Source organism: Pagrus major, chromosome 20 (assembly GCF_040436345.1).
Source record: "Pagrus major chromosome 20, Pma_NU_1.0".
Classification (NCBI taxonomy): Eukaryota; Metazoa; Chordata; class Actinopteri; order Spariformes; family Sparidae; genus Pagrus; species Pagrus major.
In genome coordinates, this window is record NC_133234.1 from 11666395 (window position 1) to 11726951 (window position 60557).

General features: G+C 42.1%; 3 protein-coding genes across 3 annotated transcripts in view; 2 read left to right on the forward strand and 1 right to left on the reverse strand.

The window, feature by feature from the left end:
- Positions 1-250: 250 nt before the first annotated feature.
- On the forward strand, positions 251-29865 carry itga3b (integrin, alpha 3b). The gene is made up of 26 exons (XM_073489933.1): positions 251-446; positions 15414-15541; positions 16427-16509; positions 17072-17318; positions 17523-17621; positions 18152-18356; positions 19162-19355; positions 20013-20101; positions 20197-20327; positions 21062-21148; positions 21235-21302; positions 21440-21579; positions 21770-21919; positions 22024-22121; positions 22964-23132; positions 23322-23396; positions 23504-23583; positions 23778-23855; positions 23942-24044; positions 24369-24545; positions 26928-27050; positions 27521-27634; positions 28380-28478; positions 28951-29076; positions 29298-29454; positions 29800-29865. The coding sequence occupies exons 1-25, from the start codon at positions 253-255 to the stop codon at positions 29406-29408; spliced, it is 3168 nt and encodes a 1055-aa protein (XP_073346034.1). The 5' UTR covers positions 251-252; the 3' UTR covers positions 29409-29454; positions 29800-29865.
- A 1942-nt stretch (positions 29866-31807) lies between these two features.
- ace (angiotensin I converting enzyme (peptidyl-dipeptidase A) 1) lies at positions 31808-44496 on the reverse strand. Its single transcript, XM_073489769.1, has 20 exons — positions 44427-44496; positions 43962-44059; positions 43592-43761; positions 42976-43199; positions 42694-42838; positions 41952-42050; positions 40913-41118; positions 40182-40318; positions 39663-39821; positions 38134-38221; positions 37758-37901; positions 36697-36888; positions 36225-36322; positions 35677-35849; positions 35175-35398; positions 34937-35081; positions 34495-34593; positions 34122-34244; positions 33138-33328; positions 31808-31986 (listed from the first exon to the last, which is right to left on the reverse strand). Exons 2-20 carry the CDS (start codon positions 44052-44054, stop codon positions 31808-31810), a joined length of 2889 nt encoding a protein of 962 aa, XP_073345870.1. The 5' UTR covers positions 44055-44059; positions 44427-44496.
- A 15383-nt stretch (positions 44497-59879) lies between these two features.
- The window catches only part of abi3b (ABI family, member 3b), a 3022-nt gene continuing 2344 nt past the window's right edge, over positions 59880-60557 (forward strand). The window contains exon 1 of the mRNA XM_073490185.1: positions 59880-60023. Within this exon, the coding sequence (XP_073346286.1) occupies positions 59880-60023 (144 nt within the window). The remainder of the gene's footprint in view (positions 60024-60557) is intronic.

Consider the following 60557-nt stretch of genomic DNA (forward strand, 5'->3'; position numbering starts at 1 on the left):
CACTTGTTTCAACTGTGTGTGGAGGTGAGAGAGGAAGGAAGGGAGAGCAGGGGAGGGGAGGGCGGCAGAGAGAGGCAGAGGGAGGCAGGGGGAGGCAGACACCGACACCTTGTCAGTTAAACAGTGAGTGGAGGGGAAGCGGGCGGCTCTCGATGGGGAGGTCTCAGTGAAGCAGCGCAGCCTACCTGTTGGAGCTCATTGCGGGACACTGCCGTGCCGGTACCCGCGCTGATCGTGGATCTGGGGGGAAGGATGAACAGCCCGAACATGGGTCCGAGACTGCTGCTGCTCTGCGCGGTTCTGGCCGTGTACCACGGGACGCGAACATGCAGTGGATTTAACATAGATGAACAGTTTCCTGTGATCAAAGTGGGCAAAACCAATGGGAGCTTCTTTGGATTCTCTGTGGCGATGCATCTACAGACGGAGGGCTCAAGAAAGTACCTGTAAGTTGTCTGAGAAAACGATTCACTTCTTCTTTTCTCATTTAGAGGTTAAAATAATGTCCGCATTCACACAGGTTACGCACCTGCTTCCTCGGACCAGGAGGCGTAACGACAAACAACCATTTTATCGGAGAAGCTCATAGCGCGCACTGACTGCGTAAAAACCCGCGATGAGGCTTTGGAGTGCACAGTTTATTGCGTTTTAACACCTGTGCCCCCCCTTTTATAAACTGAGCTTGCTTCATAAACACTTGCACGGTTACCTTCACCAGTACCACCACTTCCCCTTTAACTGTACGCAAAGTAGTTTCTCTCAAGACTGCCACCTGTTAAAGGACACCGGAGCGGTTTAGATCCCTACAGATTTATTCATGTCTACCCTAAAAATGTGTCCAGCAGGTGTTCTGTGTCATGGTTTGGATGAAAATGATATGGGAGTTGTTACCTTGGTCAGTATTAAAAAGGATTCCTACCTCCTATGCATGTGGGCAGCAAAATTGGCAGTTGCAGTTTAACATGAATATCTCACCAATCTCCATTTAAATTATTGCTTTTTTTAGGCTGACGTGAGTCCAAAACCTTCAATCGACCAATTATTGCCACTGCAGCATTCATTCTCCACTGGACCAAATCTGGGCTTGTCTATACTCTGGATTTTAAAGGTGCACTATGTAGTTTTGGGAAGAAATTTTAATCAGAAGAGAAAAATCTTTGTTGACTTTTTTTTATGTCTAAACAAACTAAGTAAACAAACTCTTTGTTTTCATGACTGAATAAACTGAATAAACAAACTGACTTTAAAGGAAAACACATTTTCATACTGTTTTACTTTGTTTATATGTGGCGGACCCTGCCACCTTTCTAGCTTCAAACAGTGTTCTGGGGACCTTATTTTCCTCTGAGAACAGCTTGTTTATTCAGTTATGGAAAACATGAATATTTCTGAGTTTGTATTATTACCTCATTAATATTGTAAAATTCCAAGTTTGAATTTCTTCTCCAAAACTACATAGTGCCCCTTTCAGTAATAGCAGTCACTTTCATTAGTTCTTGTTTTCTCTTATTTGTCACTTCTGTATTCTCGACAGCTCTGACATATAGCCTGCTCTACTTTCTTTCCACCTATCCCAGGGCTATTACATTCAGCTAAGACACAAGCAGGTTAGTGTTTCGCAATAAAGGTGTTCATTGGCCTGTAACACTTGTAGGTTGTTATTACCAAGACACGAAGGCTCATGTGGAGTTAACAGTGTTTGGGAGGATTTACATAAAAGTAAATGCTCTTTGTTTCAGGAATAGTTGACGTTCATGTGTGCGACACATCTTTGCTGTCTTCCTATAGGCCCGTGGCTTCTTTAATGAAAGATCCTCAACTGTATCATTGTTTAGTGGAGGATTTCCTTCGGACAATTACAGTGGCCCCCTCATCCTTCCGCACGGCGTGTTCATAACTTGACGTTATCTGTGTGTTCGTTCTGCTTTGAAGGGTAATGCAGAAAATTAGCAAACCAGGGCTCACTTCCTCTTTGTTGTCATCAGAGCGAATCAAGTCTGAATGTAATGTTTATCAGCCTGATCTCCATGAAAAGTGACGGATTGATGTGCGTTACAGAGATTTTCACCCAGTTTATAGAATAGAAAGCAGTGTCAAGCTGACATTTGATCAATGTGCCATCTTGACCCCGTCCCCGGAGGGATGGAGTCACCATCCACAGACTGCAACCCAAGAAGGGGACCACATGGTAATGAGACTGGAGGCCTGCAGGGACAAGGGGGCTCATCAGTCTGCTGCTAGCTACGATGTTAAAGTACATTTGTGCTCAATTTAACATTGCGTTGTATATTTAATTGGTTAGGATATGTTCTCTTCCCGGAAAATTCAACCCTAGTTCTTTACAATAGGTCCATAGTCCAGCAGCATAAAAAAAGTGATTAATACATGTCATTTGCTAAAAATTGTTATATAGAGCCTCTTTAATAAAGGTAGCTAGCTGAAGTGTGCCGATTGTGGTTAAGTGCTGCCGCATTTGTACTGTATTCAGGCAGCGACTCACCAAAGATCATACAAATCTGGCCCAGTTATGTGTGCCAGATTTGTTTAGCCAAGTTTGTTCACTCGGTGTTGAGGAAGGGGTAAATCAATAATATTCAGTAATTCAATTCAGGTAATGCTCTTTTTCCTTTTGTGCATTTTGGGAAACATTTTCACTTTCTTTTGTTTGTCTGATATTCGGCTTTCTTTTAACTGTTTTGTCATCTTGACATCAGCTAAGCAGCTCATAAATGTCGGCAATTAAATACATAGCTCGTGGTGTGTTTTGCTGTTTTATTGCATTTTCGTCTATCTGTGAAGAAGTTAGACCATGATTTTCACCTTGAATGACCGTAACCTTTGACTCAAAAGACTGATAACCGACATACCTGAAACCATAATCTCGCTTTCACTCTGAATTTCCCAAGAAAATTAATTCATACTTGTTATCAGTCCGTGTATTTTGCAAAGGGTAGCATGTTAATATCTCTCATTTCAACACCGTCCTCTCTAACAGCCCATTTGTCGTCTGTGCAGCCACTGCAGTTGAGTAAAGACAGTCTTTCAGTTCTCAGACCTGACTGTGTACCTACTCTGTGATTCTGTAAAGACACATCACAATGTGCTGATGGTGTGTCCCATGTTTGACTAGGGCTGGTTTTACAATCCCGTCTGTTTTCCTGTCTGTGTTGTCTAGCTTCTTTTGTGGCCCCGGCTCCGTCTCACCGCACCACAGAGCTGTTTGTTACATGCTTCCTCATTATCGCAGCGAACTACAGTGTGAATATTTAAAAAATGCAACAAGGAGGCACATAAACCAGTCGTGACATGTACCATGTTTAAAGTGGCCGCTCTTTGAGTCAAACAGAGTCCAGTATAAAAGTCAAGACGGAGGGTTTCCACTCCCAGCTCTGCAATAAAGAGAGTGCAATAAAGTTAACCTCTTAAGATGCCGGCTATTATCTAATTAGTCTAAATCTAGCAGTGTATTTTGTCTCAGCTGAGGCAATTTAAAAAATGTATTTTGAATTTAGGGGGGGTGCATGACCAATTAGCAGACCGACATTGCTTCTACTCGGGGAAGAGCTGCACCTGAATAATCTAAAAGCTACCTGAGGCCAATTTGTACGGGGTATTCTCTTCTCCGCTCCCTCTTTCCCTTTGAATCAACCCATTTAGAGATTTTTCCTGAGAGGGCCTTTTTTTGTTCTCTGTTGCGGCGGGGAGGAGGGGCTGGCCGGTCAGCTGGCCACCTATTGGCTCTTCCAGTCCCCTGACCCCATGGTATGCTTGGAATGTATTACCCTTCTCTGCACAGTCACAACCTGCCAGGTTTCAGGTTGAGACAAGACAGGGGTGAGAACGATGTTTCTGGGGACAATCGGAGAACACACACACACACACACACACACACACACACACAAACCCGCTATCATTTAAAATCTGGTCGTCCTTCAGCAGACAAAGCTTACTGACTGTTATAGCTGGGAACCTCTGTGACCTGAGGGGAAGAATTTAATTTCTCGCACTGATGAATATTTAATCAGAGTTGAAGTGCCTTTGCTTTTCCAGCTCATCTCTGTCTGCCTGCAGAGGCCCGAGGCCATGACAGTCAGCCATTTAATTTGCCGGGGCCTTCCCTCTTTGCTCTGAGGTAGAGATTAAATGGGTCAACCTGCTGTAAGGTTTATAGACGCGAACAGTCTCTTGTTCAGTTTGAACATGCACAGGATCACGTTCTGCTTTTCTTCAACCTCCTGCAGTTTGAGGGAATTGGAAACATCTAATTACTAAATCTAACCTGTCTTTTTGCAAAGTTGATGTCACGTAGCTACGGAGGAGGATTAGGGCCACTGCAAAACATTTGAGTTTTGACCTTTTTTTCACAATTGACTTTAAACTCAGAATTCTGGCCTTTTTTTCTGACTTTAATTCTGAGGTTATGTCAGAATTCTGAGAAAAAACTCTTCCGTACACAGCAGTTTCTGCATTATGATACGGGAACTTTTAAACTTTTGAATATTGAATACCCTGTAGAAACATTGCTCCTTTGGGAATAACTGTGCCGGTGATCAGTTTGAGTTCATGTAAGCTACAATGGATCCCAGTGGTAACAGGAAACAGGAAAACATCCATAGACTTGGTCGTTTTCATGCTCAGTGAAGTATTATACATTGGCTTCTAACCTCTGAAGTACTGCCGCTGAGTGGCTTAGGTGAACTCAGAATATTTTCGGTGTCATATAACTTAAAGTGAACGAGCTAACGTGCTATAGGACATGCTGTGGCTAATGTAAATGATGCAGGTGGGTATGTCTGACTTGGCTGTGGTCCAGCATTCCCCCTCATACAAACGCTCAGGGTCTTTGTCCCTGAAGTAGGCCTATCAGAGCACTAGTGTGTCATGCCAGAGTGAAACACTTTCAGATAACAATCCTGTATTGTCTGTTCGACCCGCATACATGTACTGCATGAGAGCCAGCTGGAAATTGTCCGTGATGTGTCCCTGCTGAGAGGAAGCAGTGAAAATGTTCATTAGAAAGACGTTTGATCCACAAATCTGCCGTCAGTGTCATAAGGATTTCCAAATTTAGTGAGGTATAGCAGGTCGTCCACCGATCAGAGGGTCAGTGGTTCGGTCCTGCAAGATACTGAACCCCATATTGCTCCCAATGACCGTTCCATCGGTGTGTGAGTGGATGCATTATTGGCTGAGTACAGAAATGTTGGAGGGCGTTTTGGTTAAGAGGCACTGTATCGCTCCTGATGAGCAGGTCGGCACCTACAATGGGTGAAGATAGCAAGTGTAGTGAAGCACCTTGAGTGGTTTGTGGACCAGAGAAGAGCTTTATAAATTCAAGACATTTATTCTTAAAGCATCATATTACATACAGTAGGTATTGGTGATCCATTAAAAACCATCATCTAGATGAAGAATATAAAAATTGATAAGTTAAATGGAAAGAACAAAGATTGAATTTTTTTTAGCAACGCAACCATCGTTAACACTTTATGATAAGGGTATAGAGGTTTTGCTCAATGTTGACAATCACATATGACAGATTTTTGGGTGCATGTGCGACCAAAATAATCGCACCTTGGAGCCGTGCAGTGGGACTATTTACAACTTGAAAACCCAGAATTTGTCTTATAACTGATGTATGAAACATTAGTAATTGATTTATTAAACATGAATTAATCAATTAGTTACAGCTTATAATGACGGCGGCCTTATTTAGAGCTGTACCAACAATAAAAAGCATGAAATTTAATTACAAACAAATTGAAAAACTGTGCAAAAACAGCCAGTACACAGAAAATTCAGAGTCTGATGTGAACCCGTGTGTTTGTAGGTTGGAAGTTACACAAGGTTTTAAGTCCTTTCAAATTTACTGGAGTCTAAGCCAAGACACTGCAACCGTACAAGACCTCACTAAAGTTAAGTGCAAGTTTGTCCATGGTGACTGGCCCTAATCTTTATGCTATTTATTGCCTGTATCCAATCAGTTGGTAACGGCATGAGTTGCATTTTGTGTAGCAGCAGAATGAATGACGGCTTCTAATAACATGTTGAAATGGATCCCAGCGGGACCTGGTGCCTCCTGCTGATCTCCACAGAGGAGATTCTCTATGGTGGGGCTTTCATTGGAAATACCTGCAGTGAGGACTGTTTCTATCTTAACAGAAGTGTAAGAGATCCCCCTTTTCTCCGCTGCTTGTACAAATGCCCTCGAACAGCATGGAAAAGAGGCTGATGTGGCCGGCCTCCGGGCTAATGAGGAGCTGCCTGGAGCTAGAAACACTGCCTGCTTCAATACCTTTCACTCCTCATGACATTTTTCATCTTTGAAGGGGGAACGATCCTGGAGGATTGGTTTACACTTGGTATGTGGAACTTGTTGCCTGTCCATAACAATACAAAATGCACTGAAAAAATGCTAAAATGCTCTCATATGATAGATAAAGACAAATATCTGCTCCAGTGGTCTTTATTGGAAGTCTTCCAGCTACCTCAGCAGGTAAAAACAGATGTTTCAGTCACACACCTGCACTGCTTTTATATAAGATGAGTAATATCTGTGTGAAAACTTGGCACGAAGCAGGCACGCTAACAGGCACTGCTGTCTAAAGCTGTGAGGTAGTCCACCTGTACCCCCCTCCCTCCCTCCTTCACATACATCTGAGGTCAGAGTGTTAATGGAAATGCTGTTACTGATAGTCTCATGTGAACTGCTGCGCTGCTGATGTGAGCTTGCAGGACAGATGTGTCCCTGTGTGGCGCAGGGTCACTTAGAAACATGTGTCCAAGCTCAGTCCAGCTGTGCGACTCTGGATTTGTGTCAGGTTGGTAGATAACATGTTTGTGTGTGTGTGTTAATCATGTGTAGCAGTCTGACATAATTCATGCAGGGACACCAGACACCGACTGGGTGGGCAACAAACAGTCCAAGCTAACATTGTCCTTGTCAGACGAGGTTTTACTCGTTGCTAATGAAAAGCGAGTTAGTTTATTATCAGGGGATGACCTGCCATGTTTAATTTGTCACACTGAGTACGGATGAGTTTGCTCTTTTGTTACTGTTTCACCAATGGCAGATGGTGGTCTTCAAACAGGATGTTTGTCCAGCTGAGATACCCGGTTAGACTGGTGTGTGTGTGTGTGTGTGTGTGTGTGTGTGTGTGTGTGTGTGTGTGTGTGTGTGTGTGTGTGTGTGTGTGTGTGTGTGTGTGTGGATAACACAGGCGCAGACTGATATTTTATTTGATTTAACGTTACTCATTTGTTCCATACCATTCCATCTTTTGATCAACGCTAATGTATCCATTGCATTTAATTTCGATCAATTGACTAAATGAACATTTATCACAATGATGCGAGCATTTCATTTCCTCTATTTCTCTTTTTTTTATGCATACTGCATAGTCTGCATAGTCTTCTCTAACGTCACCATCAGCAGCTACACTGTGAGCGCTTTACAAGGCGGAAGACTTGACAGAGGTGAGAGGCAAAGGCAAACAAAAAAAACTGACGAGCTCCTCGCCCGAGCTTTGAACTCGGTCGCAGAGAGCTTGTTTTAAGGCTCTGAGACACGAAATAATATATAAAAATACACCACAGAAATAGTTCTGATCCAGTGACAGTGGGTGAGCTTAGAGAAATGTGACTGAAAAACAAATGTTCTGAGGCTTTTAGAAACAAAAAGCTGTTGAAATCACAGTTTAACCACACTAGGTGTGCCTAAAGTTCACCACTTCCTTTCACTCTGTGCATGTTTGCTTTGTTAATAATTTCCACCCTCTGACAGCTATACTGAAGGATTTGTCTGAATACAGGAGGTGTAATGTAGTCTAGAATGTAGATCATTATGTGTGCTGATGGTATTAGAGGTTATGTTTCCGTGGTTGGATGTTGTTCAGGCTGGATGGATGGATAGTTCCATATTATTGTCCATCTTTGTGTTGTCAGGAGTATTGAAATATTGATAAATATCGATACTGAGTGGTCCTGGAGCACACAGATGCTGTGAGGGCAGGTGTTGGTGACCAACACTTTAATACTTGCAGCAGGTTAATGTCTCACTGTTTGTCCAGAGAAGACTCATCTGTTAGCCATGTTCTGTACATGCACACACACAGTCAGTGTGTTAACAACTAGGTGTGCTTACTGTGAATAGTCTGATAGCAATGTGTGGCTCACCCCCACCTACTGCTTTATGACAGAGTTTCCTGAAAGTACAAAGAAAAGACTTATCAGAGCGTTAGTGTAATACAAGTGGAACCACACTGGGTGCGGAGTTATTGTAAAAAGGAGAAAACACACACTCATCCCATGAGTTCATGTCCCGACTTAGTCCGTGTACCACACTATAACACACCACGCCTGCCATACCAATCATCCTCTCGTCTCTCGTTGAAGTCATTACATCATTACAAGAGCATAAAAAGACCTGAGCCCCGGTCTGCTCTTGTCCTCATGCTTAATTCAATCTGCAAATTGAGTCGCTCCATTCAATATTACCTCCATTTATTTGCTTAGTGGGTCTAAGTGGTAATGTTTCCCTGGAATCAATGAGAGTTGCCAGTAGTGCAAAATGAAAAATACTGAGGATGCAGGTCAGATGTGTGTATGTGTGTGTTTGTGTATGGCTAAATGGATTCAGGATTAAGGGTGAGGATTAATAGGCTGTTGTGCGCCTGGTCCTTGCCTGTACTTGTTTGGCAATTAGGTGACCTGTTATGTACCACAGTGTAAAATGGGAAGTACCAACCCAATCAGTGGAATAAATGTTGGCAGTGTACGTTTCTGCACAGATTTGTTGAAACTTTACATTTCTTTGTTGCTACTTCAGTTTCCTTAGGATCAGTTTTCAATTTTATGTTGTGACAGTGCTGCACTTATGCTCTGGTTAGGTTTAGGCATAAGAAACACTTGGTTAGGGTTAGGAAAAGATCATGTTTTAGCTTAAAATACCTGCTGTGGTCACCATAGACAAATCAAATCAAATCAGTTTTATTTGTATAGCCCAAAATCACAATCGCATTGCCTCCGTGGGCTTTACAATCTGTACAGTGAACGACATCCTCTGTCCTTAGACCCTCAAGGCAGGAGGGCTGGGCTCTCCAGTTCCTGATCTGTGAATGAAAGGGCAGCTCTTGGAGATGGAGACGTCATGACCACACATCTGACACTGACTCTCAATTCTCTTTAAATTCTCTTTAAATTCTCTCTCCTCTTCCCATCATGAGCCTCCTCCGTTCATTTCCAATAATTCAACCCCCTGTATCCTCTTCCAAAGAACACCTTGTTTCCAGAGGCAGTATCTGCATGTGTCTGCTTGCTTGCAATGATTCAGACAACAGCAGCCTGACTTATCACATTTTACCTGCAGAAGAAGTAGACCTGTGGCTGCACTACATGATGTTGTAGAGCAGAATCATGACTCGTTCATTAAACTGGTGGATGCTGTTTAAAGGTGCAATATGTAAGATTTTGCCACCAGTCCAATTAATGCCCAAAACAATTAGGCATAGCAGCATATTACTAGCATAACTGCTAACTGCTGCTAACTGTACCTACCATTAGCGGTCTGGACTGGGAACTCAGGGCACTGGGGAAGTGTTGGCATTCACACTGCTAGCACAAAAGCTTTGGACCAGAACAGGCTGGGGCTAGCTGGCTAACTAAAGTGGATATCTCTGCAGCACAATATAATATTTCTTCACATTCTGTTGATAATTTTCGCTCATTTTCAAACTTTTTTTAACTAGAATTCATACATATTGCTCCTTTAAAATGCATCGATTCACTTAAACTATCATCAGTAGAGTTTGTATACTGTGCCATACAACACTGTAGAAGAAGACATTGATAGAAGATGACTTTTTGTATTTATCTTTATCAGTGGTTTGTAAAAAAGTTGAGCCCTGAGGTTGTTTAAAATAAAGCTGAAAGTTTTCCTCTTTCTTTGCCCTGAGGGCCACAGCCACACCCTGCCACAAACAGGTCGCCCTAAGCCTTATCTGTACAGGTGACGCATCACTTGTGTTTGGCACACTACACTACACACTGTCTGTAGAGAGCTAGAAGCAGAGAGTTCTTTCTTGTTCTCTTTGTCGCCCACTTACCCATTATTAAATATTTATACCTCATGACATTTAAGGCGAGGGCAGCAGGGTGAGGAGTTGTGTGCTAGTATTATACATCATGTGTCTGGCCACACTCCTGTGCACTCAGATGAAGATGAATGTACTCTAAGTGACGACATTTTTGCTCCTGCACGTTGTCTGTTCTTGTAAGTCTTGCAAAACCCACTGAGATTGAGTGAAAATGCCATCCAAAAGGGGTTAGTCATGTTTAATTAAGTTGGGTTTAACTGGTTTCAGTGTTGCTGACGTTATTCTGAGTCAGACGCAGTCAGGTGGGGGTGAGAGCAGTGGCGGGCTCAGGACGTTTGAGGGGCAGGGGTGAAAGAATAGACAGGGCACCAGGTGTGTGCGGTGGGTCACCTAAAGAGCACTTCACCGCGTTCTGTCTACTGGAAGGGCAACCTTGAAGGAACTTCATCATGTTTTAACTACCATAGGGGCATTCAAAAGGGCACTTTCGCAGCGTTTTTGGGGGCACCCTCCTGAGTCAGACAGCCAAAGAGATTATGGCTTCATTTAATCAACTACCAGATAACTACATGTGTTATGTTGACTGGCTTATAGACAGATTTCTGTTTACAAAACTGACAAGACCTTGTAGTGTTTTCTCTTTCACCCTCAGTTCTAGCCGCTCCTCTCTCCTCCTTTCCATCACTCCCACGCTTTTCCCTCTACTCTGGTTTTTGCCGCTGTCAGGAGCTTTGGTGTGCAGATGACTGGATAAGTTGACTCCTGTTTATTTAACTAAACACCACTGATATTAGATTAACTACTGTATATCCAGTAGCTCATCCAACTCCCTTCTCATGAGAGTTTTTCGCAAATGGCAAGAATGCAGACACGCTCTCACCTTGGCTGGGTGTGTTTGCCGCAGTAAATGTTTGGTTTAGCCAGCCGTTCGGATCACTTGTTAGGCAGAGGGGGCGAATTTCAACATGTCCTCAGAGGAGGAATGCAGCTGCCGGTGCCCCCCTTCCCTTCTCTTCCCTTCTCTGGGCCTTTGACAGCCTGTTTATGAGGAGGTGATGAGCAGGGAGGGAGATAGGAGGAGAGCACACATTGTTGCAGTCAGAGCAGGACAGGACATGAGGTGTGTCGGTGTGGCCGAGTCAACGCTTTGTAACTCAGGTTTTGGTGATTTTTATGGATGGGTCGAGAAGACTTAACAAATCCTTTCAAGTCCACACATAAAGTGACAGACTGGAGGTCATTCATTTGAAAAACTGCCTTTTTGGTTGACATTTGGAGAGAGGTTTTCACCTAATGTTTGGTCTAGCTGGCTTGCAGTGTATTTGAAGAGAGTAATCTTTCATTCATTATTATCGCAAGGAGAGTTTAGGCTATGTTAGGGGTCCTGTTTAAGTAATAGTTCAACATTTTGAGAAATGCACTTGGTCGCTTTCTTGACGCAATTTAGATGAGGTATAAAAACTAACCTATACAAAGAATACCTGTGTAGTTTTATCATTCATTATGTGCCAGAATATGTCTTGGCTGGGTCTATTTCTCCCCCAGTCTTGCTGTCACCATGAAGTTCAGAGGCAACCAATGGAGACATGTTTGTGCTGATTAAAGGTGCACTATGTAAAAAAGAGACAGGAGCTAAACCAGTGTTTCAGTCAGAGGGAGAATAAAATGCTGCCGCACTGGACAGAGAAAACTGATGTTTTTTGAGCACGAAGCATGTAAACCTATTCTAGTAATAACCTAAAATATAAATATGAACCTGAAAATGAGCATATGTCTCTTTTGAAGCTGCCTCTGCTGCCTCATGGCACTGATCAACAGTGTTACATTTTCAGAACAAACTCAGGTGATCGCGGCTCTAATGAGACGGTGAGGCGACAGTGACAATGTTTATAAAGTCGAGTCGGACTGGGCCTTTTCCTCCTGTCTGCTGCAGCAAGCACTGTGCCAGCCAAGCTTCCCTAAAGCATGTGTGATTAGCACCGTGCACCAATTCTTCATAACTGTGAGAGCAAAGTCCACACTCACTGGCATCTAAGTGTTTTATAACAGCCTTGCTTTTCCTGCTTGGGAACTGTGGCTTGCTTTTCCCACAAGGACGGCCAACCTTGTACATGAGTTTTTTGAGACACTGTGTCTTTTACAGCTGAGAAACATTTTGTGTGGCCATGACTTCTCATTTAATGGCTATGGAAGTAGAAAGGTGAGTAGTATGTGGCGTAGTATGGGAGCACACACATGTACAGAATGGGCCTCCACACTCACAGTGGGACTCTGTGGCCCTGCTACTCCACATATCTGTCAGCCCCACTAACGACTACAAACCTCTGTGGAATTTCAGATGCTGTCTACATTGCTGAATGATTACCTGAACCAAGACCTCTTCCTCCCAGTCCGCTGGAAACTGCCAGCCCTCAGAGGCCATCTTGGCTCTTCCTGGTTGTCATCACTGTGGCAAGATAATTGATTCATTGCTGATAAAGCCCATCTGGTAGCAGAAAGACAGGATAATTGCACCTTTCTGTTTCAGATGATGCAGACGTAGCTGGAGGCTGCATGTTTTTCATGCATCAGTGGAAAATAGTCAGTGTAAAGCTAGGGGCTGTCATATTGTAGTCTGGCAGTGTGGTCACTTTAATCAAGTTCTGGTCCAAATTACATTTCAGCCTGGATGTAATGAGACTAGTTAAGGGTCACTGACTCTGGATATTTGAGGGGCTGGGGTGAATTTTTTATTTTTTTTAAAGGCACCAGCTCTAAGCCATGGGGCACCAGTACACACAAATCTTTATCATGTTTTATCTACCATAGGGGCATCCGAGTGGGCACCTTTGCTGCGTTTTTTTCTCACACGAGGGCACCAGTGGGTAAATACATTACCGACCTGAACTCAGATTAGACATTTTTCCATTGCCCAGATGGTCAAGTTTTAATTCAGTAATAGGGTAATTTGATCTGAGACCATCAGTACAAACAAACTCACATGAGTGATTTCCACGCAGAGACAAACTTTCTGTCTGTTCATGTTCAGGTGACGCATCAAAGAAAAAATATTTCTGTCTGGGTTCTTGAGATATTCTCATGATTAGATTGAAGCGTGAATGTGGGCATTTTGTCTATATAAGGGTGTGTATATATAGAGAAGTGGTAGAGCCTGGTACACAGTTTCACTGTGTTTGACTAGCATGAAAACCCACCGCATAACCTGTGAGTAACGTGTGAGCAGATCTATGAAAATGTTTTCTTGCCATAGTTGAGTATAACTCATCCTTCCATCATATATCAAGTTGGAACAATGAAGGATTGACTCATAAGAGACATTTTAACTGGCATGATGACCTTACTGTAAAAGTGTTATCTCTATTTGTTCTTACTTATCAGAGCGTGTGAGGGGAAGTAGCTGCCCTTGCACTTAGTATGGCCACAGGCTTGGCTAACAGCTTGACTCACCTTCTTCCACTTTCCACCACTGCCAGAAACATGTCAGCATCCACCCACAATGAAAGCATGAACACCTCCAGAAAGTTTGATTAAAAGGAGACCTAAATTCTGCATTTTACTATATGCTTTAGTTTCCCCTATATAGTACAACAGGCCATGTGTCACCCTCGCTGTAAACAAGACTGTCGGCACCCCCCGCTTACAAAGTGGAGCTAATAAATCTCATGCTGACAGTAAACAGTGTGTCCCAGCAGAGCCTTGTAGAGGGAGTAATCCCTCTACTTCAAAGTTCTGTGGTGTGTTAAAAGGTGCTGATGTAGGGCGTGCCTGGGTGAGTGGACAAAAAGATCAGGTCCATCACCGAGGAGCCAGGTTGTGTGTGAGATGCCCAGACTTGTCACGGGTCATGCTCTGACTGCTCCACTCTTTCCACTTTAACTGCCTCAGTCTGTGTGTGTGTGTGTGTGTGTGTGTGTGTGTGTGTGTGTGTGAGGCCGAGTGTATACTCAGTGTCTAAGGCGTCACCCTTAATAATTCATACACTTTATTAGGGCAAAGTATTGGACTGCTAAATGCTGGGTGGAAGATGGACGGCCACTTCTTGAATTCATACTCCAAGCAAATAGGGGGCAGCATATCACCAGAGTAACCGCTAGCTACACAGCTAACTGAGCTGGTTAATGGCAGCTGCAGCAGTTATTGTTCCAGACAAAGACCCCAGGAAGAGCGCCAGGCTTTGAAGCCAACTTTCGTAGTGGCCAAACTGTGTCATCACAATGTCACATGACGCACTCGGGCCCAAAAAGACTTTTTCCCATAAGCTGTACGCAGCTGTAAAACGGTGGGTACATTTTTTTAAGCGTCACAACCACCGCGAAATGACTTCTTTCACTATCAGAATTTGAGCCATTCAGACCAATAAAATTTGGAAAGTCTAGAAGATTAAATCATTTTATCTGTATTCAAGTTAGCCAGGTGCTAAACAGGAAGTCATGCTTTTTTGCTTCATGCACCACTGAGGGCTCCTCCGCCAAAGCTGTAGCTATCCAGGTTTTAATGTAACATCCTTGGTCCAGAATGGGAGCTCAGAGTGGCATTACAAGACTGTACAGGCCAGGGCTAACTGGTTAACTGTCTGAGGTCGGTGTCTTGCAGCCTTTTATTTGGTTGAGCTCTCTGGAAGTCTTGCCTTTGCTCAGTCTCTTTTCATCTCGTTAGCTTCCTCCGTCGACATCCTTTTTGGTCTCTTCACCTCTGCCATGATGTATGCAGAGGCTGCTGAACCTGTTTCTGTTGCCCCGTTTGCTCGGCTCCAGTTATGGTGCCCATTGGAGCCCCTGTGATAGCGATCCAAGCAGAGTCAGATAGCAGAGCTAACAGCTAGCAGCTACAGTCCGCAGCAGCCACAGATTGCTTTCAGGAAACTCACAGTGAGTTGAGGCAGAGCAACCGGAGGACATCATAGGGAAAACCAGAAAGTATTCTTTCCATCAAATATGATACGTTTCACCAAAACCAAAAATAGTTTGAGTTTTTTGTATGATGTAGGCTACTGCCTCGAAGCATTATGCACTGTGATCCTACCTGCTAATGGAAGTTACATCGTACAGGCACAAGTGACAAGTCACTGTACCATCAAAATAATTTTAACGCTGTTATTTTAAGGTAAAAAAGTTGCTTTTAATGCAATACCAAAGTCCTCATAGACTCTCTTATCTCTGGTACTGCAACTTAAACCTGTCTGTGTTTAGACTAGAAGTATTACCTGTGTTATGTCACTGCTACTGTCTCTATCTTGTGCTGTCTCACACCGTGACAAAGCTCTGATACAATCTAACAGTCTTTATCTGTCTCTTTCTTTGTCTTTCTCTGTGTGCACAGGCTTCTTGCAGGAGCACCCAAAGAGAAATCTTTATCTCTACCAAATGTCAATGAAACAGGTGCTGTCTACTCCTGTCCCATTACAACGGACACCGGTGACTGCTTCAGAATGGACCTGGTCAGCAAAAGTAAGCAGAGCTCACACATGTGATAAGTCATTTGGGTATGTAAAGGTCCAGTTTGTGATTTGAGTGAGCCTGAAAGCACACAGTGAGTTGACTGCAGTCTGTAGACTACCTGAGCAGACTATGAGGGAGAGTGGGAGAGGAAGTGACCCTATCCAACATGGCCATAAGCCCAAACCAAGATGAGTCTGATGACATCATCAGGTGTTACTTTCTCAGACTTGAAAAACCCTCTTTGAGAGCCAAAGAAGGGTTTTCACAGGCTTAGTTGTACTCTCTATGATGAGTAAACTGACCTTTACGTGTGAAATCGGTGGAATTTCCCACGCATACACACAACACATACAGGATTCTGTAGAGGATTTGCCTGATTGCTATGTGAGCAACTGTAAATAATCACACGCAAATGATAGTCAGCTGGCTCCCTCTTAATTCATCAAGGCTAAAGTGTGTCAAAAAAATCACCCAGCGTGTTCTTTAGCATTCACAAACATTTGCTGCACCTACACATTGAGCTCCAGGGTATGAAACTTTGAGGCGCATCCTTTCTTAATTGAAGGTTATTAACTTATAGACTTGCCGCTCCTCTACGTGGAGGTGAATAGGCCCACCTGAGGCTAAAAGTAAGGAGACATAATAAAAGGATTCCTCATCACTTTTGATCCTGAGGTTCGAGTTGCCGCATTTTTGTGGTAAATATTTGTCAGGGCATGAGCCAGGCTGAACAAAGCTTGGTTTGCTGTTTGGGTTGGTGGGTATTATCACAAAAATAATGTTGAATGTTATTTTTGGGCCGTGGTGTGCATACTTATTTGCATGATATTAACCTTTTAAAAAATTGTAATGGTAATTCTCACACCCGACCCAACCCATATGACACATCCGCAGCGGACCCATCTGAGATGGTGGAGGGCATGTGGCTGGGTGTGACAGTGGCGAGTCAGAGAGACCTGCCGGCGGGCCGCGTGCTGGTGAGACAACATCCTGTTTTACTCTATTAGTCAGTGTCACAGGTGGCATATTATGCGCAGGGTAACATTTATTGTAGCACCGAGGAGAGGCAGAGGGATAAAACCCTTCAAATTTCAATGTTTATTGTCACAGATGACTCATTGACAGTTGCAAAATTTAGTGCCGCTTGCTGAAAAACAGATGTTACACGCACGAAGCAAAGACAAATATTTTTTCCTTTTTGATATGACTCACAGAGGAAATTTTTGTTTGTTTGTTTTTTGATACACTAGAACACACATCTGACACATCTTTTATTGCTAGAAACTGCAGGGCAACGTCTTATTTTGTATTTTAAGACAGTTTTACATACATTGTTAGATGTTAGATGTTACATTTTTTAGATATTTTAGTAACATATTTAGTCCAAAACACAGTATTCCATGATTTAATGGGGACAAAATGGCAAAAAAAACAAAAATAACCTGATAGCAGGATGGGTACATTATTAGAAGAGGTTGCCAGATTTGACTGAAGTTAGAGCAGTTATACAGTTTATACACACTGTCCTCTGCTGTCCAGGCATGCGGGCATCGCTATGTGACTATCATCCAAGGTGGCAACGAGGCGCAGCGGCGGATGGTAGGAAAGTGCTACGTCAGGAGTAATGACCTGACCTACGACATAAATGACCTCTGGCAGGATACCAACGATATCTGCAACCCCAACTTTGACATGGAATTTGAGGGCATGTGCAACCTGGGCATCTCAGGCGGCATAACAGAGACTGACGTCTACGTCGGCACTCCAGGCAGCTTCTCGTGGCAAGGTAGGCACTGAGGAGTTAACGGCAAAAAGAGTGCGTTTTGTTTTTGAAATAATGGGCTGGTTGCACAGACTGGGATTAAAGCCTGAGCAAGTCTGCTAAATTCTAGTGTTAGTCTAACACTGGGATTATTCTCTGTCTGGGAAACCTGTTCTTTGTGCACCAAGCAGACATAACATTGTTGTCTAATTCTGCTTTGTTATAAAGGAAATGTTCATGTGACATGGAGAGATCCAGATCCACTGAATGCCTGGGACTCCAGAGACAAACAGATTGGACGGCACAGCAGACGAAACAGTTATATGGGTAAATATTCAGTATGTTTTGCATCTAATTATTGTAAAATCATCGGTGGACAAAAGTTCATGCTTCTAAGGCATCTAAGGCATACTCAATTAAGCGATTATTTGCTCGAAAAGAAACTTATAGCCAACTATTTTGATTATCAATGAACTGTTTCAGTCATTTTTCAAGCAAAAATGACATTTGCTAGTTCTAGCTTCTATAATATAAGGATTACCTGCATTTCTTTGTCATTCTAATATTAAATGAAGTCTTTGGGTCTTGTGACATTTTATATACTTTTTTTTATAGATGATTACTCGATCAGTCGTGCAAATAATTGGCTGATTAAAACATAATTACAATAATCATTAGCTGCAACTCTAGCTGTCAGTGTAAATTGCAAAAGAACCATACAAAGCAAGATGATGTATCCAGTCATTACAGTGTTAGCTATATTACAGTACATGCCATCTTATCTGTGGTATTTAAAAAGCTCTGGTTTGCTGTCGGATGACAGTTTAACAGTGAATCTCTGATGCTTTCATCCGCAGGTTATTCAGTTCTTGAGGATAAAAAGCTTCTGAGTCGTGACAAATATACAGTGGTGACAGGGTCTCCCAGGGACGAATCCAAGGGCTCTGTGATGTTGGGGAATATGACAGACACAAACATCACGCCGGAACTTATCATCCCCGGGGAACAAGTGGGCTCGTACTTTGGGAGCAGCCTGGCTGCCACCGACCTCAACAATGACGAGTGCGTCTCTGATCACTGAAAATGTTATACTATCTTTAGCTTTTTCTGTCTTGTATAGCACATTTAGGGCCCTCCACTGTGCACTTGATTAGATTACTGCTGGGTATCACAAGGACAGGGATTAAGTTCAAATGCATAATGGACCTTCTTCTAAAGAGAGTGTTTTATTTATCCATTATGTCCTCGGTTTGAGAATTACAGAAGAGGATTAGGGCCACTGTAAAATTAAAATCTAACTTTCACAATTCTGACTTAAATCTCAGAATTCAGACTATTTTGTCTCTGACTTTAATTCTGAGAAAAAAGTCAGAATTGTGAAAAACGAAAAAGGCAGAACTCCAAAAACAATTTTCAGTGGCCCTAATCCTCCAAATTAAGTCACTTTTAATCAAAATCTAAAAAGTGTCCTCCATCTTTCATTACAGGGGACCAAAGGAGTCCATTCTTTTAGAAATAATCTTCCATTTAATGCCATATTTAAAGCACCAACTGCTTATAGATCTAAATTTCGCAGAAGTGTTATGTTTGCACGTGTCTGTAACTGTATCTCTTAAGCCGCCTCATGCTTCAGTGCTCTGCAGCTATGATCTGCCCTGTTATGCAGAGAATGCATGATGTATATATGAGCTTAGATGAGAGAAGAAAACCTGTCCTTTCAGCAGCTGAGATAAGGTGTTCATCATGACATCATGGTGAAATCACGTGTGTGCCTTAATGCATAAGGGGACCTTCTGTAGGTCCTCCTCTGGTATGTGTGTGTTTGTATTTTCATATTAAAGTATATTTTGGGATATTTTCCCTCCAGTTGGAATGACCTGATCGTGGGCGCCCCGTTTTACTTCGACCGGATGAAGGATCAGGGGGGAGCAGTGTACATCTTCATGAATGAGAATGGATCGTTCCAAAAGACAGCCACCGTGGTGCTGAAGGGTCCATCGGCCTCTGGATTCGGCCTTGCAGTGGCTGCCATTGGGGATGTCAACCAAGACGGTTTCCAAGGTACGACTCTGAATGCAGCATTTGTTTTACACTGACGGGATGAACAAAATAAAGCAAAATAAAAATTAAAAAACACAGCTTAATTGTCCCTCCTGGTGCCCCCATGTTCGAAGCAGACATAATAAAGTGCCCAATCCTCACTATAAATATATTAAGACATTATGCGTGCCGGTGCCCCCCCACATACAGCTGGTGCCCTTTTTATTTTTTTCGCCCCTAGCCCTCAAACATCCTGAGTCCATCACTGGGTTCATTGATAATAACAGCTACATAATTGTGTACTTTGGTTTGTTTTCCTTATATTTTCTGTCCCTGTGTATACGACTGTATATTGAGAGGTGATGCACTTACAGTTATGCTGTGAAAATGTATCATGGTAGAGAGGAAGCAGCAGGTTCCCCATTATGACTTGTGTGTGATTGTTTTTATGTGCTGTTGCTAAGCGATTATCTCAGCAGGGAAACAAAATGTACTGCGTTGTATTAGGCCCACTTCAGAGCAGAATAAAACCGCCACCGCTAATTATTTATTAATCATTAAGTGGTGCTGTGCCACCACCTAGAGGCTCATAAACTCCATACACAGACCTCCTTTAGTTTCAGCTCAGCGGCCTGCCTTTCCTTTCTTTCCCTTTCAATATTTCACTCCTGTCTGCAGACTTTGCTGTGGGAGCGCCATTCCACGACACCGGGAAGGTCTACATATGGATGGGAAGTAGAAAGGGAATCTCACAGGAGCCCAGTCAGGTAACATCTGATCTTAAGCCACTAATGCTCTTCAGAGATCAAGGACCCAGATTGATTTGTCTTGATGTCTCATGTGTCATTGCTGCCCTCTGCAGGTGATCGAGGGTAAGTCGGTGGGAGGGTTCCAGACCTTCGGCTACTCCATCAATGGAGGGATGGACATGGACGACAACAGTTACCCTGACATCTTAGTCGGCTCTCTGGACGACCGCTTGGCTCTGCTCAGGTAGGAATAAGAGAGGATAAACAGACACATTGGCATGACATTGTTGGGTAAAAGTGTTGCTCCTTAATTTCTTGATTTAACTTAAATAAGGTATTATGATAGATTGTATTAATTGACAAGGTTCGGTAAACTGTAGGTTTTTGAAAAAACCTTTCAGATGAAGAAAATTATATTTGTTTTAAACGAGTCGACCAAATTGCTGTGGGAATTAAAGTGGATGTCACAACAATCGCAAAGTGACACAATAACAGGAATAAATGACAATGATAAAACACAAGGCTGAGGAGGTGCCCTCTTAGATTCCTCTATTGTAGAAAAAACCTGCCCTTCCAGTGGACAAAACATGGTGAAGTGTGAATACCTCCATAGTCAGCCACTGACTAAAACCACTAAGAACAACCAGAGGCCACTGAAATCATGTACATCTTGAGTTTTGTCTGAAAGGATATTTCAAAACTGTAGAGCTGCCCCCACAGAGGCACAATATCCATTACCTACTAGCCTTGATCTGCATATTCTTATGTTAGCGTAGCATTAGCCAAACTTCTCATTTCTTCCTGAAAATATGAAATTGACAGACAAAGCTTTTACCTGGCGATCGTTATAATATACAAGGAGAGGCATGACCATGCAATTGATGTATATGTATATGACTTGAATGTAGATGGTAAATATGTGTATTGTTGTTACTATGACTTGAGTTTGAATCCTCTTCTCACTGTATTTGTTTTCAGGGCTCGACCAGTCATCCACTTAACTAAGCAGGAGTTCACTGTTGCGCCAAACCTCGTCGACCCTAACAAATGTGGAAATACGCCATGGTGAGAAGTCTGTGCAGAATGTCTAACTCTGAAACTGACTGATTGAATTGTATTTGAGAAGAGATTCATTTTTCTGTGTTTTACAGCATTACAGCGACCCTGTGTATGTCCTTCACACTAAGCAATGGAAACAAAGACTTCAAGAAAAATATCAGTAAGCAGTCTAGCTTCATTTCAATTATTGATTTTATTTCTTTCAATGACAAACCATGTAATGTGTAAATGAATAATAATTTCAATTTCTAGCTGGTGTGTTCTGTAACGTACCGTGTTTGTTCCTCCTTTGTAAAGTTGTGAACTACACAGTGGAGGCCGACATGGAGAGAAGAAGCCCTCGTGTTCGTTTCTGGAACGGTAGTCACACGTATAACAACGTCCTGAGCCTGCCAGCTTCCAAATCCAAATGTGTTCATCTTAAACTGACCGTAATGGTAAGGCTTCTATACAAATACACTATAGTGTTGTTGTTATTGTGTACATAAATGTGTGGTCAAATATCGTCGTATAAATGTGTGTTTTTATTTTCTGCTCAGGCCAGTTTACTTTGAGAAGGCAGTGTTGCCCAATCTCCATGTGCTCGTGTGATTAAGAGTAATACAAGATTCTTGGATGATTCTATAGGCGCCTGTGAGGGACAAACTGGAGCCGGTGGTCTTCTCCCTCAACATAAATGTTGTTACAAAACAGAAGCTTAAATCCGGAGGTTCCCTGCAGAACCTGGACTCCTTCCCGATTTTCAGCCAGGAGCAGAAACTCTCTCAAAGAACTGAAGTATGGATCAGTGCACACATTCATACGTCCAAATTTAAATAACTGAAGATAGTGAAGCTTCGTCTCCCTGTGAGTTATAATATTATTTGTTCCTTTTCCTGCAGATTCACTTTCAAAAGGAGTGTGGCTCTGACAACAAATGCAGCAGTAACCTGCAGGTGACGGCCGAGTTCGTTGACAAAGAGAATAAGCCTTACCCCAGGTGAGATGATAATCTGAATTATGAAGCCCTCTTTGACTGATAAAGGTTTTAAAGGCTGCTACAGAAACCATATTTATAGATGAAGATCACAAATAGCATTTGATATTTGAAAGAAAAGTTCAACATGTGGAGAAATACGCTTATCTTCTCTTTTGCCCAGAGTTAGATGAGACGATTGATACTCCTCTCATGGCTGTATGAAAAATGTGAATCTACTGACAGCAGATGGTTAGCTTAGCTACCTACCAGCATCTCTAAATGTCACTAATTACAGCACAGTATACTGTTGGACAGAGCTAGGCTAGCTGTCTCCCCGTGTCCAGCTTTCTCACTGAGCTAACCTAAGTGGCTGCTATCAGTAGCCTCATATTTAGCTTTCAGACATGAGAGTGGTATCAGTCTTCTCATCCAACTCTTGCCAAGAAAGTGAATAAGCATATTTCACAAAATGTCAAACAATTCCTTTAAATTTTGGGAGACATTAAAGACCTCACAACATTTTTGTTTGTCTGATATTTGGCTTGTATTTTTACTGTTGAATCATCTTGTCCTCTCTGGCATCAGCCAAGCAGCTAAGGCAAACAATAATACCAGTGATGTCAGTGATCACTGGCATAATACTGTAAAGACTGGATAGAGAGATGTAACATGTTATATCTTGTTTGTTTAATCCGTACATTTAGCCTTGGACTTAGCTAGGTTAGCTTTTTCCATTGTGTCAAGTTGCCTGCGATATAGCACTTAGAATGACCATGACTTGGATGACTGAGAACCCTTCATCAACATGTTGATTATCTTTGCAAAAAAGTGAATGAATAATACATGTTTCCCACTGTTTGCAGGCAGGACAAAGCCCAGGTACTCCAGTTCAACAGCAATATGAAGATAATCAGGATGAAGGTGGAGGTGACCAACTTTCCTAGCCAAGGGAAGCTGGGTGAGGACGCCCATCAGGCCATGCTCAACATCACCATCCCTGATGCACTGAGATACTCCGGTGTCAGGTCTGAGGTACGTCCACTAGGGGGCAGCAGACAACTGAGATTGTCCATTCATTAGTTGTACATACACATACCTGGGTTATACATGTGTTCAGTTACTACATTTTTGTTTGTCATCAGTATGTAAAAATAGTTTTATTGCAATTCTCTTTCCCGCTCATGCATCTTCTGTCACTTGAATTGATAACTTTGTGTTCAGGACCACGATGTGCAATGCCGCTTGAACGACACAGTGATTTGTGATGTGGGGAATCCGCTTAAAGGCAACGAAAAGGTAAGTTTGAATTGTTGTTGTGGATTTTTCGCTCACAGATTCTGACAGGTTTCAGCTTTCCTCTGAGATGCGTTTGAGACTTGTCATTCTCTTGCTTTTATTGTCAGGTGAAACTTATTCTCAAGTTTGAGACGTCGGGGATCAACCTGTACACACAGAAGATTGAGTCCCAGCTGCTTCTGTCGACGTAAGTGCTTGACTTTGACAGTGATGCGTCACTGTATTCCTGTTTTGTGTAAGGCTTGCGTCTCAGTTTTGATCCCACAGCAGAACATTTTGTTTTTATTTAAGTTGCATTGTCATTTTCAGTGGTTATTGAGGCTCTATAATCATTCAATATTGCACTAGCACACAATGTTGTAATAAGGGTCTTGTCTTCAGTCTTAGTGAACAGACTGACCTGAAGCCTGAGCATGTGACCCTGCTGGTTGAAAACACCATCCAACCCTCGTTCACCATGTGAGTCCCATTACCTAACAACACATGACGCACTGTATGTACAGTAAAGAGCACAGAACTCATTTTTAAACTCTCGCCGTCTCCAGGGTGAACCGGCAGGTGCAAACCAAATTTGGCGGGACGGTGATGGGTGAGTCGGCCATGGTCAACACCAGTGACGTGGGCAGTCTGGTGGAGTTCACCTTCAACGTGAGTCACCTCGACCACTCAAACTATATTAGACCTCCAAGATTGTATATTGCATCAGCAGTATGTGTGCCACTCACCCACATTTCCTTGATCTCCACCCTGTCTTTGAAGCCCAAACTTTAATTCTTCAGAAGTTTAATATTGCGTGGGGAAGGGATTGTTATGTGAGCTATGGTTTGTGGTGGAAGCATGACGAGGGGTGGATGCTATTTAGGGGTTACAGAGTCGCACAGTCACAGCCTTAACTGTTATTTCACACCATGCGTTGGGTTTCCACTGAGGTTTCCCTTTTTCTTTTGTGCTGCTGATGTTTTTACCCACTAGGTGAACATGAGGGGACAGCCCCTGGGAGACATGGGGACCCTGGCTGTGGAGTTCAAGTGGCCCTTTGAGGCAGCCAACGGCAAGTGGCTGCTGTACCTGACGAAGATTGTTGTTGAGGGAGAATCCAAGATGGAATGTAACCCTCCTGGAGAGATTGTCAACTTGCTCAACCTCACTGTAAGGATCCTTTTATTAGATTTAGTTTACAGCCACACTATCCTCCTTTTTAAGTGTATCGTATCATTCTCATTCCCTCACTTGGTTGGTCAGGTTTATGCCCATATATCTTGGACACCTTAAAACAGTGTCCAGAATGAGATTGAGGTAACATTTAAACCTGAAACGGATATTGACGGAACATAAAAATACACAAAACAATGCTAGTGAGTCAGCTTCCTACTGTATGAACCACATAAAAACATCCTGGGTTCATATTCAGCCCGGGACCTTTATATGTCATGCTTTTCTCATCAAGTGTGTCCTATCTCTGTGCACTGTCAACTATGCAAAAACATGTCTGTTCTTTCATTTTTTACTGTTTACTCATGCCCACACCCACGACATACGCACATCCCAAAATGTCCCATTACTGAAAAGCCACAAACACAGTTACATAAACAGAGAGAGGTACTGACTTAAATGAAAGGCTTAGAAGAAAAAAACACAAAGACTATGAGTCTGCAGCCATGCCAGCAGCTCTGTGACGCTGTACAGAAGCACAGCGGTGCTTTGAGCCCAATGCTAACAGCAGCTAGTTTCAATGCTCGCTGTGAAAACGCTGGGTAACACTTTATGATATTCATCTTTTAAAAAATGGAAACTTTATAGCTAATTAAAATGCGGTTAGTAGTTATTATATTGCAACAAACAATAAAATACTTAATAGAATAATTTATTCACCCTATGAAAACAGATCTCCTGTGGGCAGCCCTGCACTGACTCGTCGTTTGAACAATCCTGTTTAAATCAATCTAAAAACAGCTAAAGGAGTAGAGGAGCAGGTTGATTTCTATGACATAGTTTACTTTTTTTTTCTTTACAGTCATTATGGTTTATTGACTTGCACAGCCTTTCATTTAGATTGTATATATTTAAGGATATTAAAGAAATCTGAAGATAATCTACACAATAAGCAAAAATACCCATAGAGGCACTGGGGAAATTGCAGATGTAGTTATCTAAACACTCAAAAACTAAAAAATCTACACAGTTTCAATAAGTGTAAATGTTTTTATGCTCAGAATTGTTTTGGATCAGTATCTTTTGTGTGTTTATTTTGTAAAATGTGATGAAAATACATTTATTTTTTGTTTATGACACAATTTCAATACTTTCATCAATTATGATAGTTTCTTGACCTACATTACCTTTTAGCTTAGGTTGTACAGATTTAAGGGAAATGAAGCATTTGAAAATACTGCAAGAAATTACATCACAAGACGCAAAAAAATACCAATGTAGGCACTGATGGACCACCTCCATCAGCAGAGTTTAAGCAACTGTTTATTGTGAAGTTGTAACTGAAATGTTGAATAAATATTGAGTAGTACATCTGTTACACTATGTGGATAGCCATTATAGAATTATAATATACTGATATTAACCTTGAAATGTGCCTAACAAATGGTTTATAAAGCACTTCATTGTTTGTTAACAGCTAGTTTAATAAAAAAGAATAAGAATGTTGGTTTAAAACATTCAGGAGGCTGTTGAGCCCTAAAAATCTCATTCTCCCAAAGCTCCTGTGTTAGCGGCATAAACACCAACACTCCCCCAATAGTCGGATGGTTGCACAGCTAACTGAGCTAACTGAGCTAACCAGCTAACAGCAACTACAATCATGAATTATAAAGATTATTGCTATTGGCCAATTCTTCCATATTTTGCCTCAACGATAAATGTACCATTTATCAACAATGGTTATTATAAAGTGTTAGGCAGTGCTGGAATACTGGTGTTTAGCAGACATACAGTTTACCTTTTTTTGCTAATTAGCTGTAAATGTAAGTTTCCACCCCTAGAGCCATACTGCCAGGTTGTCAGTGTGACAGTTACTCACTGTTTAATTACGATGATTATACTGCTCAAAGACCTTTGGGTGATGTACGTTAACAGTACAAACATTAAACTAGGCAAACGAGACTAGATGTAGGTTCAACTGTGCTACTGTTGAGTGTACAGTGCCGTTCACAGGCTTGTTACATGTGCCTGTAATTCATTCGGACGTGTGTGTGAACTGAAGCGGTCGGAGCAGCATGACTAAATGTGAGTGGTAGAGCAGTGGTGTGAAAATGGTCTCCAAGCCAAACCACAGCAGTTCAGAAATACATTTTGGAAAAAAACATGTGCGTCGCCACACACAAACCTCACAGAGCCCCAAATAGAAAGTCATAACGTGTGCGGCCCAGATATAGACAGTGGAAAAGACAATGCTATTCCGAGAAGAATTTGGTAATGTCTTTATCAAAACCAGTAATTACCCCGAGCCCTCTGATGTCATGTCTCTGTCTCCTCTGCTTCCTCCTTTCGTTTTTCCCCTCTCCCTCCCTCGTCTTCCAGTTGTCAGGAGGCGGACGGAAGCGCACTAAGCGGCAGATTGTGGTGGATGATGATACGACCCAGCCACATATTATTGAGCCACAGGCAGCCAGGCTCGGTCATCGCAAGGAAACCTACCTGCTGGTAAGAAGTTAATCTGCCTTATCAAACGCTCGCAGAATTCATGAATGTGTGCACCAAATTGCATCCAGCAACTGCAGAGACTTTTCGCTCTGAATCACAAATGTCAACCTGCTGGTGGGGCCGGAAGAAAAGTCAGGGGATCACCAAAGCCAGCAGGATACATCCTCCAGGGATGATGTATATCTGTACCAAATGTCATGGAAACTTTTCCAATAGCTCCTGAGATATTTCAACCTCGTACACAGACTAACCGACAGACCTAGAGCCACACGGCTAGCTGCCACCAGCAACAACCTACTTTCACTCAGCATATACTGGAGTATAGAATGTTATCACTGACTGATGAAGTGGATCTCACACTGTACTGGAAGTCCCCCGAAAGCTTGAACACTTCTAGGCTGCAAAAGAAAAATGGTGTCCGCGTTCGTGTCACTTGTATAACAGTTGTTCTTTCTCATCGTGTGTTGAAGGACTGCTCCAAGGGAACAGCACGCTGCGTCACGTTCACCTGTCCACTGCTCAACATGACGGATTCAGCCAAGATTTATGTCCGCTCCCGTTTGTGGAACAGCACAATGCTAGAGGTCAGCTCACCAGCTACAGACAGACACACACACACACACACACACACACACACTTACAGACAATGATAATAACTCAATAAAATCATCCACAGCTTCTGCCTGCTTCGGTTCAGGAAAAACAGTAATGAGTATAAGCATATTTACTACCACATAAGGATATTGTGCGCTGATCCATTTAATACAATTGCATTCTTGCTGAGCGGATGTGTACTACTGGGATAAACCTCCTGTTGGTCAACTATTGCTTTACTTTCTAAGCATTGTTGCCATTTTCAAAGTCAAAAAGTAACATTACATTATATTCTTTTATACATTATATTCTTCTATTATATTCTGTGCTCATTGCTCACTTCTGGCAATATTTGAATCCAGAAGTTTCCTATATAATCCTATGCTCAGCAGTGGGGTTGTAGCGGTGTACCATGGAATTAAAGAAAGATGATTGTCTTATATCGAGTGATATTGTAATAAAGCATTTGCTCAACCAAAAAAAACCCTTATGTTTACATTCATTTAAAAGTCATTGTAACTGATGATAATCATAATAATAATTATAATAACACCATAAAACTATGATTTCATGAGATGGTTATCGTACAGTGAAAATCAGTGAAAAATACCGTTGCAACCTTACTTTGCAGTAGCATCAGTGAGCTTTGTGCACTTCACCAGAGTACACCTGTGCTTCTACAACCCTCGGACTTCTTTGTGATCATGTTTTGATGCCGTGTGTGTCCCCCTGCAGGACTATAACCACGCCCTAAAAGTTGTGGTCAAGGGTCAAGCCACACTGAAGCTCATTACAGATAAACCAACCATCAAGATGGACAGTGAGACCACTGAGGTGGGTGATGCACACCTGACATCGCTGCGTTGGTGTTGTGCCCACAACATCATCATTAAAGTTGCTCCCGAATCGTCATGGCAACTGACCAGTCATGTTTGTATGATGTCATAGCTTGCACATGGGAGAAGTCAGCCTTTCTCACAGGTGGTTAACATTTTTAAAGGGTCTATTGTTAACCCGAAGCATGATGTTTTCCAAACCTCGATTACCGCGGCACGTTCATGTGGTGACGGAGAGAGGAGGGAGAGGATTGTTAACTGAAAGACGTGCAAATTCTTACATATTGCACCTTTGAAAAAAAAATAAACTGAAAATAGAATGTCAATTTACTTTAAGAATAATAATAATAAATGCCTTTCCTGCCTCTGCGGACTTTTTCACTTTTCGGTCAGCTGTTATGATATTCCTGGAGCAACATTAATAAATTGTGTTTCTGATGATTTTACGTGACTCTCCACCTTTCTTGTAGTTCTCAGTAGAAATAGAGCCAGTGGAGGGGGTGGAGACTCCTTACGAGCTCCCACTATGGATCATCATCTCTGCAGCTGTAGCAGGAATTCTACTCCTCGGAATAATCATTCTTATACTTTGGAAGGTGAGACTGCTGCACCTATTACACTCTTTCTGCAGAATTTCTACAGAATATGAATATCTCCCAATGTCCGCACATGTATTGTTTTAAAGTCAGTTCAAGACCAGCAATCTCTGGACTATATGATTGCCGTTGATGACTCATCTGACTGATATACCTTCTATTAGTCTAACCTTTGACTTACTCCCCCATGCACCCTCCTCCACCTCCTCCTCCGCCTCCAGTGTGGCTTCTTCCAGAGGGCCAACAGGAGGGAGATGTATGAGGCCAAAGCCCAGAAGGCTGAGATGAAGATCCAGCCCTCTGAGACAGAGAGGCTGACTGAGGACTACTGAGGGGCCCCATGGGCCCCCCAACAGCACACACCAGTGGGGCTTTTGGGTAATAACACCCCTCCAAATGGATTTTCTTTGGCTACTGTTTTGGGGTGTGATACAACTTGCTTACCACTTAACTTTCTCTTTCTCTTTCATGTCCACTGTCTACGTAACAGCCCCTCTGCTTCAGTTTCAGGCTAATACAGACTGTGCATTTGCTGCCGATATTTATATCATGTCTGTTGTCTACTTTATCTTCTCCTTCCTACTCGTTGTGCGTTTATCTTCTACCTAACTTGATTTTCCTCAGAATCCTAAATCTCCCTCTCCACACATCATTAATCCCGGCTCTCCTGCCGTGCATCCTCTTTAATGTCACCCTCTCCTCTCTCTCTCTTTTCCCCGCCAGCTTGGATTCTTCAAGCGAGCCATCTACTATCGGATAATGCCAAAGCACCGGGGGGTGAAAATTCGCAAGGCTGAGCGCTATCAGTTCAATCTGGGATTTCAGCCTGAGGAGCCACAGAAAAAGTACTGGATCACCAACTGGACAGAGATGCAGCATTACTACTACTGAGGCCTGTACTTTGGACCTTGAACCACTCACCGTCACGCTGGTTTGGGCAAACTGAGAACATTGGGCTCGGTTAAGTGGCGTGGACCAATTGTGGATAGTGCATTCATTTTTTTTTACTTCAGAAGATTTCAACTTTTTCAGTGCAATATACTGAACATTTCAGAGATTGTAATTTGTTGCGTAATTTGTCATGAATGCAGCGTTGTCCATTGGAATCGGGGCTGCGTTCAAAAGTAAATCGTAAATTTGATTACATTGCAGGTTTTTTATGTGATGAACTTGTTGTTTATATGTCTTTTTTCCTATCTGAGGTCTCTGAGCTAAGTTGCTGGTCAGTCATCATGTTCTTTTCCAACATCTGCCTGTTTTCCTCTCTAATCAGAGGAGTGAGTCTATTGATTTTCTCTGTGACTGTGTACGTCTGTCCCCAGGCATCACTTTGTGGTCAGCGGCTGTAGACTATGTAAGGCTTTCAAACCTACAGCAGTCGTTTGAGAGACTCAAACTGCACTTAGCAATCCACTCTGTTATGAGTGAACACGTGTCTTCATGTGAATGTCCATGTCGTTGCTTGGCAAGCATTACGAAAATGGAGTTACGGTGGTGGCACTGTATATGCAAAAAGTGACAATTTTTCAAAGCTATGGAGAAAAATACAGAGAGGTACACAGAAAAACTGGGGTTAACAAACTACATTTTATAATCCACATTAAATTCCTCCAATCCCTCCTGCAACAAGTTGAAAAGCAATAGCTTCATGTCTGTATGTGGAATTAGCCAACATGTGTTGATGAGATGATGGGAGCTCACCTGATTATTATTTATTACACTGTCTTGTGTTATTACAGCAAAGAATATCTTTAATAATATCACATACAGGGAGTCGTGACACTGGATTAAATAATACATGATGTTAAACATGTCTGGACACTGTGAGCTCCAGCATAGATGAATTGTAAATAGTGACAATAAGTTGGATCGACTGAATGAATGCATACGTCATCGGCCTTTGTTGTTTCGCTGTCCCTGGGCTTTTTGTACGAGACGGACACTGAGCTGACACTTGGATTTTCTCCAAACCATCGTGGCCCCCATCGAGGTCAACCTGCAGTGCTGAAAGCCGATTGGACCAGCAGGAGAAGACAGCTACTGAACGGTCTCTGATGGGACTAAGTGTTGCATTACAGCTCTAGTCTGTGTTACCCGAGAGCCCACAGGTTGTGACTGTGGCTGCTACAGAGGCTCCATTGACTCTGGGAGTGAAGAGGGAAGGGCTGAAACCAATGCACAAACTCTGTTCTCTGTGGTGGTGTTGTTCTTTACTGTGCGGTTTCATTGTAATTAAATTGTTTTTATCAACCATTGTAGTTTAATTGATTCCCTCATCGTTCTGTTTTTTCCATCTTTGGAACACAATGAGACATGGATGAGTCACCAGGGTTCATGGTAAAAACCCTATACTACACTATCTTATTTAAAACACACAGTCGGAATATATATTTCATGTCTTTATTGTAGAAATGCAGAAAAAAAAGAACAAAATCAAATATTCAAAAATCTTATGTATTAATGACTTTACAAACATTCATTTAAAACATTTCCTCCCAGACCATCAAATATTGCAAATAAATTACAAAATTGTAATGTTCCTTTGCATAGGCAAAATATAATTGGGCTCAAAGTGTATACAATAAATATACAAGACTAGATAAGGAGTAGGCAGACCAAAAGAAAATCTAATTTGATCAGATGCTCTGTACAGTACACAAAAACACTGATGTTCACATTGAGGTTGGCACTGTGCTAGCTGCAGTAATTCAGGCCTTACTTTAGCCATCACCTAGTCCTTTTGCTTGAGTTCCATCATGGATAAGGACTTGTCACGCTTTTTTGACTTCCTGTACTTGTAGCCCAGTAGAATAGTAGCCAACAGGAGGACCACACCGAGGACCAACAGGACCCACTGGCCAGCTATGGCAGCTGAGCTATTCACGTTCATACCCAAGAAGTTCACATCACCTGTAACATCAAACACAGAAAATACAAAGTAAGCACAATGCTGGGCTGATTGTTTTCATTCACTCAAAAGCTCACTGTTTCACATTGAACATATTTAACAAGCTGCAGCTTTCAGTCAAAATCTAAAACCTCCAACAGCTGGTGGCATGTTCGAAAAGATGCCATGAAAGTGCCCTCTTGGTAGATAAAACATGATAAAATACCCTCTAGGGTGGACAAAATGTGGTGAATTGCCCTCTCTTCACTGTAAATAGATCACAACTTTCTGTGTGCTCTATTATTTTTACTAATTCTGCACTTGTTGTTTATTTTCCTTTGTTCTATATTATATGGGTACTGTATTATTTCTGTTTCGAAAAGGTTTTTTAGGTTGAAACTGTTTTAAAAACAGTCAACAAAGAAATGTTGTTGGAAACAATAACTCAGACAATAACCGAAACATCACAATCTATAATCATTGCATCCCTAGCTGGAAGACTTACTTTTGAAAAAAATACACAAGATATTACTCTTCCTACCTACAGATGGCGCACAAAAACATGCCTAAACTGACGTGTCTGTCCAAGTCGGACTGAACGGGTCTGAAAATAGAGCTGGTGCAGCTCTCTAACTAGATGATATTCAGGATATGTAGCTGTTTTGTATTAACGACACTGTTGTTGCTGTCAGTTGACAAAGACACATAACTAACCAGTGTAGTCTGAAGAAGCTAAGTGACTTTCTTTCTGTTTCTCATCTGTTTTATATTTTTGCATCTAAATTCTGTATTTCTCTCCTGATCTGTGCAACAACAGCTGGGTTCTCTTTCTCCCACCATCCCTTCCTCGCTCTCTCTCTTACTCTCTGTTTCTCAGAATCTCATCAATCTAATCTGTACACATCCTTTCAGCAGGATCTCATCAGTAAAACAAGAGGAGCAGGAGATTGATTTCCCTGCAAGCCGCAGCAGGAGAAAAACAAAATTAATGTGTCTGCATGAAGATGTGAAGATGTTGTGCCTTTTTTTTCTGGGAAGAGGCACAAAAAACATTTGGCTTTGAGCTCGGAAAACTTATTTAACACGAAATGCTGCTTTCCCACATGCACATGCTTTTATTTATGTTTCTGAGGAAGGATCAAAGTATGCAGATGTATGAATGTGTTGGGCCTACCGGAGCTTGAAGGCTTCCAGTCGTACTCGGGCCACCCGCGAATATCTTTGTTGTTGTTGTTCTCCTTCTCCAGCCAATCAATGAGTGGTTGGAAGTACTGCATGAGCGGCTGGGCAGTCATTTTGGGTTGGCCCGTGATCATGGTCATAGCCTCTGGCCAGGGCTTACTGAAGCCCAGCTTCATCACATCACTGCAGACGTTAACACAGGTCAGAGAGGAGGGTCAGAGGAGACAGGGATCAGCAGCAAGAGTGTGTTTTAGAGATAATTACACACGTGGCACAAAGCCTGTTTTCACCAGCTGCCTGCACAGACACACACTAAAATAACATATCAGCTGTAGAACGACAGAGCCACGATCATGTCTGTTTTCAATGGAACAAAATATATACGATATATAGTAAGATTCATAGTTTCTTAGTCAATTCTAGTATGCAAATGTATACAATAGGGTCAAAACATCTTATGCTTAAATGACAGCATTCATTTGATCGGTATGGACTCCACAAGTTTGTTTTAAAACCTGCTGACTCATGTTATCCCAGCATGATTTGGAGGCGTTCCACGAAGCTTCTCGTGATGTCACGTAACGCTTGGCTTTCTCAGTCTTAACATGCCCCAGTAAATGTTGAGTGGGGTTGAGCTCAGGAGACTGTGGAGGAATGTCTGTGACAGTCAGGACTCCTTTGGCTTCTTCGCTCTTCAAGTAGTTCTTGCAAAGCTTTGTGGAGTCCTGACAGTCATGGGGCTTTTCCTCCACAGTCATCTATGACATCACGAGAAGCTTTGTGGAACACTGTCCAATCATGCTGGGATAACATGAGTCAGCAGGCTTTGGTGACGAGGGCTGAGATTTAACTTCACTTCTAATTACTTCAAGGCTTTTCATGCCCCAAATGCACCATGGGATATGAATGATACATAAAGGATATTTTTTTGTGAAAAACGCTATCAGTGGTTGCATATCATTCTTCGTGTACTCACCCCATCAGCTTCCCAGCTTCTTTAGACTTGTAGATATCGCAGGTATGTAGAGGGCCAGTGTGCTTGGCAGCATCACAGAGAGCTTTGTGGAACTGGAACTGAATGATGAAGCTGACGAAGTACCTGATTGAAGATCATAAAATGTGTACAGTCAGGACTGGGGTTTTAAATGCCAGAAAAACTCAGTAAAACACAAAACAAACTGGTCACCTGTTTGTGACGGTGGCTGATTTTTCTAGCCATGTGAGTCAAAGCTCATTATCTTCTATAGTGTGTTTATCTTATCTATCCATAGTGTGTTGAAGCAGTTATCAATCAGAGTGTGTTCAATTATCAGGCAGCCTATTTGTTCTGCCGAATCATGAGTATTTACCTCACGTAGGGCACGTTAGCAGGGATGTGGAACTTTGCACCTGGGTCGAAGTCATCTTCAGTACGTGCTACAGGTGGAGCCAGTCCCTGGTACTTCATTCTGTAAAGCAATAAGTTATAATGTAATGTTCACTCAAGTAAATCATTTATAATTACACATTCAGTCCACAACTTACTGATTAACTTTAGAGGGGCAATATGTAAGAATTTTAGTTGGAAAAAGTCAAAAATCAACTTTTAGATTATCAAGAGAATAACTGCGCTACTTAGCTACAGACAGCTACAGTTAGCAGCAGTTAGCGGTTACTGCAGTCAATGCTGCCACTGATTATGAATTTGACAGCTGGGGAATTCTTACATATTGCACCTTTAATAATCCATTTTCATTTTCCTAGATAGTAAACATTACACTTTGTCATTGTAAAAATGCCAGTGAACTTTACCTGAGGTTCCACCATTCTTTATTGTACTCAGTCGGTGGGATGCGTCCGTCAAATACCTTCCATCTCCACTGATCCATCAGGTATCCAAAAGGCAGGAAGGCGATCTTGTCAAGCGCCATGCTCATCAGGAAGTTAATATCACTCTCTGGAGGAGGAGACAGAAACGTCAAAGTCATGTTAGAATGTCGCAGAATGTTTTTGCAGAACTGTGGTCGCACTCCCGGTCGTGGTCACTCACCATAGTTGCTATCGACTTTGTCCAGGAGGCCGATGCTCTGCAGATGCTTGGGTGTGGACACAGACAAGGCCAGCACATCGCCGATGGCCTCGTGGAAGCCGGGGTTGGCTCCATCGCGGAAGGACACGGGCTGGTCTTTGTACTGCAGGAAGTACTGGACGTGGCCCATCTCATGGTGCACGGTGATCAGGTCATCCATGGTCACGACGGTGCACTGTTTGATCCTGGGGACATAAACAAAGACACAGTTAGAGCATTCTTACACCTCTAAAAACTAACGTGGAACAACTGATCAAGAAACACCGGATTAAAGCACAACACAAATCCCCATCGGGCAATTAAATCATGTCTGTGCTTGATTGCGCTTGATTCATTGTTTTGTGACTCAACTCAGTACTTATTTGTTTTGTTGCTAAGATCACAAGTGTTTCGAAACATTTGTGTACTCAACCACACACTCAATAGCCTATCAATCAGTTAGGTCCTGAAAGGCGTATTTTACCTGAAGTCTTTGCGGTTATAGAAGTCCCATGCAGAGGCGTGGCACACCACTTGTCGTCCATCAGAAGGTTTCTCCAGCATGGACTTGTTCCAGAACTCCTCTGGCATAGGCAGCAGACCCAGAGAAGTGAAAAAATTGTCTGATTCCTTGAACATTCTTATGGCATCCCAGCCCTTAATGGGAAAAGAAGAGCATCAGTGAAGATGTGTATGTTTCCGTGTGTATGTATAAACAGTTTCGCAGGCGATGAGATATTCAACATTTTGAAAAAAAAAAACAGCGAGGTTTAGAAAGTAGATGATTGCACAAAATAAATGATAGTTCTAAAAGGATAATGAAAATATGTATACAGTATATTCATGCGTTAAGTACACTTCATGTCAGTTATGGATGACTGCTTATCCTCATTCTGCTTGACCCACTTTGGACCACATCTGCATCTCTTTAGAGAAATAAACTGATCCTTGACCTCTAAAGCTGCATGGCGGGTGGTGGAATGAGTGTGTGTTTTCTTTGTTATGAAGAAGCTGCTTGATGTGTTCATTCACCTGTGCCACCATAGCTGGAGTGGCATCAACCTGCGTGGCATGTGGGAAGGGCATGACCAAATCCATTATGCCAGACCACGTCTGTGCCCACATGTTGCCTGAAAGGACAGAAGACAGCATTCTTATATCGTATTTCTACGATTTAAAAAAAAGGTTAAGGGGGCAAGTCGTCCTCTGCTCTGCCAGTCTTAAACCGAGTGGGATTTGTGACTGCGAGTCGGTCCAATCCATGACCGTGTGGAACTGTCACACACAATCTCACGCTTGGCTCCTCTGAAAGCAAATTTAATCCCGCCTAAATCCAAACGCATCTACAGCCAACGACAGCATGTCAATGGGGTATGCTTCCACATAATAGGAGGGTTTGTGCTAAGATCATTTAAATTCCATAGTGAAATACTGACTGAATTGTGGTTTTGGCCTGTGACCTTAGCCTCAACTTCTGAAAGCCAGAAAGTTCCTCGTTTCTTACCTAGCAAATGAGCGGGAATGGGTCCCTGCAGATTGATGCGCTCGGCGCCGTACTTTTTGTAGAGAGCCCTGCGAACGTAGGCGTGCACATTCTGATAGAGTGGTTCAAGCTCCTTCCACAGAGTCTCCAGGTCTTCCTCAAAGGTTGGGGTCTCATACAGGGAGCGCCAGAAAGCCCCATTGTCGGAGTGACCTATAGACAGTACCAAGGATCAAACCATTCATCAGTGAGGTGTCTTTTCAAAGTCAGTAATGATGGCAATGCAGTTATGCAAACATGGTTTTGAGAAAAGGTGCTTCTGAAGCAAAAAAACATCCAGAAAGGTAAGTTTAAAATTAAAGGTGCAATATGTAAGAATTGGCTACCTGTTGAATTCATACTGCCAACAAATAGGGGTAGCATATCACCAGCGTAACTGCTAACTGCTGCTAATGGTATTCTGTTCCATGACTGTAGTTACTGTTAGCTAGTTAGCTCAATTAGCAGGACAGCTAGCCAGACTGCTGGGGGACTGTTGGTGTTTTTGACCCCCTTGCCTAGCAGCTTTGGACCGAGGTTTTCAGAACCCGGGCTGAAGTTCTGTCCTACCAACACAACAAGGGGGTTATGTGCCGGACTACTGAGGACCATTGTGCGAGCCAATAGTGGAGACTCCAGGGAATAGTTTTTAGTTTTTGTACAGAAATGAACAAACAAGATATAACTTGTTTTAGAGGTGATGGTAGGCCTAGACTAGCTGTTCCCATTGTTTCCAGTCTTTGTGCTAAGCTAAGCTAACTGGTTGCTCACAGAAGCTTCATACTGGTCTTACCCTGCAGGCATGAAAGTGGCATCAATCCTCTCATGTAACCCCTGTATAGCCCAGAGAATTCGAACCAGCCACCTGCCATTGTTATTAAGTGCTGATGAAACTGAAACTGAAAGTGGTTCTTTGACTCCACCAATTTAATGTTAAAACCTAACCCTCACTCTGGAGAATGAAATTCTCAAATTTCTCTCTCCTGCTCTCCGGGACACACGTTGTATTTTTCTCAAGTTGGATGTGAAATTAAAGGTCATACCATTGAGTGTTGCAGCTTTGTTGGCCAGATCAACATATCTCTTGTAATCCTGGCGAAGTACTTTGCCAGCAGAATCTCTCCATCCTTTCCAGGCGAACAGCAGTTCGTCATAGTCCCTGGACTCTGCCATGATCTTCTGGAGATCTGAAACAAAGCCCGTTCTTATATTACACACACTTCACCTACTGTATACTCTTTTTAATTTGAAAAAAAAAAAGCTAAATGTGACTATATCTATCAATTAAACAATAATTTGCCATTAATAATCTGGTAAGTATTAACTACTGTTTGCACATATGTTACATTTGCTTCATAATTTCTTTTATTTATATTTTGGGGGTAAAACTCTTCACATTGGCTTATATTATAGTTTTACCTGGATCCAGGGGATGGCACCTCCCATCTTCTCTGCAGACCGTAGCCACACTGTATTTGGTCTCCATGTTCGATAGAAGAGTGTTGTACTGAAAAGATAAAGGCGTCCACACACACACAAACTGTCAGAAATCATCTGGTTTTTATATTTGGTAAACAACTACGTTAGCTTTCCAAAGGGTGCCCAGTTGGATGAGGGAAACATTTTACTCCAAACAATATGTTTAATTTACATACTGCAGGTTGTTTTTGAGTGCCTTGCGTAGCCTGACACTTGTCTGACAAGCTCCTAGAGCTCCGCGTCTGGTCCAAAAACAGCGTTCCCCTTCATTACCATAGTACATTTTGCACACAAGCAAACAGATTCATGTCAGCTCTTGCTCCTAGCAAAACAGGTTTAAAACATGAGTACCCCACCTATATCTGCAGTGTATCTGTTACTGTTTTAAATGCTGTCTCTCTACCACACTCATATTGGACTGGCTGGGTTTCATCTAAACGGAGAGCACCAAGAGAATGTTTTTCTATATTATATATTATCTAGTAAAGTCTGCAGGCTAATGTTAGCAAATTTTATTCATTTTAGTAGACAGTCTATAGTTTGAACTTTGCTTTGAATGTTAGATGTTTGAAGCCAGCATAGATATCTTAAAGAAAGCCTTTCTATCTCCTCTCTTAAAGATGATTTGTGAGGAGTGTGAGATACACAATTACCTGTTTGCCTGAAATGATTTCTCTGCTTTTGCACAGCTCTAAGCCTGTTTTAGAGTAAGTTATTGCGTGTTAAAGCTTGGGTTGGTAAGTCATTCTAGAACCAACTTTATTTGTAGAAAATCTCTTGACATCCCGACATCTAACTCAGTAGCACTAAGCACACAGCCCCTGAGCTCAATGACTGCAGCAGCAACACAATCCTGTAGCGGCTAACGTTACCTGCACGCACACACATGCGAACACATACCTGGAGTAACTGTCGTGCTGGGTCGACTTTCCGGACTGAGGTACGTTTGTCACGGCTATTCTGCCTGTGTTAACATTATTGTAGCATTTCGGCATTTAAAAGCGCTGTTTGTTAATATTTATCCTTTGAGTGTAGTTTTGCTTACACTTCAGGTATCTGATATTAATGGTCATCTTGGATATTGTATTTTGACGGCAGCATTCATGCTAATGTTAGTAGCCTCGTTGTGAGGAAAGTTTAGTGTTTTCCATTAATGGTCTGGTACATACAGTCCATTTTTCACTACCTGTAAGATCTAACTTTGTCTATTTTGGGTCAGCATCATTACCCCTACTACCTACAAGTTCTCTTGTTAGCTAGATAATGTGAGCTAGTGAACTAGCCAGTTGGTTGTTGTTTCTAAATGTCTCTCAGACGTAGGCTATCATTGCAGTTATGTTCATTACAGCCAACACGTCTTGCTTTTCTGAGAAAGCTGAGGCTTTCCTGCTAAAAACAAACAATCTCTGCTTCAAGAGCAGCTCTGTGTTGAAGAAATAAATGGAAAACTACAACTATTTCTTCCACACCTCTTCCAGTTCTGCCGCGGGCAGAGCGGCCCTCTCAATGTCGCTGAGTTTTTTGATGATGCGTTTGACTGAGGCGTCCTGGAAGTCAGTGGTGTCGTACATTCGGGCCTTCTCTCCGTACTGCAGGGTGTGGGCTGACATCTCCAGGTTCTTCTGAAGCTAAGGCAGAATAAGGAATACTCTTTATTTTTTTATTTTTAGATGCTATGCCAGAGAAGCAAAGTGATTGGATGGATGGATGGATGGATAGATGGATGGATAGATGTTTTATATAAATAGGACAGATGGGTACTTATATAGATAGAAACATCCACACATTGATTAATTAGTGACTCATTGATTCAGTCAATCGTTGATTGATTGACACAGTTTTGATTAACCAATCATTTTATTGATTATTTTACTTCATGCACGAAATCACCATTACATGCAAAAGTCCTTTATATTTGATTGATGATAGAGGATGCTTGGACAGCGTTAAGGTGATTTCATTGGAGTCTGCCCATCGGAGGCTCTCACCATCGCCTTCTTATTGGCTTCATTGATGTCGGTGTTGTACTTCCAGGAGGCCTCGGTGTAGGCGTTCCACACCCCCTCAGCTGTCCTGTTGTAGTCATCTAGGAATTTCTTTGCATCGAGCTCATCTGTATTCTTGTCTAAGTAAACAAGTAGAAGGCCAAGTAAGCTGAAATGCTGTAAATAAAGATCCATGTCATTAAGTCTGAACAGTACTGCCACATCTAAGAAAATTACGATGCATGACTAGTAATTAGAATGTGTAAATGCCCCAGCCTCTTCGTTTCTTTAGGCGTTTGCTTCAAATGGAAAACAAAGCTATACTTTTCTTTTACATTTTCACCATTGCACCACCACTGTTTCCCATTAATTACCTCGACTGTGGCAGCCCACGTTCAGAATGAACTTCTGTTTCCACAAAGCATCTTTCATTCTGAGTCAGTGTTCTCAAAGTGCACTAGATTGATGCATTTAACTTTAAAATGTGCAGAATGTTCCTTTGGGGAGCATGCCTGCGTCATAGCAGGTCCTACCACCATAGTCTTACAAAATCCTGTGGGAAACAGTGAATCGGATCCATCTTGCACAGCCAAATTTTAATCCTCACTCTCTTACATGCTGATTTATTTAAAATGCAGCTTTAGCCCTTATCTTGTTTTTATCCTTCCAGATAATGTTAATGTATTTCGTCTTCTGTTATCCTGCTATCCATTCACTTGGAGCAGTACTCTTACCAATATCCTCAGGGTAGCCCTCAGGGATGGGTGGGACCCAGTTGAAATCAGGCCATCCCAACGTCTCACCCACATTTTGTTTTTCCAGCCACTTAATAATGGGATCAAAGTATTTCATCAGCGAGTTGGCATCCAACTTGTTGGTGCCGATGGCCTCCTGGAGCACCACAGGCCAAGGTTTGGAAGAGCCAGCTTCAAGAATTTTCCTGGAGGAGGTAGAAAGAGATTGTATTACACCACCACTGCTTCCATCAGCCACTGTTCGTGCTCTGTGTAATAAACAATGGAGGCCCAATCAGATTACTAACTTTAAAATGGCGCCTGCTTCTGCGGATCGGTAGATGTCACACGTGTGCAAGGGACCGGTGTGATTAGCTGCCTCACACAGTTTTTCATGAAGCTGGAACTGCAGGATGAAGCTGACAAAATACCTGCAAGGGGGAAGAATTCAGTGCATTAGACTATTAAAATCTGTCAGACTTCAATACATTGACTCCAATACTAAGAAATCAAAAATGACCCTTTACTTTAGATGATAAAAAATGTTGTAAGAATGTGTTTCAGCAACCACGACATGTGTGTTGAGTGAACTGTCATTCCTAACATTGTTAGAGAAACCAGCTGGGGTCAGAGGCTTTTCTTATAGATCCTCCTGCCTCTGCAACGAGCTTCCTGCTATTGTAGACCTACTGTATTGTGTAAGAGCGGACTCAAGTGCCAGTAATTCAGTCCAGATTTCAGCACACAATGACTTAATTCCCAGCTCACCGGCCCTTCTTGCATGTTCGTCTTACCTTACTGTAATATCCCTCCCACCCTTGTTTTAATGTGCAGGCACATACACAATCACACACTCATCATGATTGTGCGCTGAAAAGGCTCAATTTTATGGAATTTAAAACGTTAAAGCTCTATGTGACAGTACGAGTAATGCATTAATCGGACAGCTGGGAAAAGTATCCATTAGCCCAGGTCGATTGTTCTCATCTCCTCTGCGTGGAAACTATTATATTGTCGTGGGGGTAGAACAGGATGTTACCTGATGTAAGGTGTGTTTCCAGGGATGTGGTATTTCGCCCCGGGATCAAAGTGGTCCTCTGTGCGCTTGGTGGGTGGGCAGATGCCTTGATATTTTGTCCTTTAAAATGAAATAGACAGATTTAGAGCACACTGGTATGGGTTACATAATGGAGACATGAAGTTCTGGAAAGTTACTGAGCCCTATAATGATTTTTTTTATGCGTCCATCATATGTGCTTTTTTTCAGCAGCACCTCAAACACAGTCATATACTGTTACTACAGAGCAGCCCGACTTCATCTCTTGAGGCTGGGGTTTGCTTAGTGTCACCAGGAGGAAAGGGGTTATAGAATTTGGACTGCTCATTGTTCCGATTGCACATTATCCCAAAAACAAACACCCATTGCTCCTTCTCACGCATCCCAGTAAGACCCTTCCTTCTCTGCCTCTAATTGGCTAGTGTTCATTGTTTGGTTAGTGTTATTCTTAGAAGGTTGGTTTGATGGTTAGAGTAAGAAATAAATGCAGGGTCAGAGCCAAGAGGAAGAGTACAGATGGGTCAGAATATGGGCGGCTAGCTATTTTCTTTGTTTCAAGTCCTTGTGCAACTTTGAGCTAACCAGCTAGCATTAGCTTCTTATGTCCCATACTGACATGAGAGTAGTATCGAGGGTCTTATGTTACTCTCAGTAAAAAAGTAAGTATTAATGTTTCCCAAAAATGTCTATTGTTAGTATATTAAGCCTTTGCATAACAGCTTACCTGAGGTACCACCAGTCAGCGTTGTAGCGGTCTGGAGGTGTGCGTCCACTGAACACACCCCACCTCCACTGGTCGATGAGGTAGCCGAAGGGAAGGAAGGCTATCTTCTCCAGAGCCATCTTTAACAGGTAGTTGGTATCAGTTTCTGGAGGAACACAATATCGAATTTAATTTTTGAATTATCTGAGGATGAATAAGAAGACTTATTCTAATTGCCAAATGTTGGCAATTCGTGCACATCTGTTTCAAAGGGTTGGATTTGATTTATTTCTGTCACTTTACCAATGTCAGAGGTTACAGTGTCCAGCAGGTTAATGGTCTGCAGATGTTTGGGTGTGGAAACGGAGAGAGACAGAACATCGCCAATAGCCTCGTGGAAACCAGGGTTGGCTCCACGACGGTAGCCCACAGGCTGGTCCTTGTACTGCAGGTAATATTGGACGTGCCCCATCTCATGGTGCACAGTGAAGAGCTGCTCCATTGTTACTGTGGTGCACTGCTTGATCCTACAGAGGAGAAGATAGCAATATGATTGATTTTTGACTTATCAAGTTGAATAAACAGTGGATAAAGTCCATGCTCAATGCTCAGGCATTTAGGTGCTGACCAATCAGAGCAGACTGGGCTTAAAGATACAGGCAGTAAAACAGAGCATTGAGGCAGAGGGTGAATGGAGGTGCTGCAGCAATGGACAGTATGAGAAAAATAATGTCTTTTATGAACATAAAGCATGTAAACATTTTCTGGTATAAAACCTGAAAATTAGCATAAAATTGGACCTTTATGTGTACAATAATTACGTTATATCTTGTATCTCTGTTCAGCTTGTACATTAGCAATGCATTAAGTGGAACTCTCACTCAAACAGCTCACTTATAACTAAATCAATTATTTTTACCTGAAGTCTTTGCGGTTGTAAAAGTCCCAGGCGGATGCATGGCACACCACCTCTCGACCCTCAGGCTTCTCCAGCATGGATCCTTCCCAGAACTCCTGCGGCATCTTTTCCAAACCCAGAGAGGTGAAAAACTCCTCGGCCACACGGAACATGTGCGTGGCATTATATCCCTGTGAAGAGCAAAATCACACAAGTCACAAATCAGGTCAGTGCTATCATGTAGAATTATAATCACCTAAATACTGAGAAAGTTGGATTGATTTCTGATTTATGGTGGCATTACTGCTGGTGATGTAACTGTCTGCGAGAGCCAACAGAATTATTATTTTTAAGTCATCCCAGTGGCACAAATTCTTTCCCCCTGACTTACTTGTTTGACCATTTCAGCAGTCACATCCATGTTGGGTTTGTCAGGAAATGGGATCATCATACCATAAATATTGTTCCAGGTCTGGGCCCACATATTTCCTGAGGGTGAGGAAGAAAACACACTTAAGCAAAAACCCTAGCTTGTTAGTGATACTCCGCTCAGGGGCACTGTAGGAAATGCCTCCTTCACAGTAACGAGATAAGCACATAAAATGACTTGCCACGGTGTGTTGCCATTTCTTTTATTATTATGAGTTTGTATTGTCTCCAGCATGTGTGATTAAGTGCTTGATGATTTTCCAAGCTTGAATTAAATGATGAGTGTTTATGTTTAGGCAAATTCCCAATGAAAGGGTTAAATAAAATAAAAATCTAGGGTGTGGAAAAATGAAAGACGCTCATTTGCTCTGACTACCCTCGCTTTCCTGGCTAACCCTGTGTTAGCAGCATAAATGTTCCGTCGTACCTAGCAGGTGAGCAGGGATGGGTCCTTTGAGGTTGATGTACTTGGGGCCGTACTGTTTGTAGAGCTGGCGGCGCACAAAGGCATGCAGGTTCTGGTAGAGGGGCTCAATGGTCCGGTAGAGCTGCTCGAGGTCTTGCTCAAAGGTCTCAGTCTCGTACCAAGAGCGCCAGTCAGCTCCAGTGTCCGCAAATCCTAAACAGGATGAAATGTTATTGCTAATGCTATTTCTTGAATCTCGTGTTCACAGCGTCAAAGGTCAAAAGAAGTTCTTACCGTCAGCTTGAGCGGCTTTGTTGCTGAGCTCCACAAACTTGGGATAGTGCTTCATGAGAGGTACACCTGATTCGTTGTGCCAGCCCTCCCAGACGTACAGCAGCCTCTTGTAGCTCCTGGAGTTGGCCATGATATCAGTGAGATCTACAGGATAAAAAAAAAAAAAAAAATACAACAAGGCCTCAGTAATGCAGAAAAGGACTGAATATGAAGGGAAGCTGACCTAATCTGGTGCACAAACAGAAAAAATTTGCAAAAAATGTAAGTTTTTCCTAAAACAATCAAGACGTATTGGCGTTTAGATGACTTCATGCTCTCTCAGCAGGAAACAGACACATTATGCTAGAGATTAGCTTTGAGTTATGACAACTCCATGACATTCTGAGCGTCATGTAAAACAACATTTATCTTCAAAGTGCCAGAAGGAGGAAACGAAGGTGAAGAAAATGAGAAAGACCACAGATGATGGTGGAAATGGTCTGTTTGTTGTTATAATGGCGCTTTGTTCTCTGTTACAGCATGCAGCACATACGTTCCTTCTAGTTTCTAAGATTGTTCTGAGGTTCAAGAAACCAATAACTATAATGGGGACCGCAGCATTACAACAAGAATTAGCTTATTTATGTTTACAAGTTTTATTTCTTAGATAGAAATAATTGTTTTTGCCATCTTGTCGTACTGTGTGTGTTGGCGAGGATTTCTCACAATGACTTTTGGCAGGGAAACACAGAGCCATTGTTCGCAAAGCATGTCGCCAGCGTTAAAAGCTACTGACATGCTGTTTCTATAGCTTTCTACTCAACACCCATGGGCACATCCATAACACTTCCTCTGGAGACCTCTCTGAAGTCATTTGCCCATCCTGTTACTTTCCCTCGTGCAGATACGATCTTAACCACTTACAACTGTTTTTCTTTCTAGACTTCCCCCTCCACATTGTTTCATATTCCTCAAAGTTGCTCTGTTCCTGTTTTTTCCTCTAAGAACTCCAACACATCTGTATTAGGGAGTTCATGCATTTTGATCCTCAAAACGGAGCATTTATGTACTAAATTTACTCACGAGGTTCCAGGCTCCAGCTGACGTTTGGCTCTGGATGCACCTTAGCTGTTGAATAGATATTGTCCATGGTGCTGAGAATTGTGTTGTACTGGAGACAAGAAAAAGAGATTTAAAGTCTGTTTGTTGCTGTTCAAAACACAAAATATGATTACCAGAATTCACAGCAGGTTTTCAGAGAATGACAAACAAACCTGTTCTCTTTCTGCCATGGGCAGGTTGGCAACTCCCAGTATCTTGATCTTCTCCACCAGTTTCTTGTCTTTAGGGTCAGGGAGAGCATTGAGAGTGGCTTCAGTGAAGATCTGCTTGGCTTTTAACCCCCATGCTGATGCGAAGGCCTGCTCTTCAAGGGATGCATTTACCTAAAGACGAGAGGAGGAAGTGAATGGTGACGATAAATCTTCTCATTTCTGCAATTACTGCCACAATCTAAGAGGAGGAAATGAATCTGCAGAGTCAGTCGTTTAGCTTAACCACCTGCAGCTCAGTGAGGCCAAGATGGAGGAGGAACTGATGGTGGACAAAAAGGGGGCATATTTGACAGGAAAGAACAAGATTGAGTTGACTCAAATTTTTGAGTTTTATATAGTTTAGGATTAGGATTACATACTGTGTGTTTAACTTGATACTTGTGGCTTGCAGTGAAATGTCTCAACTTATGAATGCAATTTGATTTAAGCCCTTATCTTGTAATTTTAATTTGTCCTGTACTTTGGTTTACCTATCCAGTAGTTTGGTTTTCTTAACAGTTTCCAAAATGGCCTGATCGAGGCACTAGCATGGCCACCCAGTCTTGATATGTAACTCCCATACCAACAGCATGTCTTCATCTTGGGACTTAATAAATTCCTTGACAGCTGCACCAACACATCTTCCCCCTGGGTTCAATAAAAGTGCTCCTTCTGTCTATCGGGGGCAAGGACAGAGGCAGAATAACCCGACCTCAAGGATAATATTTTCAAATACGCCTTCATCGCTCAAGAGCACATGCTCATATGTGGCCTCAATGAATCTCAGGAGCTTTTCTTTATGGCATTCAGGAAGGTCACGGACACACTGTAGGCGTTCTCAACGACCGTGCTGGAAGAATGGATGGAGTCGAGGCTGCTGCAGATAGTACATGTGTTTCACATTGATTTGCTCCTATTCAAAATGATGACCTACTGCTGTATTGTTACTGCACTATGTGTCCCTGATGCTGAACCACTGACATTTTATTTGCCTGAGTTTTATTGTAATGCAGCAGGGGGCAGGGGCATCTGGTGATTTAAGATTGTGATCGACCTAGAGGTCATTCACAATCTACCTGTGAGGCGATCTCGATATTTAATGTCCTCTTACTTCTGCTTCAAACTTTACCTTTGACTTGCAGATCTGTGCTGTGTAATAGTTGGATGTAGCCAACTAGATGGCTATGCTGATTGGATGAATTACTTCACTTGGCTCTTCTTTGTGTGGTTTATTGTAAATAATGCAATGTGAGTTATATCTAGCAGCATGGCGGATGAAGTAATTGTGCCAGAAAAAGAACTATCTTTAATGCAATCTTGTGTATTTAATTCATTGTCTACAGCGCATTTCAAAAATTAGAAAAGACTGCAATTTTGTTTTATTTTGGCTACTTCTCCTTGGGACTCTATACTTTGTGTCATGTTACAGTTAAGGAGTGCAGACCGCACTAGTTTAGTCATAAACTTGGGAAATTTGACAATCTCTTCCCCCACACTAACGTCCATGTGACCATGAGTGAGTGGTGAGTTACCAGTTGCTCAACACACACCCTGATAAAACTGACAGGTCAGTAGCTTCATTCCGGTTAATGTTTTCATTGAAGCCTTTCTTATCTGTCTTCTTCCCATGCCTTCACTAAAATAACAGGCAGCATGAGGGAGATCTGGTGACAGTGAGCTGAAGTATTAACTCTGACCTTTGTGCTCTTCCTCTCAAGCTCTGTCTTTTTCTCAATAGCTTTTTCCAGCCAGCCTTCACCCATCCATCCATCCACCCAGATAATCACGTTCTCACATAAAGAAACACAGTAAAGATAAGCCGGAAATGCCTTTTTTTGTTCTGCTGATTGTCTTCCCCTCTCAAGATCTTCCATTTTGTTAATAGGCAAGCAAGGTAACTTCTCCATAAACAAATCCTCATAATCATTTACACTTTGGACACTTGAAAAGTGGACTTGAATGCTACACTTCTGTAAGAGTTTCTTTACAAACTGAGCCTCCACATTCTCTTTCAAAAGGTAAATACATTAAAATAAAGAGTTATTTGAAGGTATTTGTATCTGGCTTTTAAGAAAACTCCACGCGGTGTAGGTAATTCTTAAGCTTGACATTCAAGTCACAAGAAAAAGCTGGCAGTGTGCACTGAATTTGACGCACTGAGCCTTGGGTGACAGGTCTGATTGTGACATGTGAAGACGGCTGCACACTGGGGTTCAAAGGACATCAGTCACTGATATCCATTCTCATCTGTTTTTATTCAGCATGATTAGAAGCTTGTGAGCCGATCCTGACTCCGTTTGATCCTCTGCACGTCTAACCTGAGCCTCATTTGCAGCAAATTACCCTCACCTCTGAAGCTGCATGGGACTGTGGAGAAAGCGTGTGTGTGTGTTTGCATGTGTCCTTTATATGCATGAGTGGAGTGTACACGTTGTGATCTAATCTGCTAGTTTATTCTGAAAGCTTCAATGCCACAGATTTACAGTTGAATGCCAACATTCGAACATTTCTCTGTCAGGCTGAGTTGCCGTGCTCCCCCCTGGCTGCCACATCGGATGAAGCTCAGTGCTCTGATCCACTTTGATCCCATCTTTGAATCGCCCAGGGAAAAAAAAATAATAATCATGCTCCTACATGGCAACTACAAGCCCGCTCATCTTTCACCTGACATCTCGGCTCATCCTGGAGAGCAGAACGCATTCTGCAGCATGACCCTGTTGACACCGGTGGGGTGGGGGCAGCATCTACACCTGTTCAATATGTGAGGAGACCAAAGCTCTGGGTAGTGTACTGAAATCCTGTTGTGACAGCTGTCCAAGCACACTCAGAAGAAAAAACAAACCAGAAAAGAGGGACTTTTCCCTGAGTGTGTCATGTGGATTATTTGCTTTCACGTGTTTACAGATGAGTAACTCTATATTGTTTGCACATATCCTTCACCTGAAGGCAAGCCGACGCACACCTCTACATTTCCTGCTTTATGGCTGGTAGCCTTGTCTTCTTTGTTTATGCAAATGACTCTCAGGCACATGATGAGATAAAACTGTAACACCATTACAGTCTGCTATTAATGTAATGTCTTGTAGCTTGCCTCTAAATAGCCTAATTTTGGAATGTCTGCAAAGGTGAGGTGTTTTATTGGCTGCTTATATTGCCTCATGAGACCATAAAGACTATAAGTGTGTGTAAAACTGCAATCTGGAGCGAGTGCGTCCATCTGGAGAAACTGTATGAAGCAGGAAAATATCATAAAACAGACAGTTAAACTAATAAACAGCCAACATAATAGCACGTAAGACCCCCTGGAAATTTATTCAAAACTTGTAGACGTTCGCTCCGCAGGCTCTCAGATCTGTTTTATATTTCCAGTAACACACAAGCTGAGTTGGCTGCACTGGGAGGAAACTGAGCATGTAGTTCTGGAGAGAGATGAATAGGGGTGATCTCCAAGTCATGCAGGGCTCAGCTCCACAGAAACCCTTGACCATGCATGCATTTATGGGGACGAGGTGCCAGTGGCTGGCGAGAGCTGATCTCAACGGGCCAATTTCATACCAGCTGTGAGAGAAAGGTTCAGTTGGTGTGCGTACTGGCACACATCTTTAAGGGCTGTGGCTGTGCGTAATGGCTGTGCCACATGATAAAGTGGCTGCTTTGGCATTGCTGAAGGACATTGCCAATGCGCAATTTAGGCTAGAGCGAGTATTCAGAGACTGTACTGATGTTCTGGCCCATGATGATGACCGCTCATCAAACAGGGGGTGCGCGGGGATGCCCTCTCCTCCTACAGAAGCTCGCACACTCTCACTGTGCGCAGAGATGCGCCTCTTGGCCTCTCGCTTGAAATCAGACCACTTGTTTCTAACTCCTCCAAAGCCCGTGGCTCTGAGCGGGGAACAGACGTACATGGGGTTTATTAATCTATCCAAAATACTGCGTATGCATGTTTCCTGTTCTGTGTGTACACAGATTTTCTACACCTTAATATACACAGAGTTTTATAAATTTGGCCCCAAGGAGTCGTCTTACCTGAAGCTTGGAGTTGTGGTCTGTGATGTTGGTGTTGTAGTTCCAGCTGGCGGAGACGCTGAAGAATAACACCTCCTCAGCAGTTCTGTTGTAGTCATCAAGGAACGTTTGTGCACTAGTAACAGTGTCTGTATAAGTCCCTGGCAGCCACTCATCTCGCAGAGCTTCAGAGTGTCCCAAGACTGGCAACAGCAGCAGAACCGTCCACACAAACCTGTCCCTACTGTTACCCATGGCTAGCATCCACCAAGGGAAGAGTGGGAGAGAAAACTGGAAAGTGAACGAGTTGTGGAGCTAAAAATACACTTGCTCCAGTGTTAGAGAGTACACCTTCCCCCTGGAGCTGTTGTCTCATCCACTCCTTAACTGCTCCCTTCTTAGCCTCCCAGTCTGGCTGCTGGTTAAATGCACAAAAGCCAAAGTGAGCTTCTTTTAAAGTGCTAATTTAACCCAGCCCACACTTCACTGCAGCCTCCCCTCTTTACCACTTTACAGCACTGGACACATTTGCCCACACTTGCCTTCCTCCCCACTATCTCTTCTCCCTCCCTTCTTTTTCTGTTTACCAGCCTGTCAGGATTCAGACGTCTGGCAGTGTTTGATAAGATCCACGTTTCTATAACTGCAGGAGATGAGAGATAAGATATGACACACCGGTGCAGCAGTGTGCCTGCCTGCCTGCCTGCCTGCCTATGGAGTAGCGGATCCTCAATAACCCGCACTGGAGAGTCTGGGAGGGACTCCACATACTTTGCTCTCAGTTCCCTCCTTCAGCTTAGTGACAACAGAGGGAGGGGGGTGAGTGAAAGGGAGAGGGAATAGGGGAATGAAACGGGAGAGTGTGACAGGATTGAAGGCTGAGGGTTGAAAAGGCTGGAAGAGATTGGCAGAAAAAGTGAGATAGAGTCACAAAAACAGTGAAAGGGGCTCAAGTTGAATTGGCTCTTTTATGCAGAACCTGAGTTTAGTTCAGCACAGCTTTCACTCCCTGATCCGAGGACAGAAAATGTCTGTCTATCGAACTCTTACAATTTCTCCCATGAGGTCAGCCTATCAGTGATCAAAAGTCAGCAAGAAACTCCTCAAAAATGATTTTTTTTTTGACAGTTGCAGTTTCTCTTTTGAGAACGAGAGCGTTCGCAGCTGTCAGGCAGGGGAGGGATTTTCAATTTTGGCATCTTTAGAGTAAAAATCCAAAGTGCACAGTCCCACTGTACTGTAGCATGTAGTAAGCCTTATTCCATTGGCTGTTGCACAGCAACTGTCAGAGCAGCTTATATCAGTCACTGTCTGATGTGTGTGCTGCACATGTATTTATCCATAAAGTATTCATTACAGTGATCGGGAAAATATTCCACTGAGCTGTTTATTTCCTCCACTTGAGGGAATAAGAAACACGTGTGCACTTTCTTGCCATAATTAATCCTGAATAAACAAACCAAATTTACTGAGTAGCTCTTCATCTCAAATTGAGCTGTTACACTGTCTCATTCATCTGGAATCCTCAGAGCAGAGTGAACGAGGTTACCGCACACAGAGCCGTTCAATGCATCCCTCAGTGCAGATTTAATGAAGGCATATTAAAGCCCATTCTGTACATGACTGACTATTTATGAAGCACATTGTGCAGCGATTTGAGCAAATCACAAAGGATGTTTTTGGCACAGGCAAACCTGCATTAACTCATTTTGACTGATGTATTATGACGTTTTGAAGTTATTTTTTAAATCGTTGATAATTGTGAGATCAAATCCCATTTTTGATGCTAGCGCGACATCACTGTGATTCGCTCCATAGTGGGTTTAAAGGGGCAATTTGTGGCAATTTGCATGCATTGATCACGTTTTTATTGGCCATGTGTGAGCAGAACGTAAGGTGACATGAATAACGAGACCTTCCCGTCTCTCTCGTCTGCCTGTACAAGCCTGTGGGTGATGTTCAAGTGAGTTGTTTAACGTTGCTGGACTGTGGATTTCTGTGTCTTTTGTATTTTTCTGTGTTAGTTTAGAAATGGAGTCTGCTAGCATAAATGAGCACAACACAGAAGTGCCCTTCAGCCCCTTTAATTTTTAGTGGCGGGATCCGCCATTCCCACGCCAGAGTCAGATTGCCTAACTACACCTGAGGGATTCACAGGAAAACAATGAACACAAGTAATCCAGCACGATTTGATGTTATCGACTACAGCCTCAACGCTCGCTGTTCACACTCCTCGTGTTGTGTCGAAACTGCACTTCTGCTGCTGCACATTAAAGACATCCAACTGGCAAAACATAAGTAGGCTTTTATTGTGAAGCAGCCAAAGTAAACACAACTAATTGTCATTGTTTTTAGTACTAACCACATATATTCATAAAAAATGAGCGTACAACCCAATCAGCTGCCCTTCACCATGTCAACCAGGACTGAACTCTTAAGGATTAAAACCTGGCAAACTTGTTAGTAAATGGTAGCTTATTTATACATTGAGCACACACAGAGAAACATTAGAACATCATTTGAAGCTGATGAATATAAATGTAAATATTCACTCTTCCTTTAGCTCTGTTTTGGTCTCTACCAACTCCTGAGTGAAATAGCCGGCTCTTTAGCTGCTAAATCCTCCCTCTTTCTTCACCAGCTAGCTGCTAACCGTGTCTGTCTGCCATTTATTGCAAACTCACAGCAGATTTATACCTTTTTTTTTTTTTTTAAAACAGCTGCTTTCTGCAGCTGGAAAGGACGTTGATGAGAGCTTTGAGAGCGAACCAAAACATTAATGCTGCATGTTGTAAAACCAAAGGAGGGGAACTGGAAATCCAAACGACAATTCTCTGCGGGCCCATAACCCATTTCACATTACGCGCAGTTATTTGATCCGTTGTTCATGTAGAAGTGACAGCAGCTTTAAATTTATGCTGCTTGTCACACACTGTTTTTCGATATGGCATTAAGCAGATGTGTCGAGGGTGCCAGTATGACAGATGCCTCTGACTCCGTGCTGTGTGTAACCATGGGATGTGTTTAATTTCAATAATGCCACAGTTGTCATTCATTATAAGTGAATTCAGTCAGTGAGAGTTTCCTGTCACATTTACCCTGCAATTCATTTTATGCTTTGACACACCTTTGGCACACATGTTCACACACTGTTGAATATCTACCAACCAGCTGATCATTCACTTGACCCTGACAGGAGACTCGGTCAAATTACTGGAATTTGTTGAACTTTGAACAAGAATTAAAAAATAAACCATCGTGAGTCCACATAAAACACGTGAATATATTTGTTCTTCTTGGCAATTTTTGTAATGTTCAGTAACATTTTCGTTCAAGTAATACCATATTTTAAGTTTTTGAGTTGTTTAGCAACAAAAGAAAATGACAGAAGTGTTTATATTTTCTCACTGACATTAAATTAATGTCTATTTGAGTTTTGCAAGAGAAGATGCAAATATAATTCATATTAGGAGACCACCCGTACACAATACACTCTCTGAATCCGTTACAGGCGAAAACAAACACGTACTTTCCCTGCAGCTCACTGCGCTCAAATCTCAGGGGTGAACTGTGTTGAACAGGAAAAACACTGACAGATAGCACAGTAACAAAACAAGGGAGTGTCTTTGAGCTCCTCGGTGAAGCCACTGAAGCAGTGACTGAATGAGGCCATAAAACATGATAATGTTGAAATGAGTGATTTTATATTGCATCAGGAAACGATCATAAATCTTAATGACTTAAAGCTAACTTATTCTAGAAGCTTCTTTTTTCTTTATATTTGTGGAAAATCTCTTAAAGGTGCACTATGTAGTTTTGGTGATGAAGTTTTAATCAGAAGAGAAAGATCTCCATTAACTGTGTTTTTTATGTCTAAACAAACTCTCTTTCTTCACATGATTGAATAAACTGAATAAACAAACTGACCTTAAAGGACAACACAATTTCATACTGTTTTACTTTGTTTATATGTGGTGGACCCTGCCACCTTTCTAGCTTCAAACAGTGTTCTGGGGTCCTTATATTCCTCTGAGAACAGTTTCTTCTCCAAAACTACATTGTACCCTTTAACGTCCCCAATCATTAAACCAAATTCTCTTTTTTTCGGTATGGTTAGCGATGACAACGCTGCGCTGCGCTCACAGCACACAGCCCTGAGTCTGTTATACAGCAGCTAACCGGCTAATTTTTCTTGTATTTATATGATTGTGGCGTTAAACAGAGTTGTTTATTAGAGGAAAAAAGATAAGAGAGCTAGCTGTACATAGCGAACTAGCCACTAACACAAATCTAGCTAACCAGCGAGAGCTATGGGGCAGTCGCTGTCGTTGTAGTCAGGCAGTTGGCTACACACTCAGTGTGTTTTGGGGAGAGGCCTGAAGGCAGTGGGTGTGACTTTTTGGTTGGATTATTTCAAAATGTATTTTGCTCTTGCCTCAGCTTTAAATGGCTTAAAAAAATAGCAATTGTAAGAGTTTGGTTTACTTTTTAAGGGAGTCTTTGAAAATCAGACATGCTTTTCTGACAGTTAAATTCAAGGCTGCAGCTCATATTCCCCAGGTTCGTGTCAATCTGCAGGTATTGATTAGTGAAAGTCATGAGTCAATCAAAGTATCTATGAACCTTGATATTCACATGTGAACAGTAAATGCATATTTATGGCTTTATTAGGTCCAATATGTAGATACGTATCATTCAGTGAAGGTCTCTAAATTGAAACATCGAAAACAGAATGTTTTTTATGGTGATATTATTGTAGTGTTGCTTTTGATAAGATGTCCCTCTCTGGAACAGATAAAGATGCCATTTTAAAGATGCTGACATTTTACTTTTGAGGTAAGTAAACTCAAGAGAACTTGGCCTAACAGACACAAGGTTGAGGGATACGAGAGAGGAGAAATAAGTGAATTAACACTGACTGTGATGTGATTGCTTTAAAAACCACTGATTGAAGCTGAACCGTCAGCTTGATCAGAAGTGAGATTGAATCTGCTCAGCTGAGTGGTGTTTGTCAGTTCAAGGCACAGGGAGTCATTACCACCTCACAATGAGACAGGGAGAGCAATTACGTGAGTCGTTCAGGGTCACAATGAGTTCAGATTTGGATCACCGGATTAAAGTCACAGCTCTCTGTGCTGAGATCTGCCTCAGTCTGCCCAAGAGAGGAAGAAGTGGAAGAATATCCAGTAAGCCATATATCAAATATCTTAAAAGGGATAACATATCTCAAGGTTGTTTTACACACACATGCTGATGTCTTAAGAAACTTGAGGCACATGTCCAACATGTGAACAGCCTGGACTGGTTACTTATTGACGGGGTACATCCTATCTGGGCTGATAGAGATGGAGAGAACGCTGTGATGAAGTGATCAGGGCTTGTAAATCTAAGTTGCTGACTTTTCACACGTGCTGTCACGATAGCGTCAAGTGACAATCTAAGTAAAGCAAATGATTTTACACCTTTAATGAAAAAAGAAATGTACCTAATGAGATTCTTATTCTGTTTTTCGAAGCTAGAGGCTTAAAAACTGATGCAAGTTTGAGAAAAGGGCAGCAGGTGCATGAAGACTGTTTGAAACTGAGCTTACAGGGACAATAAAACTGCCCACAAACAGTGTTAGCTGCTGCCTTATTCTGTGTGTGTGTGTGTGTGTGTGTGTGTGTGTGTGTGTGTGTGTGTGTGTGTGTGTGTGTGTGTGTGTGTGTGTGTGTGTGTGTTCCGACAATGTAGTTTTCCTGCAGTCACCGACTCAATAATTGAATCTGGCTTTCCCTTTAATGGAAGTCTGTGAAGTGTGGAGAAGGCTGTGATGGCCCAGAACATCCAATCTTCACAAACACCAATATGTTGCACGCCACTGGACATGGATGGAGCCGTGCAGTACATGTGTGTTTGTGTACTGTGGGGTACAAGATGACATGTTTATTCTGTTGCAGTGCGCAGTTTGAATAACTTATTTAAAAGAGGTATTATTCATAATGCATAATGCATATCTCCTGCAATATCCTTAATATATCAAGGTGATTATGCTAAAAGAGTCATTAGTTATGCCTCTCTGCAGTTAGAAGTGATTAGATGGTAGATAGGGATCTTTAATTACTTCAAGGCCAATGGATTTTGAGGAGTTATTAAAATACCTTGGTCTCAAAATACTCATTCTGATGTCGTCATATACTGCTGTATTAATGTTGTTGTTTGTTTTTGGTGTTGTTGTCATTTAAGGTATTAAAGATAAATTATTGTTAGTAATGAAATTCTATGGTTCAACATGGATGTTAAAGATGCCGCAAATATTTTTTAATTTAACAAGAATTTAACTACTGGACACAAGCTGTCTCTTACATCTATGTAAAGTCCATTTTCAGTGTATGCGCACTGGATGCTTCAAGTTTCCACATACACATTCTGTAATCTGAATTTCATTTTCATGTCCCTGAAGCAGCTTAAATGAATTCAACCATGATTCATTTTCATATTCATCCCTGTGCTGTCATGTCACCGGCTGAGATATGACAGAATGTCTTCTATGGAAAATCCCTCATTCTCCTGCCAATTTTGTTTCACTTGTAGCAACCAAGCGCTTTTTGTTATTAGTTGTTTGGTGACGTTAAGTAATTCCCAGCACAGCTCCACCCACCATCAACTTAATCAGAGGTTAAGCTAAGAAGAATTACTGCATAGGTTAGAACTTGGATTTGTGTGTGAAGACAAAGGGAAAAGCTGTGAAGCGGGTTTGCTTCCTCCTGAAATGTGAGATATTCATAAAGACAAAAATAATTTGTCTTTATGTACTATTGCTAGAGAGATAACAATCTATCTGATACCGATATATAATCTGAGTTGGAGAGAATAACTTGGGGTAAAGTCGGTGGCAGATAATATAGAAGGGACTCCACATGTATGCGATGGGGAGGGCGATCACCTACCAGTGGTCTCCACAAGTCATGTTTCACAACTAGCAATTCTGACTGCTTTAAACATGTATGGCTTGGCTTTATAAACAAGACCAGAACACAGCAGTGTGCTGTTCATGCTCTCCTGACTGAAATGCATGTTGGATTTGGATTTCACTGCAGCTAATCTGTAGCAGACAGTGATTAAGTAACTTTTCAGATGGTCCAGGATAAACATACTGAATGTGTTTAATAATGAAGACTTCCAGCAAATGTAACATCTCCAATACTCAGATTCCAGGGGATAAAAAGTGCATCACAACAAAGGAATCAGTGTAAGTGTGGAATAATCACTGAACTGGTAATTGAGGGTTACAGAACCTTGTTGTGCTTTTGAGTCTCAGGAAGAAAATGACATAATGTCTGAGGTCAGCGAGAGGGCAGGAAGGTAAGTATAGAGTGTCCTCCCTCTGCTCGGCTGCAGTAGGTGTCTCTGCTGTGTGTTATATCATTAGGCCATGTCTGTTGTCTGGGTGGTGTGTTGAATTTTGTTAGTCTCTGTGTGAGTATACATTGCCAGCTGCATTATATCATGCAGAACAACATAGGCAAGAGACAGAATCATAGCTATTTGTCACTGTCAGAGACTGAGAGGGTTTATCGCTGCACATGACAACACAAAAGATGTATAGTTTGCTCAAAAAAAGCGTGAGTCTATATCACTGTAATCTGCATGATATAAATTTGCAGCCAATTCATTTTTTCATGCATAAGTTACATGATAGCTTAATTATTTGTATTTTACAATGATGACTCCACATTGTGCTGAGCACAGGGGAATAAACTGTTCAATAAAGTAATACAGTCGTCCATAATCTCTTATCAGCGGCAAAGGGTCCTCATGACTGTGTAATTTAATTACATCAGACTGATGACAGCACATAATGTTAAACAGCAAACTCACCGCACCATTATAAATCATATGAAACACGACAGAAGTTTGGATTACTTTCAGAGGAGGACTGCGGCTCAAAGGAACGATCATCAGATCCTTTTAAAAGAACATTAGCTGATAATGTCCTCGGTGTTCATGAACACATCATTAGAGGTTAAGCTGAGAGTGATTTGGTATGCATGTTTTATGGAATAGGGAGAAATAGAATAATTTCACCAAAAAAGGCAAAACATGAGAGAAAAGTTTTTCTTTTTTTGATTTTTTTCTCAAAGCTTTATTACAACGTGACTGAATGTGCAGGGAAAGTCAGCTGAGGTGATTAAACAGTGTGCAACTCGATTTATCATCATTATCACATAAGAGGTAGGTATAAAAATACTGTTCATAAAACATACAAGATTAAAAAACAAGTCAGTTAAAACCAAAAAGCCAAAAGGGGCCACTAAAAATCTTGGGGTGGCCACCAAAAGGCAGAAGGGGGGAAGAGGGGGCATTGACAGATGGTCGAAACTGGCTATCTGGCTATGCATTTCTTATTTTCATCTTATTTTCTTAATGAATTTACTGTAAAGTGGCCTTGGGGGTGTCACGGTGTCAAGGTTGTGGACATGCCCGCCCCAAATTTCATGGCAATCCATTTAATAGTTATTAGGATATTTCACTCAAAGCAACATATACCAGGGTCATGGTGGCACTCTACAGTCAGGGGATCAGCAGAGTCATTAGGATTCTTCATCTTGGAACCATGAATGTCAAAATGTCATGGAAATCCATCCAATAGTTGTTGAAATATTTCCGACCAGCTGACTAACTGACTTACAGAGTGACACATTTTTTCCTAGAGCCAAAAGCATGACTAAAGAACAGAATCAAGTGATTTTTATTGTGACACCATCAACTGCAATGTCCCTGCTCACGCTGCCGAATGTCATTCAGTCGGCTCTCATCTTAGATAAGAATAAAATCTAAAAAATATCATAATTGCAAAAAACAAATTGAGTCATAGCTGAGCTCAGTGTGCCAAAGTCTGTAGAGCTGCAGTATGTAAACAGTCAGGTGACCTTTTTACAGATATGTGTTATTTATTACATATATATATATTGATATAGCCATAAAATGTTATTGTGGTTTGTCACATGGCTCGATTAAGTGAGGGCCAAACAGCTTGAAAGTGTCCTGATGAACAGACACATGATGAAACATGTGCACTAAACACACACACACCACTGTATTAGACCTTACATCAACCATAAACATACAGTATAAGCCAAAGGAAATATCTTTCATAAACTGGAGTCAGGCCACGGTAAACACACACACACACACACACACACACACACAGAGAGAGAGAGAGAGAGAGAGAGACAATCAAGGATGTTGTGGAATTCAAGTTGTTTATACAGGATATCCTGAACAATACAATGTATTTTGACTTGGCTGAATATTTTGTAATAACAATGTTCCAGCATCATCCAGACCAGCTGATGTTGAGTTAAACTGATAATAAAACTTATGAGTGAACTTTCCACTGTTCGGGTTATACTGTCTGTAGTCTCATCATCATCATCATCATCATCATCATCGAGTATAATAAGCATCAGCTAATAATCCACAGACTGTGAGAGCCACTTTCTCTAGACTGCACTGACATCTAGTGGATTTTATAGATACTACAAGTAACTGTCACGTCCGCTCATAAGATGTGATATACACCTGGAATCATATTTTATATGTTATCATATATGTTATCATCTTAATACCACCGTATCCTGTAATAATACATAGCTACGTCACATCTTCTGCCCCTCAGAGGCAGATGTTACCTGCTGTCTGGTGTCTCTGGGTGTCTACAGGTAGCCCTGCCCTGAGCCCAGCTGCTCTGACACGGTGAAAATCTTCACCCTGCGGGAATTCCGCCTTCACCGCAGACCGAACACCTCCCCGCCTCGACCTACTCCTGCCAGATTTCTTCTACATCCTCCTCCGGTGGCGTTGAGAAACATTTAAAGGGCTTTGTCAGCCAGTCAAGATGGGAGAAATGACGGAGCAAAAGAAGTTTTCTGAAGTTATTTCTCAGATTTTTCAAGAGGCGCCGGCTGCCAGGAAGGGTCTTGTTGATAACCAGAGAAACCTCCTCCAAGTGGCAGATTACTGCGAAAACAATTATCTTCAGGTGAGTAATGCTCGTAAAAAACAGCCACAACAATGTCCTCTGGGAGCATTGACTTTATGATAGTTACATCTTTTAAGAAATGAAAAGCATTTGAAGCATTTAGTGGTGGAATGTAACTACTGTGTTGTACTTAAGTGCAATTCTGAGGTACTTGTACTACACTTGAGTATTTGTATTTCCTGCTTCTTTATTTTTCTACTCCACTACATTTCAGAGGGAAATATTGTACTTTTTTAAACCCACCTACGATTATCTGACAAGCTTTAGGCAGAGGTGCCCCCAGAAGTTTTTCATGGGGGGGCCAGAAGGGGCCACCAAAAGGCGACGGACTGTCAAAAGCGACTGGTTGGCTATGCGTTTTTTATTTTCATCTTATATTCATCATTGATTTACAGTAAATAATTCGGTTCTATTGTCAAATATCAGATACAAGCAATTCTTGAGTGAAGGGGAGACTCACGTAGAAGGCCCAGTGGGGTGGACAAAGATTTTACCAGGGGGTCATGGTCACCCCTGGCCTTCCCTGGGGGGCGC

Bases quoted from the DNA above. Each gene is read 5' to 3' on its own strand.
- itga3b (XM_073489933.1), top strand. From the start codon at position 253: ATGAACAGCCCGAACATGGGTCCGAGACTGCTGCTGCTCTGCGCGGTT. The intron at 28,479-28,950 runs GTGGGTGATGCA...CCTTTCTTGTAG, and splicing joins TGGACAGTGAGACCACTGAG to TTCTCAGTAGAAATAGAGCC. The intron at 29,077-29,297 runs GTGAGACTGCTG...CTCCGCCTCCAG, and splicing joins TCATTCTTATACTTTGGAAG to TGTGGCTTCTTCCAGAGGGC.
- ace (XM_073489769.1), bottom strand. From the start codon at position 44,054: ATGTGGGCCCAGACCTGGAACAATATTTATGGTATGATGATCCCATTT. The intron at 37,902-38,133 runs GTAAAACTATAA...GCTTTGTTTCAG, and splicing joins GTGCCATCCCCTGGATCCAG to ATCTCCAGAAGATCATGGCA. The intron at 36,323-36,696 runs GTAAGAAACGAG...CTGTCCTTTCAG, and splicing joins CATTCCCGCTCATTTGCTAG to GCAACATGTGGGCACAGACG.